The sequence below is a fragment of the Symphalangus syndactylus genome, chromosome 1, assembly GCF_028878055.3.
Source record: "Symphalangus syndactylus isolate Jambi chromosome 1, NHGRI_mSymSyn1-v2.1_pri, whole genome shotgun sequence".
Lineage (NCBI taxonomy): Eukaryota > Metazoa > Chordata > Mammalia > Primates > Hylobatidae > Symphalangus > Symphalangus syndactylus.
Window position 1 is genome coordinate 110,984,588 of NC_072423.2, and position 63,055 is coordinate 111,047,642.

At 52.7% G+C, this 63,055-nt stretch overlaps 2 protein-coding genes across 16 annotated transcripts; both read left to right on the forward strand.

The window, feature by feature from the left end:
• Positions 1-8,878: 8,878 nt before the first annotated feature.
• Positions 8,879-31,739, forward strand: MON1A (MON1 homolog A, secretory trafficking associated). Of its 2 annotated transcripts, XM_055276313.2 has the most exons (6): positions 8,879-9,242; positions 27,289-27,428; positions 28,640-29,125; positions 29,726-30,491; positions 31,208-31,355; positions 31,454-31,739. In XM_055276313.2, the coding sequence occupies exons 1-6, from the start codon at positions 8,965-8,967 to the stop codon at positions 31,592-31,594; spliced, it is 1,959 nt and encodes a 652-aa protein (XP_055132288.2). In that variant the 5' UTR covers positions 8,879-8,964; the 3' UTR covers positions 31,595-31,739. The 2 variants fall into 2 exon arrangements, with proteins under 2 accessions (XP_055132288.2, XP_055132294.1); XM_055276319.2 differs by lacking the exon at positions 28,640-29,125 and having other exon boundaries at positions 8,976-9,242.
• Positions 31,740-31,838: 99 nt separating this feature from the next.
• On the forward strand, positions 31,839-54,342 carry MST1R (macrophage stimulating 1 receptor). Of its 14 annotated transcripts, none has more exons than XM_055275735.2 (20): positions 31,839-38,272; positions 41,390-41,578; positions 41,658-41,786; positions 41,965-42,135; positions 42,450-42,610; positions 42,975-43,140; positions 43,244-43,380; positions 43,770-43,931; positions 44,027-44,120; positions 44,253-44,465; positions 44,553-44,699; positions 44,780-44,945; positions 45,112-45,213; positions 45,287-45,493; positions 49,217-49,297; positions 49,462-49,643; positions 49,736-49,845; positions 50,414-50,579; positions 51,003-51,139; positions 53,532-54,342. In XM_055275735.2, the coding sequence occupies exons 1-20, from the start codon at positions 37,043-37,045 to the stop codon at positions 53,785-53,787; spliced, it is 4,206 nt and encodes a 1,401-aa protein (XP_055131710.2). In that variant the 5' UTR covers positions 31,839-37,042; the 3' UTR covers positions 53,788-54,342. The 14 variants fall into 14 exon arrangements, with proteins under 14 accessions (XP_055131710.2, XP_055131751.2, XP_055131778.2 ...); XM_055275744.2 differs by having other exon boundaries at positions 36,240-38,272; positions 44,256-44,465; XM_055275776.2 differs by lacking the exon at positions 51,003-51,139 and having other exon boundaries at positions 36,235-38,272; positions 53,532-53,792.
• Positions 54,343-63,055: the final 8,713 nt, after the last annotated feature.

Here is a 63,055-nt window from a genome sequence, read left to right on the forward strand (position 1 = left end):
AGACTTGCTAGTCTTGGCCATCTGGTGTTCCTGTCAGTGGGCCCTTAGGGAAGGTAACCTGATTTTATAGCCTAAATTCAACATTATGGGATCAAAAAAGTCTGCTGCAAGAAAAGCCCATTAAACATTCAAAAATAAAGCACACTTAGGCCGGGAACGGAGGCTCATGCCTGTAATCCCAGCACTTTGGGAGGCTAAAGTGGGTGGATCATGAAGTAACAAGTACAAGACCAGCCTGGCCAACATGGTGAAACCCCATCTCTACTAAAAATACAAAAATTAGCTAGGCATGGTGGCGCACACCTGTAATCCCAGCTACTCGAGAGGCTGAGGCAGGAGAATCACTTGAACCCGGGAGGCAGAGGTTGCAGTGAGCCAAGATCGCGCCATTGCACTCCAGCTCTGGGCAATTGAGTGAGACTCTGTCTCAAAGGCTGGGTGTGGTGGCTCACGCCTGTAATCCCAGACTTTGGGAGGCCGAGGCAGGCAGATCACGAGGTCGAGATCGAGACCATTCTGGCCAACATGGTGAAACCCCGTCTCTACTAAAAATACAAAAATTAGCTGGGCTTGGTGGCATGCATCTGTGGTCCCGGCTACTTGGGAGGCTGAGGCAGGAGAATTGCTTGAATCCTGGAGGCAAAGGTTGTAGTGAGCTGAGATTGTGCCACTGCACTCGTGCCTGGTGACAGAGACTCCATCTGAAAAAAAAAAAAAAAAGATACACAATCTCTCTGATGGTGGTAATGCTATGGAGAAAAATAAGGGAGGGAAGGAGAGTGACGAATTCTGGGGGGAAGTTGTAACTTTAGAGCAGTGAGGGAAGGCCTTACTGAGCTCTTGGAATAAAGACCCAAAGAAGATGAGAACCAAGCTATTGGGATACCTGGGGAAAGAATGTTCTGGACAGAAAGAACAGCAAGGCCAAAGGCCCTGAGGTGTGAGCATGACTAGAATTTTTAAGGATCATTAAGGAGTCTGGAACAGAATTGTTTTTGGAGAAGTGTGATGAGGTCAGAAAGGTGTGGAGGTTGCAGTACAGTGGCACGATCATAGCTCATTACAGCCTCAAACTCCTGGGTTCAAACAATGTGGTTGGATTATTGCAGCAGCCTCCCAACTAGCTGTTCTGCTTCTTCCCTTTCCCACCTTCAGTCTGTTTTCCACACAGCAATCAGAGGAATCCTGTTAACATGGAAGTCAGGTTATGATATCTCTCTGTTCAGAGCCCTCTATCAACTTTCCATCTCCCTCCTTACAGAAACCAAATTCAGCAGCCTACAAGACTTGGGAGGAGCCACAATCATGCCACTGTATTTCAGCCTGAGCAACAGAGCAAGACCCCATCTCAAGGGAAAAAAAAAATCCAACCACAGAAGGATGGTGCTTGCAGCAGTGTGGCCACAGTAGAAACAGGAGACAGACCTGTTGGACTGTAATGAAGGAAGACAGGGAAGAATTTAGGAGGAACAGTTTTGGTAGGAAGAGCAGGGGCTCAGTTTTGGGTAGGTAGAGTTTTCTGATAACCAGTAGACAAGTGAGATGTGGAGCTGGAAGTCAGTTCCATCAGTCTGGAGTTCAGGATAAAGATCAGGACTAGAAATGCAAATCTGGGAGGTATCAGCATGTTGCTAACATCTAAAGCCACAGGCCTGGATGAGATAACCAAGGGAGTAAAGGAGTAAGCAGAGATGGGAAAGCAAAGTTTAAGCCTTGAACACCTAGGCACACCAGTGCTAACAGGTTTCAGGGAAGAGGAGGAACAGAACTATGGGTATTTTGGCCAGGTGCGGTGGCTCATGCCTGTAATCCCAGCAATTTGGGAGGCCAAGGTGGGTGGATCACCTGAATTCAGGAGTTTGAGACCAGTCTAGTCAACATGGAGAAACCTCACCTCTAATAATAATGCAAAAATTAGCTGGGCATGGTGGCAGGCACCTGTAATCCCAGCTACTCAGGAGGCTGAGGCAGGAAAATCGCTTGAACCTGGGAGGTGGTGGATGCAGTAAGCTGAGATCATGCCACTGCACTCTAGCCTGCGCAACAGAGTGAGACTATCTCAAAAAAAAAAAAAAAAAAGAATTATGGGTATTTTGACTTTCCTTCTCAAACTAGGCCTTTATTGATGGATCTTTCACTTATCAGATAATACTTTATCCTCTTAAGAGGTATACCATATTAAGGAACTAATTATTATTGGTTTAGGCCCAATCTCCTTGGGTAATAATAATTGCTACACTTCATCAAATCACGTGCCTGGCATGGTGCTGGCACTTCATCTATGATTTCATTTAATCCTCGTAATAACTATATGACATTATCCCCCTTTTTTTGAGATGGAGTCTCGCTCTGTCGCCAGGCTGGAGTGCAGTGGCACAATCTCGGCTCACTGTGAACTCCGCCTCCCCGGCTCAAGGGATTCTTCCACCTCAGCCTCCCGAGTAGCTGGGACAATAGGCGTGTGCCACCACACCCAGTTAATTTTTGTATTTTTAGTAGAGACATGGTTTCACCATGTTGGCCAGGATGGTCTCAATCTCTTGACCTCATGACCACCCGCCACAGCCTCCCAAAGTGCTGGATTACAGGCATGAGCCACTAGCCTGGCTGATATTATCCTCTTTTATAGTTTTGTTTTGTTTTGTTTTGTTTTGTTTTGAGATGGAGTCTTGCTCTTTCACCCAGGCTGAAGTGCAGTGGCACGATCTCGGCTCACTGCAACCTCCACCTCCGCCTCCACCTCCAGGGTTCAAGCGATTCTCCTGCCTCAGCCTCCTGAGTAGCTGAGATTACAGGCTCATACCACCCTCAGCTAATTTTTTGGTAGTTTTAGTAGAGACGGGGTTTCAGCATCTTGGCCAGGCTGGTCCCGAACTCCTGACCTCAGGTGATCCACTCACCTCAGCTTCCTAAAGTGCTGGGATTACAGGCATGAGCCACCGCTCCCAGCCTCCCCTTTTATAGTTAAGGAAACCAGAGCCCAGAAAGGCTAAGTAACTTGCCACAGCTGAAAAGTAAAGGCTGAAGAAATGTAACAATTAGACGTCTTGTTCTTCACCATATTTCTTCTCTTTTCTAGCTTTAGTGAAGATGTCAGAACCTGAGGTGCTGCAAGGTTATAGCTCAAGTGTATCCTTGCTGGGTGTGTAGTCTTAATTACTCAGGAGACTGATGTGGGAGGATGGCTTGGGCCCAGTAGTTCCTGGCCAGTCTGGGCAACATATTGAGACTCTGCCTCAATATAAAAACAAAAACAGTCCAGGCACAGTGGCTCACACCTGTAATCCCAACACTTTGGGAGGCCAAGGTAGGAGGATTGCTTGAGCCCAGGAGTTCCAGACCAGCCTGGGCAACATAAGGAGACGCCATTTCTACAAAAAAATTAAAACTTGCCCAATGTAGTGGCACACACTTGTGGTCCCAGCCACTTGGGAGGCTGAAGTGGGAGGATCACTTAGGCCCAGGAGGTCAAGGCTGCAGTGAGCCACCGCACTACAGCCTGGGTGACAGATTAAGACCCTGACTCAAAAAACAAACAAACAAGGCCAGGCATGGTGGCTCATGTCTGTAATCCCAGCACTTTGGGAGGCCGAGGTGCGTGGATTGCCTGAGGTCGGGAGTTCCAGACCAGCCTAACCAACATGGAGAAACCCCATCTCTACTAAAAATACAAAATTAGCTGGGCGTGGTGGCACATGCCTGTAATCCCAGCTACTTGGGATGCTAAGGCAGGAAAAATCGCTTGAACCCGGGAGGAGGAGGTTGTGGTGAGCCAAGATCGCACCATTGCACTTCAGCCTGGGCAACAAGAGCGAAACACCATCTCAAAAAAAAAAAAAAAGTGGATTAAAACAAAGTTTTATGTAATAACCTAAGATGTTTTAGTAAGTACCCACCATGATTTGCTCTGCGAGAATGTCTTAGGCACAAGTCTTAGCGAGAAATATATGAGATATATGGCCACTTGCTTAGCTAAGTAGATGTAATACTTGCAGATGATAGTAGTACTATCTGGTGGAGCTGATGTGCTTAACAGGAATAGTAAGACTCTGGAAGAAATCCTGAGGTAAACATGGAGACTGTCAAGAACTAGTTAGGTAGAAAACTTTAAATTTGGTTGGGCGCAGTGGCTCACACCTGTAATCCCAGCACTTTGGGAGGCTGAGGTGGGCAGATGCAGATCATGAGGTCAGGAGATTGAGACCATCCTGGCCAACATGGTGAAACCCCATCTCTACTAAAAATACAAAAATTGGCCGGGCGCGGTGGCTCATGCCTATAGTCCCAGCACTTTGGGAGGCCGAGGCAGGTGGATCACGAGGTCAGGAGATCGAGACCATTCTGGCTAACACGGTGAAACCCCGTCTCTACTAAAAACACAAAAAAATATCTGGGCATGGTGGCGGGCACCTGTAATCCCAGCTATTTGGGAGGCTTAGGCAGGCGAATCGCTTAAACCCGGGAGGCGGAGGTTGCAGTGAGCCAAGATCGCGCCATTGCACTCTAGCCTGGGCAACAAGAGTGAAACTCCATCTCCAAAACTAAGTAACTAACTAACTAACTAACTAACCAACTAAATAAATAAATAAACAAAAATTAGGCTGGGTGCAGTGGCTCACACCTATAATCCCAGCACTTTGGGAGGCTGAGGCGGGTGGATCACTTGAGGTCAGGAGTTTGAGATCAGCCTGGCCAACATGGTGAAACCCCATCTCTACTAAAAATACAAAAATTGGCTGGGCACAGTGGCTCACGCCTGTAATCCCAGCACTTTGGGAGGCCGAGGCAGGCGGATCACAAGGTCAAGAGATTGAGACCATCCTGGCCAACATGGTGAAACCCCATCTCTACTAAAAATAAAAAAATTAGCTGGGTGTGGTGGTGCATGCCTGTAGTCCCAGCTACTTGGGAGGCTGAGGCAGAAGAATCGCTTGAACCTGGGAGGTGGAGGTTGCAGTGAGCCGAGATAGTGCCACTGCACTCCAGACTGGGTGACAGAGCAAGACTTCATCTCAAAAAAAAAACAAAACAAAAAACTGGCCAGGCACAGTGGCTCATACCTGTAATCCCAGCACTTTGGGAGGCCGAGATGGGTGAATCACGAGGTCAGGAGTTCGAGACCAGTCTGACCAACATGGTGAAACATGTCTCTACTAAAAATACAAAAATCACAAAAATTTGCTGGGCATGGTGGCGTGCACCTGTAATCCCAGCTACTCTGGAGGCTGAGGCAGGAAAATCGCTTGAACCCGGGAGGCGGAGGTTGCAGTGAGCTGAGATCGTGTCACTGCACTCCAGCCTGGGCAACAGAGCAAGACTCCGTCTCAAAAAAAAAAAAAAAAAGAAAACTTTAAATTTGTCTTCTGGGCGGGGCGTGGTGGCTCATGCCTGTAATGCCAGCACTTTGGGAGGCTGAGTCGGGTGGATCACGAGGTCAGGAGTTCAAGACCAGCCTGGCCAAGATGGTGAAACCCTGTCTCTACCAAAAATACAAAAATTAGCTGGGTGTGATGGTAGGTACCTGTAATCCCAGCCACTCGGAAGGCTGAGTCAGAGAACTACTTGAACCTGGGAGGCAGAGGTTGCAGTGAGCTGAGATGGCACCACTGCACTCTAGCCTGGGTGATAGAGAGAGACTTCATTTGAAAAAAATAAGTAAATTGGCCGGGCGCGGTGGCTCACGCTTGTAATCCCAGCACTTTGGGAGGCTGAGGCGGGCAGATCACGGGGTCAGGAGATCGAGACCACAGTGAAACCCCGTCTCTACTAAAAATACAAAAAAAAAAAAAATTAGCCGGGCGTGGTGGCAGGCGCCTGTAGTCCCAGCTACTCGGAGAGGCTGAGGCAGGAGAATGGCGTGAGCCCGGGAGGCGGAGCTTGCATTGAGCTGAGATAGCGCCACTGCACTCCAGCCTGGGCGACAGAGCAAGACTCCGTCTCAAAAAAAAAAAAGAAAAAAAGAAGTAAATTAATTAAATTAATTTGTCTTCTATGGAGATGAATTTTATAGGGTGTAACTTCAAGTTAATGAAATATAGGCAGGATATTAGCCAGGCATGGTGGCTTATGCCTGTAATCCCAGTACTTTGGGAGGCCAAGATGGGAAAATTGCTTGAGGCCAAGAGTTAGATACCAGTCTTGTTGACATAGCAGAGTGAAACCACCATCTCTAAAAAAAAATAGAAAAAGAAAAAGAAAAAGGAAAGGAACATAGCCAGGACATTTCTGTACCAAGCAGAGAATGTTATATCTTGACTTAAACTCTCCTTCCTTCCGTCCTTCCTCCCTCCCTCCCTCCCTTCCTTCTTCTTTCTTGACTTTCTCCTTCTTCTTGTCCATGATCATGGCTCACTTCAGACTTGATCTTCTGGGCTCAAGTAATTCTTCCTGCTTCAGCCTCTGGAGTAATTGGGATTACAAGGCTGTGCCACCAAGCCCAGCTCACGGCTCAAACTCTTATAGTGTAATAATTAGAGAAAACAACTGTATAAATGATTCTTGCCCTAAGGGAGGGAACTTGGACTTCTGAGCTAATGAGGAGATAAAATACTGAGTGACCTGTGGAGACCTGGAGAGACTCTGTTAAGGAATAGGGTATTTTCTTTTTTTTTTTTTTTTTTTTTTTTTGAGACGGAGTCTTGCTCTGTCACCCAGGCTGGAGTGCAGTGGCGCAATCTCGGCTCACTGCAAGCTCCGCCTCCCGGGTTCACGCCATTCTCCTGCCTCAGCCTCTCCGAGTAGCTGGGACTACAGGCGCCCGCCACCACGCCCGGCTAATTTTTTTGTGTGTTTTTTAGTAGAGACGGGGTTTCACCGTGGTCTCGATCTCCTGACCTCGTGATCCGCCCGCCTCGGCCTCCCAAAGTGCTGGGATTACAAGCGTGAGACACCGCGCCCGGCCGGAATAGGGTATTTTCTTATGTCCTTACCTAAAAGTGGGGGACATGGGGGTGAAAAAGTTTCCCTTAGACTATGTGCAAGAACTTGATAGCCTTATGCAAACCCATCTTCAGTGAAAGGCCACAGCTTTGTCACCATGTCAGTCACAGGCCAGTGTTGTGGAAGCAGGCTACAGGTGGCAGCCATCTGAGACTGGAATAAAAGCCCAGGGGCGGAACTCTACCCTAACTCCAGTGTAGGGCTTAGAGAGGAACAGGACACTGCCCCCAGGTGCTTGTGGAGCAGCAGGGAAAGTCAGAGGAGTGATTTGACTTTTTCTTTCATCCTATTAACTGTTGGGAGAATTAGCCATAAGGCTGTAAAGTGAATTAATTGCTTCAGAAAAAAAAAAAAAAACATGAGCAGTGGTGCCAATCCCTAATTTTACTTTTTAAAACCATCTCTAGGCCGGGCGCGGTGGCTCAAGCTTGTAATCCCAGCACTTTGGGAGGCCAAGGTGGGCAGATCACGAGGTCAGGAGATCGAGACCATCCTGGCTAACACGGTGAAACTCCGTCTCTACTAAAAATACAAAAAATTGGCCGGGTGTGTTGGCGGGCGCCTGTAGTCCCAGCTACTCGGGAGGCTGAGGCAGGAGAATGGTGTGAACCCGGGAGGCGGAGCCTGCAGTGAGCCGAGATCGCGCCGCTGCACTCCAGCCTGGGGGACAGAGCAAGACTCTGTTTAAAAAAAAAAAACCATCTCTAAAAATAAGGGTCTTTTGGGAAAGCCTGTTGTTGACTGTTTTCCTGTTGTTTTTATTGCTTTGCATCTAGGAAATTACAAACAATGATTCTTTGCAATGGCAAATCACCTGGGGAGCTTTTAAAACAATAGTGATGCCTGGCTCCCCAACACTCCACACTACTCTAAATTCAATTAAATCAAAATCTCTAGGGCTGGTGTCCAGGCATTAGTTTTTTTGTTATTGTTTTTGTTTTTTTGTTTGTTTGTTTGTTTGTTTTTTTTATGAGACGGAGTCTTGCTCTGTCACCCAGGCTGGAGTGCAGTGGCGCGATCTCCGCTCACTGCAAGCTCCGCCTCCCGGGTTCACGCCATTCTCCTGCCTCAGCCTCGCCGAGTAGCTGGGACTACAGGCGCCCGCCACCACGCCAGGCTAATTTTTTGTATTTTTTTTAGTAGAGACGGGGTTTCACCGTGGTCTCGATCTCCTGACCTCGTGATCCGCCCGCCTCGGCCTCCCAAAGTGCTGGGATTACAAGCGTGAGCCACCGCGCCCGGTTTGTTATTGTTTTTGAGACAGGGTCTCGCTCTGGTGCTCAGGCTGGAGTGCCGGGCATGATCATGGCTCACCGCAGCCTCGACCTCCTGGGATCCCACTTCAGCCTCCCGAGTAGCTGGGACTACAGGCACGCGCCATCAAGCCTGGCTAGTTTTTGTATTTTTAGTAGAGATGGGGTTTCACTATGTTGGCCAGGCTGGTCTGGAACTGCTGACCTCAAGTGATCCGCCCACCTCGGTCCCCCAAGTGTTGGGATTACAGGCGTGAGCCACCTCGCCCGTCCTAGTTTTTTTTTTTTTTTTTTTAAAGCTTCCCGGCTTATTCTGTGTGCCGTCAGAGTTGAGAACTACCGTTGTAGAGCATTATACTGACACATTGAAACGTGGCTACAAATATGTTTTTAGAAACAATTAGTGCGACTTTTGCGCATGCCCACATCCTTTACAGCCTGTGTGGCTGGGCCCCCTAATGACATTTATCCACTCCCCCAAACTTGCACTGTCCTTCCACAATCAGTGGGAGAAACAATCCTAACGTCCTTTTCTCTCCCTAAAAATGAACTGCTAGCTGGCTCGAACGGAGAGGCCCAGAGTCCAGGTCTGCGGTCTGTGTGGGACTCTAGACTCGGAGGAGGCGCCCAGGCCCCTAGAAGGCGGCGCCGGATGAGGCAATCCCGGACCTGGGTCAGGACATGCCCACGGCTCTGCTGGGTGGGACGAGGAACCCAGAACCAGTCCCGCGGCGCCGCAGGCGGCCGAACGCTAAGGACTACATTTCCCACAATGCACCCCGGGGGCGGGCCGAGTCGGGCTGAGCGGCTGGAGCTGGGCCTTGGCCGCGAGAGGCCGGCGAAAGCTCTCTTCCTGCACCGGCGGCCGGGTGAGGGCGGTGGGAGGGCGAGGTGCCTGCGCTGTGGCCATGTCTGTGTACGCAGGGGGCCGGGGCCCCGCGAAGCTGTGCCCTCAGGCCGGCCCCGGCCGGACACCCTTACCCCTCCAGGGGTCCGGCAGAGGGCAGTGACCGGCACCTTCTGTGCGTCCTGGGCCCCTCTGAGAAACAGGTGAGTTGACTGCCAGCCCACGTGGCCTGGAGGCACCTAGAGACTGGAGAGCTGTCATCTTTGGAGGGAGGGGCTTGAAGACGGGGGCCTCCAGCCATCAACGCTATCGTTTGCAATGGGAAGACTATGTCTCCCTGGGGTCCCTCAGCCGGCTAGCCCCCAGCTGGAGAATACAAAAGGCGAGATCTGCAACCCATCCTTTGATTGGGAGGGCGAGGTCCGGTAGGGGGCAGTGGCCAGATAGGACTCTCCCCAGCCCCCCACCCCCGCCCGCCAACAAACGTACACATATTCGGCCGGTAGAGTCTTCTCAAAAAGCAACAGAGGTGACTGGGCTGAGCGGGGCAGCACCTGGAAGGGGCTTGGGGCTTGGGGCTTGGGGCTTGGGGCTTGGGGCTTGGGGCTTTGCTTTGTTGTTTTTAGACGGAGTTTCACTCTTGTTGCGCAGGCTGGAGTGCAGTGGTATGATCTCAGCTCTCTACAACCTCCGCCTCCCAGGTTCAAGCTATTCTCCTGCCTCAGCCTCCCGAGTAGCTGGGATTACAGGCATGTGCCAACACGCCCAGCTAATTTTTTGTATTTTTGTATTTTTTTAGTAGAGACGGGGTTTCACCATGTTGGTCTCGAACTCCTGACCTCAGGTGATCTGCCTGCCTCAGCTTCCCAAAGTGCTGGGATTACAGGCATGAGCCACTGCGCCTGGCCGGACTTTGCACCAGTTTGCCTGGTGCAACTGGGTTGTCCCTTGTACTGGGTGAGCCACCCTTTTTGGGCGCAAGTTTGCAGAGGGAGAGTGAGCACCCTTTGTCAGGGAGAGAAGTAACCGCCAGAAGTTTCAAGGACTAGACTATGATCTTAGCATGGAGTAGGCATCCTGCTGAAGCAGCCATAGCACAGCCTCACCTGGGCCTTGTCTGCCACACATCCTGTATCCTGGCACCTCCTTCCCAGACAGACCGCTCCAAAGGGTTAAGGTGAAATGAAGTGCTATCCAAGCAAGAAGAGGGAGCAGGAGTGGTAGGGAGTCAGTAGGGAGGGGCTCCTGAAGGCTTTCTCTGCTCCAAGGCTGCCTGAGTGAGAGAGGCACCCTAGAAGCGCTGATTGAGCCAACTTGTTTGGTGACATTGCTCACAGGCATAGCAGGGCAATTCTAGGAAAAGCAAGGCCTGGGGCTTCTAGAGGGGTTGTCTGAGAAGGGTTCCCTGAGAAGAGGTATCTGGGGCTGGTTCTAAGAGACCTCCTTTGCCTAACTTCTTCAATTCTAGCCTCCCAGGAGCTTCAGTTGCACAGTTGTGGCTCCAATGGGGGTTGGGGTGGATTTTGCTGTGATTCACTCAGCCTCCCTGAGTTTCCAGAGTAAGTATTCAGAGAGCTGTTTGCTTCATCAGGCCTCTGGCGGGACCCCAGACTGACCTAGGAGATGCTGAGATACTGTATGATCTCAGGTGGCAGGAGAACTATTGTGAAGGAAGCATCCACTAGCTCTGGCCAGCTGATCCGGCCCCCGCCAACCCTTCCCCATGCAGGTACCATGCTGGGTACCACTCAGCCACACGGCTTAGTCAGCTAAAGCCCACAAGGGATCAATGGAGAGTGGGCCCTGAGGACAGAATAAGTAAGCTATTGTAGACCTTGTTGGGGTCTTTGAACCAAAAGTACAAGGTCACAGAGCAGTGGCATGTGGCAGACCAAGGAGTTTTTTGTGGTTTTTTTTTTTTTTTTTGAGATGGAGTTTCGATCTTTTGCCCAGGCTGGAGTGCAATGGCGCCATATCAGCTCACTGCAACCTCTGCCCCCTGGGTTCAAGTGATTCTTCTGCCTCAGCCTCCTGAGTAGCTGGGATTATAGGCGCCTGCCGCCACACCTGGCTAATTAAGGAGTTTAGTTTAGGAGAGACTTCCAAGAGCAGCAGAGAGCCAGTTGTCTATTCCTGCAACTTCAGAGCCAGTGAACAACCGGTTAGCCTGGAGGAACTCCCAGCTGTCTATAGGACAGCTCTTTGACCTGACTCCCAACTGTCTATACGACAGCCCTAGCCTGAAGGTGAGTCGCTTCAGGCTAGGGCCCAACTGGCTTTGCAAGGTCAGAAGCATATTTGCCCATATGCCACTGTAGGCTGAGCAAAATCTCAGAGGCCTGATTTACATGGCACAGACCACTGGATTCATGTGGTATTATAAGTGCAGTCACACATGGACTGAATGCTAAGTAAGAATAATCAGGACCTGCTAATGGGAGCAACTGAGTATGTAATCAAATTACATGTATTATTTCATTTAATCTTCCCACAACCCAAGGAATCAATACTACCATCCCATTTTATAAATGAGAAAATTGAGACCAGGCCAGGTTAATCCAGGTCCCTCTAACTTCAGAGCCATTGTTCCTGAACACCTGACTACTACCAGTGATAAGTCTTCCCCACAGGCAGGGGTTTCCAGAAGCCACATCATAGGTGTGACAGCTGGGCATTCTTCAGAGATCTTTCAGTTTTCCCTTCCATTTTTCTTTTTTAATTGCCTGAGGGATAAAAACACAAGTTCGGCTGGGCGCGGTGGCTCATGCCTGTAATTCCAGCACTTTGGGAGGCCGAGGCCAGTGGATCACCTGAGGTCAGGAGTTTGAGACCAGCATGGCCAACATGGTGAAACCCCATCTCTACTAAAAATACAAAAATTAGATGGGCATGGTGGTACACACCTGTAATCCCAGCTACTCGGGAGGCTGAGGTACAAGAATTGCTTGAACCCGGGCCGGGCGCGGTGGCTCACGCTTGTAATCCCAGCACTTTGGGAGGCCGAGGCGGGCGGATCACGAGGTCAGGAGATCGAGACCACGGTGAAACCCCGTCTCTACTAAAAATACAAAAAATTAGCCAGGCGTGGTGGCGGGCGCCTGTAGTCCCAGCTACTCGGAGAGGCTGAGGCAGGAGAATGGCGTGAACCCGGGAGGCGGAGCTTGCAGTGAGCCGAGATTGCGCCACTGCACTCCAGCCTGGGTGACAGAGCAAGACTCCGTCTCAAAAAAAAAAAAAAAAAAAAAAAAAAAGAAAAAGAAAAAAAAGAGACCACGGTGAAACCCCGTCTCTACTAAAAAATACAAAAAATTAGCCAGGCGCGGTGGCGGGCGCCTGTAGTCCCAGCTACTCGGAGGCTGAGGCAGGAGAATGGCGTGAACCCGGGAGGCGGAGCTTGCAGTGAGCCGAGATTGCGCCACTGCACTCCAGCCTGGGTGACAGAGCAAGACTCTGTCTCAAAAAAAAAAAAAAAAAAAAAAAAAAAGAATTGCTTGAACCCAGGAGGCAGAGGTTGCAGTGAGCCAAGATCACGCCACTGCACTCCAGCCTGGGCGACAGTATGAGACTCCATCTCAAAAAAAAAAAAAATCTCCATCCCAAATATGTTTGTTGGCTGGATGTGGTGGCTCACACCTGTAATCCCAGCACTTTGGGAGCCCTAGGAGGGAGGATCTTCAGCTCAGGAGTTTGAGAACAGCCTGGACAACATACTGAGACCCCGTCTCTACAAAAATAAAAATTAAAAAATTATCCAGGCGTGGTGGCACGTGCCTGTAGTCTCAGGTACTCAGGAGGCTGAGGAGGAAGGATCACTTGAGCCTGAGAGGCCAGGGCTACAGTTAGCTGTGATCGCATCACTGCACTCCAGCCTGGGCGACAGAGTGAGATTCTGTCTCAAAAAAAAAAAAAAAAAAAAAAAAATAGAACTCCTCCCGCATGTGGCTTAAAGCCATACTGAAATTTGTGGCGGGTCACAGGGTAACCTTCAATTCAGAGAAATAAAGCAGGACAAGAGGGGTAAGGAGCAGGGATATTGATAAGGTAATGCTTGAGCAGCAACCTGAAGGAAGTGAGGGACTGAGTCACATAGATAACTAGCCCAGGCAATGGAGTAGGTGAAGTGGGGTGCAGGGGGAAAGTTCAACAAGGGCAAAGTTCTTTTTTTTTTTTTTTTTTGAGACGGAGTCTCGCTCTGTCGCCCAGGCTGGAGTGCAGTGGCACAATCTCGGCTCACTGCAAGCTCCGCCTTCCGGGTTCACGCCATTCTCCTGCCTCGGCCTCTCCAGTAGCTGGGACTACAGGCGCCCGCCACCACGCCCGGCTAATTTTTTGTGTTTTTAGTAGAGACGGGGTTTCACCGTGGTCTCGATCTCCTGACCTCGTGATCCGCCCGCCTTGGCCTCCCAAAGTGCTGGGATTACAAGCGTGAGCCACCGCGCCCGGCCAGCAAGGGCAAAGTTCTAAAGTGAAAGAGTGCCCAGGAGGCTTAAGGAAAGCCAGGAGGCCACTGTGGCTGGGCTGAATCACAGTTAGTGGGGAAAAAGGATAAGAGATGAGGTCAAAGAAGTAATGGGGAAGGAGTTATGTTGAGTGGGGCCTTGTGCACCACTGTGAGGAAATTGGCTTTCTCACTAAGTAAGGTGGGACCATTACAGAGTTGTGAGCAGAGGAACTGCATGACCTGAGTTCTGTATCAAGAGAATCACTTTGCTGTAAGAAGCACAGATTATGCAGGGACAAGGGCAGAAGAGGGGAGACTGGGCAGAAAAGGGGAGACTGGATAGGAGACTGCTGCAACAATCTCCTAGAGAGACACTGGTGGCTTTGACCACAGTGGTAGTTGTGGAGGTGACAAGTGGTCAGATTCTGGATATAGGCGTTTCCCACTTAACATCAGTAATCTGTTTCATGAAAATTAGACATTCTGTGTGAAATCATTAACTTAATATATTTTCCATTGATTGATTGATTGAGACAGGGTCTTGCTCTGTTGCCCAGGCTGGAACACAGTGACACAATCACAGCTCACTGCAGCCTTGACCTCCTGTACTCAAGTGATCCTCCCACCTCAGCCTCTTAAGTAGGTGGGACTACAGGCATGAGCTGCCCCGCCCAGCTAATTTTTTATTTTGTAGAGACAGGGTCTCACTATGTCAGCCAGGCTGGCACTCAGTAATTTCCTGTCAGTTCTATTTGGAATGTAATTTGAAGCTTAAATGCACATTACTTTGTTAAAAATATAGATAAGATTTTAATGATGTAAGTATACATATTTTCTGTATAAACATACACTGGGCCAGGTGTGGTGGCTCACACCTGTAATCCCAGTACTTTGGGAGGCTGAGGTAGGCAGATCACTTGAGTCAAGGAGTTTGAGACCAGCTTGGGCAACATAAGGAGACCCTGTCTCTACAAAAAAATTAAAAAATTAGCCAGGCATGGTGGCACATGCCTGTGGTCCCAGCTACTTGGGAGGCTGAGGTGGGAGGATCACTTGGGCCTGGGAGGTTGAGGCTACAGTGAACCGTGATCACACTATTGCACTTTGGCCTGGGTGGCAGAGTGAGACCCTGTCTCAATAGATAAATAAATAAAAATAAGCTGAATCAATATAAGTTTGGTATATTAGTTAACTATTGCTGTGTAACAAATTATCCAAAAACTTAGCAGCTTAAAATGACAGTATTTATTATCGCATACAGTTCTTGTGGGTCAAGAATTTGGGAGTGGCTTAGCTGGATGGTTCAAGCTCAGGGTGTCTTATTAAGTTGAAGTCATCTGAAGGTTTGACTGGGCCTAGATGATCTGCTTCTGAGATGACTCATTCATGACTAGCAAGTTGGTACTGGCTGTTCACAGGAGGTCTCAGTTCCTTGCCATGAAGTTCTCTCCATAGAGCTGCTTACATGTCCTTACAACATGGCTGATGGCTTTCCCTAGAGGGAGTGATCCAAGAGAAAAAGGCAGAAGCCACAATGTCTTTTATGACCTAGCATCAGAAGTCACACATTGTTTTTTCATTTTTTTTGAGACAGGGTCGGCTCTGGCACCCAAGCAGGAGTGCAGCAGTGCAATCTCAGCTCACTGCAACCTCTGCCTCCCCACCGGGTTCAAGTGATTCTCATAACTCAGCATCCCGAGCAGTTGGGATTACAGGCACCTGTCATGACACCTAGGTAAATTTTGTATTTTTAGTAGAGATGGGGTTTCACCATGTTGTCCAGGCTGGTCTCAAACTCCTGACCTCAAGTGATCTGCCCATCTTGGCCTCCCAAAGTGCTGGGATTACAGGCATAAGCCACTGTCTCCAGCCACACATTGTTATTTACACAGTGTTCTATTGGTTGCATAGGTCAGCCCTGCTCAGTGTGGAAAGGAAGTATGCAAAGTTATGCAGAGCAGGAGTTGAGGATCACTAGAGACCATCTTGAAGGCTGACAACCACAGCTGGATATTAAAAACAAAAAGGCGGCTGGGCACGGTGGCTCACGCTTGTAATCCCAGCACTCTGGGAGGCCGAGGAGGGCGGATCACGAGGTCAGGAGATCGAGACCACGGTGAAACCCCGTCTCTACTGAAAATACAAAAAAAATTAGCCGGGCGTGGTGGCGGGCGCCTTTAGTCCCAGCTGCTCGGAGAGGCTGAGGCGGGAGAATGGCGTGAACCCGGGAGGCGGAGCTTGCAGTGAGCCAAGATTGTGCCACTGCACTCCAGCCTGGGTGACAGAGCGAGACTCCGTCTCAAAAAAAAAAAAAAAAAAAGGCATTCTATGGTGAAAATGTTAGCTAGAGACATTTTGCTAGATGTGCCTATATTCTGAAATAGAACTGACAGGATTTGCTGATGGTTTGGTATACGAGGTGTGGGAAAAAAAAGAGATGCCTAAGGGATGACTCCAAGTTTTTTTTTTTTTTTTCCCTATGTGACAGAGTCTCTCTCTGTCACCCAGCCTGGAGTACAACGGTATGATTTCAGCTCACTTCAACCTCCGCCTCTCCAGTTCAAGTGATTCTCCTGCCTCAGCCTCCTGAGTAGCTGGGACTACAGGCACGTGCCACCATGCCTGGCTAATTTTTTGTATTTTTAGTAGAGACAGGGTTTCACCGTGTTAGCCAGCAAGGTCTCGATCTCCTGACCTCATGATCTGCCTGCGTCAGCCTCCCAAAGTGCTGGGATTACAGGTGTTGAGTGCCCGGCCGACTCCAAGGTTTTTCACCAAACAACTGAAAGGATGAGATTGTCTTTCTTGGCCAGGTGAGGTGGCTCACACCTGTAATCCCAGCACTTTGGGAGGCCAAGATGGGCGGATCACAAGATCAGGGGTTTGAGACTAGCCTGGCCAACATGGTGAAACCCTGTCTTTACTAAAAATACAAAAATTAGCCGGTGTGGTGGCACACGCCTGTAGTCCCAGCTACTCGGGAGGCTGAAGCATGAGAATCGCTTGAACCCGGGAGGTGGAGCTGAGATTGCGCTGTTGCACTCCAGCCAGGGCAACAGAGAAAGACTGTCTCAAAAAAAAAAGAGATTGTCTTTCTTTCGTTCTTTCCTTTCTTTCTTTCCTTGCTTTCTTCCTTTCCTTCCTTTCCTTCCTTTCCCTCCTTTCCCTCCTTCCCTCCCTCCCCTCCCCTTCCCTCCCCTCCCTCCCTCCCTCCCTCCCTCCCTTCCTTTCTTCCTTCCTTCCTTCCCAGAGTCTCACTCTGTCACCCAGGGTGGAGTGCAGTGGCACGATCTCAACCTCCGCCTCCCAGGTTCAAGCTGGAGTGCAGTGGCACAATCTTAACCTCCACCTCCCGGGTTGAAGCGATTTTCCTGCCTCAGCCTCCCAGGGTAGCTGGGATTACAGGCGTGCACCACCACACCCAGCTAATTTTTTGTATTTTTAATAGAGACGGGGTTTTACCGTGTTAGCCAGCATGGTCTCAATCTCCTGACCTCATGATCTGCCTGCCTTGGCCTCCCAAAGTGCTGGGATTACAGGTGTGAGAAACCGTGCCGGGCTGACTCAAAGGTTTTTCACCAAACAACTGAAAGGATGAGATTGTCTTTCTTGGCCAGGTGTGGTGGCTCACACCTGTAATCCCAGCACTTTGGGAGGCCAAGGCAGGCAGATCACTAGGTCAGGGATTTGAGACCAGCCTGGCTAACATGGTGAAACCCTGTCTCTACTAAAAATACAAAAAATTAGCCTGTGTGGTGGCACGCGCCTGTAGTCCCAGCTACTTGGGAGGCTGAGGCACGAGAATTGCTTGAACCCAGGAGGTGGAGCTGAGATCGAACTGTTATGGTAAGCTGAGATCGCGCCACTGCACCCCAGCCTGGGCAACAGAGCAAGACTGTCTCAAAAAAAAAAAAGATAAATTGTCTTTCTTTCTTTCCTTTCTTTCCTTCCTTCCTTGCTTCTTTTCCTTTCCTTCCTTTCCCTCCTTCCCCTTCCTTCCTTCCTTCTTTCCTTCCCTCCTTCCTTCCTTCCTTTCCTCCTTCTTTCCCTCCCTCCCTCCTTCCCTCCTTCCTTCCTTCCTTGACAGAGTCTCGCTCTGTCACCCAGGGTGGAGTGTGGTGGCACAATCTCAACCTCCGCCTTCCGGGTTCAAGCTGGAGTGCAGTGGCGCGATCTCAACCTCTGCCTCCCAGGTTCAAGTGATTCTCCTGCCTTAGCTTCCCGGGGTAGCTGGGATTACAGGCACGTGCCACCACACCCGGCTAATTTTATTTTTAATAGAGACGGGGTTTCACCGTGTTAGCCAGGATGGTCTCGATCTCCTGACCTTGTGATCTGCCCACCTCGGCCTCCCAAAGTGCTGGGATTATAGGCGTGAGCCACTGTACCTGGCCGTCTTTCTTTCTTTTTTTTTTTTTGAGAAGGAGTCTCGCTCTTTCACCCGGGCTGGAGTGCAGTGGCGCGATCTCGGCTCACTGCAGGCTCCGCCCCCCGGGGTTCACGCCATTCTCCTGCCTCAGCCTCCGTGTAGCTGGGACTACAGGCACCCACCACCTCGCCCAGCTAATGTTTTGTATTTTTAGTAGAGACGGGGTTTCACCGTGTTAGCCAGGATGGTCTCAATCTCCTGACCTCGTGATCCGCCCGCCTCGGCCTCCCAAAGTGCTGGGATTACAGGCGTGAGCCACCGCGCCCAGCCTCTTTTTTTTTTTTTTTGAGACAGAGCTTTGCTCTTATTGCCCAGGCTGGAGTGCAATGGCATGATCTCGGCTCACTGCAACCTCTGCTTCATGGGTTCAAGTGATTCTTCTGCCTCAGCCTCCCAAGTAGCTGGGATTCCAGGCATGCACCACCACACACCTGGCTAATTTTGTATTTTTAGTAGAGATGGGGTTTCATCATGTTGGCCAGGCTGGTCTTGAACTCCTGACCTCAGGTGATCCACCCACCTCGGCCTCCCAAAGTGCTGGGATTACAGGCATGAGCCACTATGCCCAGCCATGAAATTATCTTTTACTGAGATGGCGAAAACTCTGGGAGAAGTGGTAAGTGCCTGTAGTCCCTGCTACTCGGAAGGCTGAGGCAGGAAGTTCACTTGAGCCCAGGAATTTGAGGCTTTAGTGCATGGTGGGGTGATGATTACACCTGTGAATAGCCACTGCACTCCAAACTTGGTGACAGAGCAAGACCCCATCTCTTACAAAAAAAAAAAATTGCTACCGCACGTGGCTAATTTTTTGTATTTTTAGTAGAGATGGGTTTCCCATGTTAGCCAGAGTGGTCTCAATATCCTGACCTGGTGATCCACCCACCTCAGCCTCCCAAAGTGCTGGGATTACAGGCGTAAGCCACTGCACCTGGCTTTTTTTTCTTTTTCTTTTCTTTTATTTTATTTTTTTGAGACAGAGTCTCGCTCTTTCACCCAGGCTGGAGTGCAGTGGCGCGATCTCAGCTCACTGCAGGCTCCGCCCCCCGGGGTTCACGCCATTCTCCTGCCTCATCCTCCCGCGTAGCTGGGACTACAGGCGCCTGCCACCTCGCCCGGCTAATTTTTTTTGTATTTTTAGTAGAGATGGGGTTTCACCGTGTTAGCCAGGATGGTCTCGATCTCCTGACCTCGTGATCCGCCCGCCTCGGCCTCCCAAAGTGCTGGGATTACAGGCGTGAGCCACCGCTCCCGGCCTTTTTTTCTTTTTAAAGACAGGGTCTCTACCGGCCAGTCATGGTGGCTCAGGCCTGTAATCCCAGCACTTTGGGAGGCTGAGGCGGGCGGATCACGAGGTCAGGAGGTCGAGACCATCTTGGCTAACACGGTGAAACCTCGTCTCTACTAAAAAATACAAAAAATTAGCCGGGCGTGGTGGTGGGCGTCTGTAGTTCCAGCTACTCGTGAGTCTGAGGCAAGAGAATGGCGTGAACCCAGGAGGCGGAGCTTGCAGTGAGCTGAGATCGCGCCACTGCACTCCAGTCCAGGCGACAGAGCCAGACTCTGTCTCAAAAAAAAAAAAAAAAAAGACAGGGTCTCACTCTTATCGCCGAGGCTGAAGTGCAGTGGCACGATCTTGGCTCATTGCAAGCTCTACCTCCCGGGTTCCAGTGATCCTCCCACCTTAGCCTCCTGAGTAACTGGGACCACAGACACGTGCCACCATGCCTGACTAATTTTTGTATTTTTGTAGAGGCAGGGTTTGCCATATTGCCCAGGCTGGTCTTGAACTCTTGGGCTCAAGTAATCTGCTTGCTTTGGCCTCCCAAAGTGCTAGGATTACAGGTGTGAGCCACCACACCCAGCCTGGAGCAACTTTTTAAGGAGATGACCTTTTTTTTTTTTTTTTTTTTTGAGACAGAGTCTGGCTCTGCCACCCAGGCTAGAGTACAGTGGTGCAATCTCGGCTCACTGCAACCTCCACCTCCCAGATTCAAGCAATTCTCCTGCCTCAGCCTCCTGAGTAGCTGGGATTACAGGCGTGCGCCACCACACCCGGCTAATTTTCATATTTTTAGTAAAGACGGGGTTTCACCAAGTTGGCCAGGCTGGTCTCAAATGTCTGACCTCGTGATCCACCCTCCTTGGCCTCCCAAAGTGCTGGGATTACAGGCGAGAGCCACCGTGCCTGGCCAGGAGATGGCCTTTTTAAGGAGTTCAGTTTGAGGCATATAACCTTGGGATAACATGAAGTAGACAGTTAAATGTGTGTGCCTCTTTAAGTCAGAAGAGAGACTGCGGCTGGAGATTAAAAAAATAAATAAATAAATTACTAATATGTAGAGGGAATTTAAAACTATGAGACCAAATGAGATCACCAAGGGATTGAGTGAAGACAGAGAAGAGGTCCAAAGACTGAATTCTGTGCCCCTTTACAGTAAGAACTGCAAAAAGGACTCAAAAGGAGTAGTCCATGAGGTCAGAAGAGAGCCAAGAAAGGAGTGGTGTGCCATAAAAGAGGAGAAAATGTTTCAAGAGAGAGGAAATAACCAGATTATCTATTGTTTATGGGTGAAGTAAGATGATCCTGGAGGTCGTTAGTGACCTTGATGGGAGCAGTGTTGGTGGAGTAATGGAGGTGGGATTCTGTTCAGAACTGGTTTAGAGAGAATGGGAGAAATGGAGAGGCTATGGCAGAGACAATTCCTGCTTTCCAGATATCCATGAGCTCCATATATTTCCCGGTCCCTCTGGCCACATCACTGGTTCTGGCCAATGTGAGCTACGAAGTATTTAAGAGCTGGTATGTGATCCTCCATCTCTGTCTTCTCCTGCCAGGTGATGTGGAAGGCATGTGTTCCAAATGGCTTCTATAGAGTGCTAGTGACTTGGATTCCTGAATCACTGCTTGGAAGGGAGCTACTCTGAATTGCTACCAGTCCCACAGTAGATTTTGTGTGAGCAAAAAATAGGTCTTTGGGTCTGGGTGTGGTGGCTCATGCCTGTAATCCCAGCACTTTGGATCCGCCAAGGTGGGCGGATCACCTGAGGTCAGGATCACCTGAGACCAGCCTGGCCAACATAGTGAAACCCCATCTCTACTAAAAATACAAAAATTAGCCAGGCGTGATTGTGGGCGCCTGTAATCCCAGCTGCTCAGGAGGCTGAGGGAGGAGCATCGCTTGAACCCAGGAGTCGGAGGTTGCAGTGAGCCGAGATGGCGCTGCTGCACTCCAGCCTGGATGACAGAGTGAGACTGTCTCAAAAAATAAAAAAAGATCTTTGGGTATAAAACCTCTAGCATTTGGCATCCATTTTTTACACAGAATAGTCTAGCCTACCTGAGTAATGCAAACTCCAAACATTATTTGCCATTTTGAGGGGGTTTGTTTGTTTTTTTATAAAGGGCAACAGAAAAATGGGTTGATAGCTAGTGGGGAATGTAGAGTTAAGGGGAAGTTTGTTTTGTTTTAACTTTGAAGTAAAACAAACATATAGAAAAGTTCACAAATCACAAGTATAGCCCAATGAATTATTACAAAGTGAACACCCCCAAAGGAGGGTGTATTTTGTTTGGTTTTTGTTTTTGAGACAGGATCTCACTCCCTTTACCCAGGCTGGAGTGCAGTGGTGTGATCACTGCTCACTGCAGCCTGGACCTCCTGGGATCAGGTGATTCTCCCACCTCAGCCTCCCAAGTAGCTGGGACTGTAGGTGCATGCCACCACACCTGGTTAATCTTTTGTACTTTTTGTAGAGATAGGGTTTTACCATGTTGCCTAAGCTGGTCTCAAACTCCTAGGCTCAAGTGGTTTGCCCACCTAGGCCTCCCAAAGTGCTAGGATGACAGGCATGAGCCACCAAGCCCTGCTAGGAGGGGGTTTTGAAGACAAGAAATATCACCATATTGGTAATGGATAAGGGGGAAGGGGAAACTGATAAGGAGGGACAGCTGCTGAAGCCATGTACCTGAGTAGGTGAGGGGCTGGGATCTGGTGTACACATGGAGGAGTTAGCCTCTATGGAGCATGAACAGCTCATCTTTAGTAAGAAGAGGGGGCCAGGCACAGTGGCTCATGCCTGTAATCCCAGCACTTTGGGGGGCTGAGGTGGGTGGATCACTTGAGGTCAGGAGTTTGAGACCAGCCTGGCCAACATGGTGAAACCCCGTCTCTACTAAAAATACAAACATTATCTGGGCGAAGTGGTGGGTGCTTGTAATCCCAGCTACCTGGGAGGCTGAGGCAGGAGAATCACTGAATCTGGGAGGTGGAGGTTTTGGTGAGCCAAGATCATGCTCCTGCACTCCAGTCTCGGCCACAGAGTGAGACTCTGTCTCAAAAAAAAAAAAAAAAAAAAAGAGGGAAGGCCTATTCTGGCAGATGAGGCAAGCTGGTGGTGGTAATCTCCAGAAGTTCTCTTTTTTTTTTTTTTTTTTTTTTTAGTTTCGCTCTTGTTGCCCAGGCTGGAGTGCAGTGGCGTGATCTCGGCTCACTGCAACCTCTGCCTCCCAGGTACAAGCAATTCTCCTGTCTCAGCCTCCCAAGTAGCTTGGATTACAAGCATGTGCCACCACACCTGGCTAATTTTTTTTTTTATTTAGTAGAGATGGGGTTTCACCATGTTAGGCTGGTCGCAAACTCCTGACCTCAGGTGATCACCCACTTTGGCTTCCCAAAGTGCTGGGATTACAGGTGTGTGCCACCGTGCCTGGCCTTCTTGTTTTTTTTGAGACACAATTTTGCTTTTGTTGCCCGGGCTGGAGTGTCATCTCGGCTTACCACAACTTCCGCCTCCCGGGTTCAAGTGATTCACCTGCCTCAGCCTCCGGAGTAGCTGGGATTATAAGCATGCTCTACCACGCCCAGCTAATTTTTTGTATTTTTAGTAGAGGTGGGGTTTCTCCATGTTGGTCAGGCTGTTCTCAAACTCCCGACCTCAGCTGATCTGCCCACCTTGGCCTCCCAAAGTGCTGGGATTACAGGCGCGAGCCACCACACTCACCCTGGAAGTTCTCTTCTAATGACTTCTGTCTTCTCGGTGAAATGGAAGGCAAGGTCATTTGCTGATAGTGCTGAGTATGACCATCAGGGAAGGAGATGATGGACGTTTGAAGCGAGAAAAGATGTGAAGTTGACTAGAGGAGTAGGAAAGTGAGGAGACATAGAAATGTAGGGCATTCCGGCCAGGCACGGTGGCTCACGCCTGTAATCCCAGCACTTTGGGAGGCTGAGGTGGGCGGATCACCAGGTCAGGAGATCGAGACCATCCTGGCTAACACAGTGAAACCCTGTCTCTACTAAAAATACAAGAAGAAATTAGCCAGGCGTGGTGGCGGGCGCCTTTAGTCCCAGCTACTCGGGAGGCTGAGGCAGGAGAATGGCATGAACTGGGGAGGCAGAGCTTGCAGTTAGCCAAGATAGCGCCACTGCACTCCAGCCTGGGCGACAGAGCCAGACTCCATCTCAAAAAAGAAAGGAAAAGAAATGTAGGGCATTCCAGGCCGGGTGCTGGCTCACACCTGTAATCCCCAGGACTGTGGGAGGCCAAGGCAGGCAGATTGCTTGAGCCCAGGTGTTCGAGACCAGCCTAAGCAACATGGCAAAACCCTATTTCTACCAAAAAATACAAAAATTATCCACACATGGTGGCTCACGCCTGTGTTCCCAGCTACTCAGGAGGCTGAGGTAGGAGGATCGCTTGAGCCCAGATAGGCCTGGAAGCCCTGGCCACAACCCTGCTACTGTCAGGAGCAGCTTGCTCTTGGCCTGCACATGGGCAGACTCATCTCTCAGAGCCCACTCTGGCTTTTAGGATGGCTTTGGAATTACTGATCTATGAGATTTACACGTGGCCTGTGTGTTCTTGCGCAAGACTTAGACATGCCCTAGTTTCCTTGGCATTCAGCATCCTGGGCCTTGTGGTATTGCAGTGGTTGTTTTGGATTGCTTCTCTTAGTCTCAGTCTCAGAGGGGACCTCTGTGGATGCTACCGCAGGTTCCTGTTGAGGGCATGCAGCCTCTATATAGTTCCTCTGGCCCACTGTCTGACAAGGCAGCCTGTGCCTTTTCCTTCTGGGCTCTGACCCTTGCTGGGAACCATTACTCTTGATTGTCCTAGATGGGATTGGGGGCCTAGAAAATCCCTAAATTATCTCCCCAACCTTCTTTCTTTGGTTTTATTCTGTGTGCGGTGATGCTGTTGGCAGTGGTGCCCAACCCCCCATGTGCTCTGTGGTCCTTCAGGCTCAGTGCAGGAGTGGCCACCAGGCCAGCTATCAGGATACAGGCTCTGCTTCCCTGTCTGTTCGCAAGTGGAGCTTCTGCAAAAGATTCCATTAAAGAAAGAATTACATAACTTAAAGGTGACAAAAAGAAGAGGTTGAAAATTAGTTCTTTAGGCACACACATAAGAGCTGCCTGACTGGAGCTATGCCAAGTCCAGAGAGAATGTTCTTGGACATAGACTGGCTGGCGCCACACAAATGCTACTGATGGTGATGCTATCTGTTTGGGACCACCCTTTTCATGAACTTTTTTGAACACCTACTTTATGCCATGCTTCCAGGGAAGAGTCATTTGCCCAAGGTTACACAGCTAGGAGGGGACAAGAGCTCAGTTATTCCCACCAGACTCTGTGGTCTGGGAGGCAGGCTCAGGTCTACTTTGCTCACACTAACACCAGCGCCTCCTGGGCCCCTGGCCTGCCTGCAGTGTTTGCCCCATGAGTCTCTGCCCTTCTAGTGCATCCAGCTAGATCCCTCTTTCTTAAAGGATTGGTACCTGGAATGGATCCCCTCTTGGGTGAACTGTATGTTGCCTGACAAGTGAGGATCCTTCAGCCTGCCACTGAAGGACCCTAGAGGCCAAATAAGCCTTGCTACCAGCCTCGGTGAGCCACCCAGCTAGCTCTGTTACCACTGACATTCACCTGTGGCCACCTCCACCTAGGCCTGGGGCTGTGGAAGGACAAGGAGATCCGGCTGAATCTATCCTGGCCATTACATGGGCACTGAGAGTTGTCATGTCTATAGTTGTTTTTAATTGTTAAGACAACCCCTTGTGCCAAATTCAAAAGGTACAAAAGGATATTTAGAGAAAAGCAGGGCTGCAGCCTGAAGACAAGCCTGTTGCCTGTGTCTCACTTCTTTCTCTGCAAACACCTAGGTATTCAAAAAGAACTATTGGTCAACTCAGTTAATTTTTATTTTTATTTATTTTTAGTTTTAGTTTTTTGAGACAGGGTCTCACCCTGTTGCCTAAACTGGAGTGCAGTGTTGTAGTCACGGCTTACTGCAGCCTTGACTTGCTGGGTTTATGTGATCCTCTCACGTCAGTCTCTCCAGTAGCTGGGATTACAGGTGCATGCCACCATGCCTGGCTAGTTTTTAAAATTTTTTGTAGAGACAGGGTCTCACTTTGTTGCCCCAGCTAGTGAACTACTGAGGTCAAGTGATCCTCCCTCTTTGGCCTCCAATCTTTGCTAAGATTACAGGAGTGAGCCACTGGATACAGGATGCAGAGTTGTTTCAACTCCCAGATCCAAATCCAGCACTTCTTTCCTGTAGTAACATTGGGCAAGCTCCTTAAGCTCTCTCAGTGTCAGTTCTTTCATCTATAAAGCTAGCCTGACAGGAACACCTGCCTCATAGAGGCGTGATCAAGATTAGGTAACTTAATCCACAGAAACTTCTTATCATGATATGCTGACACTGAATAACTGTTAGCTGCTGTTATCAGTTTGTTTAATTATTTACATTTTATGTACATTTTCTAAAAGACCAGGCTGGACCTGGTGGCTCATGCCTGTAATTCCAACATTTTGGGAGGCTGAAGTGGGAGGATTGCTTGAGCCTAGTAGTTTGAGACCAGCCAAGGCAACATGAAAAGACCTTGTCTCTATAAAAAATACAAAAATTAGGCTGGGCACGGTGGCTCACACCAGTAATCCCAGCACTTTGGGAGGCTGAGGCAGGCGGATCACAAGGTCAGGAGTTCAAGAACAACCTGGCCAAGATGGTGAAACCTTGTCTCTACTAAAAACACAAAAAGTAGCTGGATGTGCTGGCAGGTGCCTGTAATCCCAGCTACTTGCGAGGCTGAGGCAGGAGAATTGCTTGAACCCAGGAGGCAGAGGTTGCGGTGAGCTGAGATCGCACCACTGCACTCTAGCCTGGGTGAGGAGCAAGACTCCATCTCAAAAAAAAAAAAAAATAGGCAGGTGCAGTGGCATGTGATTGTAGTCCCAGCTATTCAGGAGGCTGAGGTGGGAGGATGGCTTAAGCCCAGGAGGCAGAGGTTGCAGTGAGCCAAGATCATGCCACTGCTCTCCAGCCTGGGCAAGAGAGCCAGACCTGTTTCAGAAAAGAAAGGCCGGGCACGGTGGCTCACACCTGTAATCCCAGCACTTTGGGAGGCCGAGGCAGGCGGATCACTTGAGGTCGGGAGTTCGAGACCAGCCTGACCTAAACAGAGAAACCCCATCTCTACTAAAAATACAAAATTAGCCAGGTGCATGCCTGTAGTCCCAGATACCACGGGAGGCTGAGGCAGGAGAATCTCTTGAACCTGGGAGGCGGAGGTTGCGGTGAGCCGAGATCACACCATTGCACTCCAGCCAGGGCAACAACAGCGAAACTCCGTCTCAAAAAAAAAAAGAAGAAGAAAAGAAAATTAGCTGGCTGTGGTATGTGCTACTGGGAAGGCTGAGATGGGAGGATTGCTTGAGCCCAAGTCAAGGCTGCAGTGAGCTGTGTTGGTGCCATTGTACTCCAGCCTTGGCAACAGAGTGAGACCCCGTCTCAACAACAACAATCTGCCAAGAGGGGCAGATCACTTGAGGTCAGGAGTTCGAGACCAGCCTGGCCAACATGGTGAAACCCCGACTATACCAAAAAATACAAAAATTAGCCACTCATGATGGTGCACGCCTGTAGTCCCAGCTACTTGGGAGGCTAAGGCACGAGTATTACTTGAACCCCGGAGGTGGAGGCTGCAGTGAGCCAAAATTATGCCACTGCACTCCAGCCTGGGCAGCAGAGTGAGACCCTGTCTCAAAAAAAAAAAAAAAAAAAAAAGACTAGAAGGAAATACACTAACGTATGAACAGTGAAAGATCCTGAATGGTAGGAAAATCTTGATATTTCTTTCTACTTTTCTGTGCTTTCGAAGTTTTTTTTTTTTTTACAATGAATATGTCTTCCTTTTATAATCAGAAAAGGAACAGTATATATATTTTTGAAAGGAATTCTCAGAATCCATTTTCTAGAGATTTGAGTTAGTGGAGTCCTGATAAAGGACACTTTCCTGTACTTACTACCACTGTTGATTATGCCTGTGACCCTGCCAAAAAGCCATCGATGTTGCATTTGTTTGCCCCATAGGAGAGCCCAAAGGATGGCTACTGACATGCAGAGGAAGAGAAGCAGCGAATACCCTGATGGCACATTGACTCCTTCTGATGGACAGAGTGTGGAGAGAGCTGAGAGCCCCACACCAGGAATGGCCCAGGGAATGGAGCCAGGTATGGGCAAGTGTACAGCCTCAGCCAGCTGCCAACCAGAGCAGTCTCCAGGGGGAATTAGGATTCCCAACCACTTTTTCCTTTCCACTCATTCATGCATTTGTCAGTCACTCATTGGATATTTGTCAGGTTCTGGGGATAAGGCAGGAGGCCAGGCTCATTCTGCATCTGGCTTTCCTCTCCACTTCATGTTATGCTGCTCACCCTGAGCTTTCTGGCTGCCACTGTGGGCTCTTCTTCTGTTCCCTGTGTCTACAGCGCACATCCCCGGCTCCTTCTCCCCTCCTCATGATTTAGGCCTGCTCTGACCATGCTCTGTATAGCACACTAATTATTTCATAATTTTATCTCTTTATGCATATATTGCTCATCTCTCTCTTTCACAAGATTGTGAACACTTTGAGCGCAGGGCAGTTATATCCCCAGTGCCTGGTACAGGGCTGAATTCGTAAGAGAGACTCAAAGTGTATCTGTTAAACTATTTTGTCAAAAAATCAATAAAGGAAGACTGACCTGGTCCCTGCCCTGAGGCAGTCACAGGCTGTGGCACCATTATAGTGGGGTCAGTCAGAAACTATGGCCTGAGTAGGGTAGGGGAGCTTTCTCCCAGAGAGAGAGATTCATTGAGTATGGGCGGTGCTCCAGACACAGGGTGAGGTGCTGCGTTCCTGCACCTTACTGGGTACCATTGTAGTTGGGGAGAAGGACAATAACTGGCAAGTGCCACAAGAGAAATCAAAGAGGGATATATAGAGTGCCTGGGGTTGGAGATCAGTAACTAACATCTTCCCTGAGAGCTTAAGTGTGACAATTAGCCAGCCACTTGGGGAGGTAGGAGACAGCCGACAGCAGGTGTGGAGCTCCTGAGGCAGGTGGGAGTGTGTTGAAAGTGTCTGAGAGCAGATGGATGTAGGCCAGTGTGACCAAGATGGGCAAGGGAGTGGGGTGGGAGATGGGAATGAGAGGTAGGCAGATACCAGCCACCACTGCTGCCATGAGTGGTTTGTGTCTTCTTTCCATTACGATGGGAGGAGACTGGTGGGCTGTAAGTTGCAGAGAAGCGTCATCCATGGCAGACAGTGGCAGAAGGGAACAGTGGCTTGACCCTAACAAGACAGGCAATCATGCTGGAGTGACCACGTTAGGCACCTTGCTGGTAGGAGTGTCTGCCACTAGCTACCCCTCTAAGCACCAGTGCTTTTGGCCTGCAGGTGCGGGGCAGGAGGGTGCCATGTTCGTCCATGCCCGTTCCTACGAGGACCTGACTGAGTCAGAGGATGGGGCAGCTTCTGGGGACAGCCACAAGGAGGGTGCCAGGGGTCCCCCGCCGCTGCCTACAGACATGCGCCAGATCAGCCAGGACTTTAGCGAGCTAAGCACCCAGCTGACGGGTGTGGCCCGGGACCTGCAGGAGGAGATGCTGCCAGGAAGCTCTGAGGATTGGCTGGAACCCCCAGGGGCAGTTGGGCGACCAGCCACAGAGCCCCCCAGGGAGGGCACAGCCGAGGGGGATGAGGAGGATGCCACGGAGGCATGGCGCCTGCACCAGAAGCATGTCTTTGTGCTGAGTGAGGCAGGGAAGCCTGTGTACTCCCGCTATGGGTCTGAGGAGGCACTTTCCAGCACTATGGGTGTTATGGTAGCCCTGGTGTCCTTCCTGGAGGCAGACAAGAACGCCATCCGCTCCATCCATGCAGGTGAGCCACCTGGAGAGGGAATGGGGCGGGCTCCCCTGGCCAAGATTCATTCATAGCAGGTTTTGGACCCCTGCAGACCAGAGGGCTGGGATGTGCTGTGTGACTGAGGGTAAGTCCCTCTACCTCTCTGAGCTTCAAGGTCCTCACCTGAACAGAGGATAACAACACTGCTGGCCTCATGGGGCTGCGGTGAGGACCAAAGGTGCCTCTGACATGGGCTTTGCCTTTGGAGAGAGTGAGAATCTCCCTGGGGAGGCAACAACAACAACAATAACAACAACAAAATAAATATGTATATATATATATGTATCTCCCAGGTCCTGAGCTCCACCCAGCCAGCCCTTGCCAGTTGACTTAGCACTTAGCATAAGAATGTGTGTTTCAGAGGGAGCTAGTCTTTGAAGCAAGTGGCAGGGGTAGGCCCTGAACCCTCAGGGAGAAGGAGCAATGAGTTTTTATCCTGAACATCCTTAAACCCCTACTGTGCGCAGAGCTCTGAGCGAGGAAAGGATGGGGAAAGCGAAAGAGCTGCCCTGGAAGGCGGTGTTCGGAGGGAGCTGCGGCTGAGGCTGACATCCCTCTTTCCTGTCCCGCCCTCAGATGGCTACAAGGTAGTATTCGTGCGCCGGAGCCCGCTGGTGCTAGTGGCGGTGGCTCGCACGCGGCAGTCGGCACAAGAGCTGGCGCAGGAGCTGCTCTACATCTACTACCAGATCCTAAGCCTTCTTACCGGTGCGCAGCTGAGCCACATCTTCCAGCAGAAGCAGAACTATGACCTGCGGCGCCTACTCTCGGGCTCAGAGCGCATCACCGACAACCTGCTGCAGCTCATGGCACGAGACCCCAGCTTCCTGATGGGGGCGGCACGGTGCCTGCCCCTGGCGGCGGCCGTGCGCGACACTGTGAGCGCCAGCCTGCAGCAGGCGCGTGCGCGCAGCCTGGTCTTCTCCATCCTGCTGGCCCACAACCAGCTTGTGGCACTCGTGCGCCGAAAGGACCAATTTCTGCACCCCATCGACCTGCACCTGCTCTTCAACCTCATTAGTTCCTCCTCGTCCTTCCGCGAGGGCGAGGCCTGGACGCCCGTGTGCCTGCCCAAATTCAACGCAGCCGGCTTCTTCCACGCACACATCTCTTACCTAGAGCCTGACACCGACCTCTGCCTGCTGCTTGTCTCCACTGACCGTGAGGACTTCTTTGCAGTCTCTGACTGCCGCCGCCGCTTCCAGGAGCGCCTTCGCAAGCGCGGAGCCCACCTGGCCCTGCGAGAGGCACTGCGCACACCCTACTACAGCGTTGCCCAAGTGGGCATCCCTGACCTGCGCCACTTCCTCTATAAGTCAAAGAGCTCGGGACTCTTCACCAGGTGAGGGAGGGCCTTGAGGGCACTGCTGTAGCGGGACAGGGACATGTGGAGTCGGGAGGCTGTTTGGTCCTGAGCTCTGAGATGTAGCCCTGAAGCTGCCCCCACCTTTGGAAGCAGACCAGTGTGCTAGGTCTGTTTTACTCTGGCACCAGAGACCCAGACTCTCCATCACCCCATGAGCATACCCCTCTCTACTTTATTAACCAGAAGGCCTGGAAATGCCCAATATACCCAGAGAAGGAAACTGGAACAGAGGTCTCTGGGGTCCCTTGCCCTGGAGCAACTCTACTTTAGGGGTCATTTTGGTCCAGCTCAGGAAGCACAGCCCTCTACTCCCTCCCCCAGCAGAGGGGCTGGGAAGATATGGCCTCCCTTTGTCCCTTTTGGCCCACAGGATTCCTAGCTCACCTTTCCTTTACTCCAGATCTGTCTCTCTGTTTTGGACATCTAAACTCAACCTGGCCTCTCCAAAGAGGGGTCACCAAAGACACTGTGAGCTTAGGGGGTGAGAGGGGACACAGCTCTAGTCTCAGTGGGCCCAGCCCTGTCCTGGGGTGCCTGCTGTAGTGGGGAGACAATGCCCTGTCCTAAGGGAGCATCTGGAGGGTAGGACATATGATAGAGTCTTCCTGGATAGGAATAGGTGTTTCTAAATCTCTAGAGAAGACAGTGGAAGTCATTCCTTTGCAAACCCACTCCCTCCACCCCGTCTGCAGCCCTGAGATTGAGGCCCCGTACACCAGTGAAGAGGAGCAGGAGCGGCTGCTGGGCCTCTACCAGTACCTGCACAGCCGTGCCCACAATGCCTCTCGCCCACTCAAGACCATTTACTACACGGGCCCCAACGAGAACCTCCTGGCCTGGGTAAGGCAGCCCTGGGATGGTCTGGGCTTCATGGAGGTCCTAGGTATGGGCCATGAGGGGCATCTAACCTAGATGACGACCCTTTGCCCCTTCTCCAGGTGACAGGCGCCTTTGAGCTCTACATGTGTTACAGCCCCCTGGGGACCAAGGCATCAGCCGTCAGTGCCATCCATAAGCTGATGCGCTGGATCCGCAAAGAGGAAGACCGCCTCTTCATTCTCACGCCCCTCACCTATTGATGGGAATGTGTGCGGGCTCAGCCTTCCTGGGCACACTGGGTGTGGGAAGCCATAGAAGCCTCCAGATGGGGGCTGGCCTCTCTTGCCCAGCCAGCGGGCAGGGACTGTGGGTTGGTGAGTGCATTAAAGTGCTTTGGGGAAGACACTTGTCAAGCCCTGTCACTTGTCCCTTCACCCATCCACCCTTACTCACATACAGACACTGGATCCTCCTCCCTAGCTCCTGCACAGGGGCACAGGCACATTTGAGCCCCTCTCCTCCCTCCCTTGCACCAGCATGAGGCCACACACATTCTCAGTTGGATCTTGGGCTGGGGCCGTTTTGGTTCAGTTGAAGTCCTACCATATGTAAAAGGTTTTCAGGCACCCTACTGCCCTACCCTACCCCCACCCCCATATTCAGTCTGAGCTTCTGCTGTCTGCCTCTCTTATCACTCCTGGGAGGGGCCCCCGGCTGCATGCCACAAAAGACTACCCAACCACCTTCAGAGCCCTCGCTGTGGCTCTGTTTAATGGGTTGCTGTAGTTCAGCAGGAGCTGAGCTGAGTACGATACAGATGGTCACAATGGGAGGAGTCTGAGCCCTGGTACTGGATGGAGCCCCTGGTGAGGCAACCCAGTCTTCAGCTGAAATTCAGAATCCAGTCTCCCTTTGGCTGCAGGCCTCTGAGGAAACTGTCCCTGCTCAGGCCTTCCCATGAAGGGCTGTATGCCTCAGTTCTCCTACCTCAGCCAGTGCATTCCTCCAAATGGTCCTCAAGAGTGAGCTGAGGGTCTGAGAGAAGGCCCAGTTGACCCTCTAAGGCAGAAGTGGGCCTGCCATAATAAGAGCTAATACTACTACGTGCGCTGGGCCCTCCTTAGTCACCCTAGTCCCTGGCATGGCATAGGCAGACCTGCATGGGGCACCATGGATATCCAGGAGGCTTGGCAGTGAAAGCCCAGCCCCATTTACTCTACCACAGGACCCAGGGCACAGTGCAGAGAGCTTCCACTTTGCTGCCGGGGGATCTTCTAGTTCTGGCCCCAGGGAGCACAAGGCCTAGGAAGTACTTATTGGAAAAAACTGTCCTCTGAATGTGGTCTTCAGACTGTCAGAATCACCCTCATGCAGTTTCTGAGAGTTGGGCCAGTATTTTCTGCTACTAAAATCAAGCCATGTTGAAGAATGAGCCTATGTGGGTGGCAGGGACCCAGGGTACACTGGAACATTGTATTTATTGTCCCAGAAAATGGCAGCACAGCCCCTGCCCTTGGCCCCACCGTGGCTCACATTGGAATGGGCATGGCAGCAGGCTACCAGCCCAGATTCCAAAGCCTCTGGGGAGCAGCCATAGGCTTGGTGGGTGCTGTTCACCCTGCACACATGCCCTGGGTCTCTTTTATGCCTGTTTTCTGCTTTTGTTCCTACCCTGCTCCTAGTAAGAACACCAAACCACTGCCTCTGGGGCCTGGGTGATGCCAGGCCAGCTGTCCCTGATTGTTACTGGCATTCTGGTCAACAGTGAGCCCCTAAGTGCCTCTTTTGGTTGCCCTGACTCTTACAGGTTTCTTAGCTTCTCTGTAGTTCAGCATATATTCTGGGGAGATCATAGTTAGATAAATGTGTGTACCTAGGACTATAGGCACCTAGGAGTGTGGGGTGTACCTGCTTGGAGATCAGGGGTGGGAAGACAGGCAAATAGGGAAGGTGTTCCTAGTGGAGGAGCCAGCATGTGCAAAGGGAAGGACCTGGTAAGAACCTAGTACAGGCCGGGCTTGGTGGCTCACGCCTGTAATCCCAACACTTTGGGAGGCCAAGGATTGTGTATCACTGGAAGTCAGGAGTTCGAGACCAGCCTGGCCAACATGATGAAACCCTGTCTCTACTAAAAATACGAAAATTAGCTGAGTATGGTGGCATGCGCCTGTAGTCCCAGCTACTCAGGAGGCTGAGGCAGGAGAATGGCGTGAACCCAGGAGGCGGAGCTTGCATGAGCCAAGATCGTGCCACTGCACTCCAGCCTGGGCAACAGAGCGAGACTCCATCTCAAAAAAAAAAAAAAAAAAAAGAACCTAATATAACTTGTTTGCAGTGAAGCTGGAGTGGTCCACACAAGGGCTGGGGTTCTCAAACTCCAGGTAACCTGCAGTGTGATGTGGTCAAATTGCAGTTAGAGAGACTCTCTTGCTACTGCTAAGGTGATCTTGGGATTAGAGAAAGAGGCTAGACCTAGTTCTCTAGAACAGTGTTCAGAGGGGACTGAGAGCTCAAGGAGGGAAAAGTGGCTAGCATTCCTTCAAGGTGTCAGGTGCTAGGGCAGTCGAGCAGGTTCTTAGCCAGCTATGGGCCAGGCCTCATGAGTTTAGCTTGGGGGTGCCCTTGTACTTGGCACTTAAGAGTCCCATTAGCTGACCTCCCCCACAAACCTTGACTGCTCCCTCCTACAGAGGCGGCAGATGGCAAGAGGGGGAAGGGGTGCTCCTGTGTACCCCCGCTGTTGAGAACCAAGGCTGCCTTACAGGGGACCTCAGCCTGGGGACAGCCATTAGCGTGGCCACACGGTGGCAGCAGAGAACTAACAGATGGTTGCTGCAACCCCACCCCCAAAAAAGGGTGGGTGGGGTGATCTAAGAGGGCTTGTGAAGTCTTCTCCCAACCCCCAGAGATCCCTCTGAAAGTCTGGAGGTGGGATTTGGGTCACCAGAACCCCTGTCTGTGCGCCAGGCTGAGAATGTTTCATTTTAGTTTTGCCTTGCCTATCTTTAGATGTGTTGACTGTGGAATGCAGGAACCACGCCACGGTTTTCTCTGGGTGTTTATTCATTTCCTGGCCAATTCTGCTTTGGAAAAGGAGTGTCTTTTATGTCACCTCAGGGCACAGTATCAACCCTGCACTGGGTGTGGCCACCCCCAGTTCCATTTCCTCTTTCAGTCTTCAGGTGCTCATGGGGCTCCAGGCTGGAAGGAGGGGGAGTCCTGCACTAGGGATGGAGGAAGTGAAGTATCCAGAGTAAACTGTGCTGGGGTGGGTGTAGCACTGGGTCTGTGGGACCCAGGAGAGGGGCCTGGCAAAGTCTGGATCAAAAAGGCTTCCTGGAGGAGGTGCCATTTAGGTGGCAAAAGGAGGAAAAGGAAAGAGTGCTCCTGGAAGGAGGAACAGCACTTACAAAGGTCAGGTTAGGAAGGGGAGGCAGGCACAGAAGTATGGACTGAAAGGGGAGTGGGGAGATATAGCTCCCCAAGCCAGGCTAAATCCTGTTGGGCTGAGGGCTCCTCTCTCCCCCAGTCTCCTTATCTACAGCCTTGGGGCCCATAGTTCACAGCCCAGACCCACCCTGTGGACCTTCCCTTTCTTCTAGGGTCCAGGCCCATCTAGCTGAGGGGGCTGTCAGGCTAAGGTTGTCCCCCAGGGGCCTCAGTCTAGTGTTGAGGGACCAGTTACCAAGGGGCAGCTGCTGAGATCCAGGTGTGGGACTAGGCTCCCCCACCCCCACTCCTCATAAACAGAAGAGAGAACTCTGGGAAATCACCTAGTCGGAACTACATTTTCTTTCTTTTTTTTTTTGGAGATGGAGTCTTACTCTGTCACTCAGGCTGGAGTGCAGTGGCACAATCTCAGCTCACTGCAACCTCCACCCCCTAAATTCAAGCTATTCTCCTGCCTCAGCCTCCCTAGTAGCTGGGATTACAGGCACCCACCACCACGCCCGGCTAATTTTTGTTTTTAGTGGAGATGGTTTCACCATGTTGGCCAGATCTGTCTGTTCACCATGTTGCTCTTGAACTCCTGACCTCAAGTGATCCACCTGCCTCAGCCTCCCAAAGTGCTGGGATTACAGGCGTGAGCCACCACGCCCGGTCACACATTTTATTTTAAAAACATTTTTAGCAGTTTTTTTGTTTTGTTGAGTTTTGTTATGTTGCCCAGGCTGGTCTTGAACTCCTAGCCTCAAGCGATCCTCCTGCCTTGGCCTCTCAAAGGAGTGCTAGGATTACAGGCATGAGCCACGGTGCCCAGCCCAGAACTACATTCTCATTGAAGAGAATAAGATCCAGCAAGGCCTACAGAGCATGTTGGAAGTGTCCTGAGAGCCAAAGCCCATGATTCCTCCATATCGGGTGGCACTGGGCAGAGCCAGGAAGGAAGGGGGAGTCCCTAAGGCCCATATTGTGGATTGTAACTCTATTATACAGCTTCCATATACTGAGGCTGCAGAGGAGGTACCAGAATTAGGGTTGGGCCTCCACTTATGTGCCTCTCTGACTCTGAGGTCCAGTCAGCAAGGCCAGATCCCATCCTAAGACCCTTATGGCCCTGGGAGAGCAGGGCATAACACACCTTCCTCTGACACCATCTTGTCGCTGATAGCTCAGGAGAAGCACATGGAAGAATGGTCCCGGCCGGGCGTGGTGGCTCACACCTGTAATCCCAACAGTTTGGGAGGCTGAGGCGGGCGGATCACCTGAGGTCAGGAGTTTGAGACCAGCCTGGCCAACATGGTGAAACCCGTCTCTACTAAAAATACAAAATTAGCCGGGTGTGGTGGTGGGCACCTGTAATCCCAGCTATTCAGGAGGTTGAGACAGGAGGAGGTTGAGGCTGGAGAATCGCTTGAACCTGGGAGGCGGAGTTTGCAGTGAGCTGAGATCGCGCCACTGCAATCCAGCCTGGGCCACAGAGCAAGGCTCCTTCTCAAAAAAAAAAAAAAAAAAAAAAAAAAAAGAACAGTCCTTTCCCACAAAGGGTGGCGCCCCCCATAACCCCCATAACATCTCTTGTTAAGTGCCCCACATCTCCCCTCTGCCCCTCTGGTCTTCCACACAATCCTGGTCTCTGTTCTCCACATGGTGGGCCCCCAGGCCACCTCTGGGCACCAGCCACTGAGGGTGTTGCTACTAAGTGCAAACTAGTTCCACTGCAAGCAAAGAGCCCAGGGTCCTGTCCCCTTCTCGCTTCGAACCAGTCGGTAGTGGAGGGATGGGATGGGACGGCTCAGACCGGCTCAACTCTCACCAGGCCACACCATGCTGAGAAAAAGGCGCCAAGACGCCAGGAGAAGGTACACGAGCCAGGCTTCCAAGGGCCGGAAGAGTCGGATGGGCGGAGGGCCCGGGCTAGGCCACGCCTCCCTCGCGGCCCCGCCCTCACGGCCCGACTCCGCCCGCCCAGCCCGGCGCCCTCGGGTCGGCTGAGCGCTAAGCGCCAGTGTGCAGCGGCGGCTGGGGCGGCAGGTGAGGCGGCTGGGGCATTGCTGTCCGTGCGTCCGCAGGCGTCAGGTGCTCAGACCCGAGGGCCGGGAAGGGATTTGGGTGACACAGGAACCTGGGGCGGGGGTCTGCTATCTTGGGGCTGTCGGGACCGCTGCTTAAAGTTGGCCCAGTCCAGACCTCGAGTCGGGCCCCCAGCCAGGCCCACGTCCAGGCCCAGGCCCCGTAGGGATCCACCAGGGTCCCAGCTCGCCTCGATGGAGCTCCTCCCGCCGCTGCCTCAGTCCTTCCTGTTGCTGCTGCTGTTGCCTGCCAAGCCCGCGGCGGGCGAGGACTGGCAGTGCCCGCACACCCCCTACGCGGCCTCTCGCGACTTTGACGTGAAGTACGTGGTGCCCAGCTTCTCCGCCGGAGGCCTGGTACAGGCCATGGTGACCTACGAGGGCGACAGAAATGAGAGTGCTGTGTTTGTAGCCATACGCAATCGCCTGCACGTGCTTGGGCCTGACCTGAAGTCTGTCCAGAGCCTGGCCACGGGCCCTGCTGGGGACCCTGGCTGCCAGACGTGTGCAGCCTGTGGCCCAGGCCCCCACGGCCCTCCCGGTGACACAGACACAAAGGTGCTGGTGCTGGAGCCCGCGCTGCCTGCGCTGATCAGTTGTGGCTCCAGCCTGCAGGGCCGCTGCTTCCTGCATGACCTAGAGCCCCAAGGGACAGCCGTGCATCTGGCGGGGCCAGCCTGCCTCTTCTCAGCCCACCATAACCGGCCCGATGACTGCCCCGACTGTGTGGCCAGCCCACTGGGCACCCGTGTGACTGTGGTTGAGCAAGGCCAGGCCTCCTATTTCTACGTGGCATCCTCACTGGACGCAGCCGTGGCTGCCCGCTTCAGCCCACGCTCAGTGTCTATCAGGCGTCTCAAGGCCGATGCCTCGGGATTCGCACCGGGTTTTGTGGCATTGTCAGTGCTGCCCAAGCATCTTGTCTCCTACAGTATTGAATACGTGCACAGCTTCCACACGGGAGCCTTTGTCTATTTCCTGACTGTACAGCCGGCCAGCGTGACAGATGCTCCTAGTGCCCTGCACACACGCCTGGCACGGCTTAGCGCCACTGAGCCAGAGTTGGGTGACTATCGGGAGCTGGTCCTCGACTGCAGATTTGCTCCAAAACGCAGGCGCCGGGGGGCCCCAGAGGGCGGACAGCCCTACCCTGTGCTGCGGGTGGCCCACTCCGCTCCAGTGGGTGCCCAACTTGCCACTGAGCTGAGCATCGCTGAGGGCCAGGAAGTGCTATTTGGGGTCTTTGTGGCTGGCAAGGATGGTGGTCCTGGCATGGGCCCCAACTCTGTCGTCTGTGCCTTCCCCATTGACCTGCTGGACACACTAATTGATGAGGGTGTGGAGCGCTGTTGTGAATCCCCAGTCCATCCAGGCCTCCGGCGAGGCCTGGACTTCTTCCAGTCGCCCAGTTTTTGCCCCAACCCGGTAAGCTGAAAGAAGGGGCCCTTACTTGTGAGCTGCATGCACATGGCTGAACACAGGCTGCTTCTCTTCCGTCGCTGAGGGGATCTGGGAGGGGGAGGGCAGGCAGAAAGAAGCATTCTCTCTCACCCAGTTCCTAAGTGCTGGAGTGGTGTGAGAAAGCAGCCAGACAAAGGCTACACTGGAGGCTCAGCTCCCAGGCTGGCCCTTGTGGCTGCCTCATTTTGCTCTTTCCCTTACCTGCCCATCATGGCCTCTGGTTTTTTAGGTAGTTTCCCTGGCTATGTGAGGATAGGGTTACATAACTGTGTTTCTGTTAGCATAGCTCCTGAATGCTGGGTAGAATGATGGGCATTCCCTCCTACTTGTCCACCACCCATATCCTCAGGGACACACGCAGAAAAATAGCACTCCCCCCTCTCCTCCCCCCTCCCCCCCGCCACCACCACCACCACCATGCACAAATACACAGGGAGATGCTTACAGATTCACAGACTCACAGCTGCTTGCCAACAGTTTCACTTTCCCTTGTTTTCCTCTGCTTTCCCAAGGGGGTGGGACAGGAGTTGTCAGAGAATCTCCCCTTCCTCCACACCCCCTCCCCCCACCCACCCCCATCCTTCTGCCAGCCACCACGTTCCAGGGAGCCTCCTGGGCCTTGGAAGTTGGGAGCTTGTTAGGGAGCCTGCATGTCCTGGGCTTCACTAACCTGTTTGCCATGATTGGGGGTGATTGGGGGAGTACCTGGCACTCACGGAATGGCAGCTTGGTTCTAGAAGGTTCTGGGAGCCTCACTCTAGTCTTGTGCAAGCAACTATAAACATCTGGGGATAAGTAAAGGCCTAGGAAGGGCTGGTTGGAATTGGTCCATCCCAGACTTTTTTTTTTTTTTTTCAACTGTATTTGGAGCCCTGCCCCAGGCAGGAAGTCTCAAAGCCCGTGCTGAACTGGGGGCTCCTTCCAACAGACTCTATCTAGGTTCTCTCCAGCCATCATGTAGGCAACAGCGGTAAGATTGGACCAAGTAATGGGACCCACAGCTACTGTTCTCAGATTCTCTAGCCATCATCCTGTGGCCCTGGGCCTGCTGTGACATTCTCGACAGACTCCTTTCTGCTCCTGTTAATGCCTCGGAGATGGAAGGAGAACTTACACCCAATGTGAGGTTGGGGGTCTTTAGCCTCCCTCCCTCTGCTGAGTACATCTGGGTTGAGAGGCCCTAGGGTTGGGGACTCCTTGTCTGGGCCTGGGCAGGCCTGCCTGGCCCCTTCTCCCTCCCAATGGGGAGTCAGAACCTCTCCCCAGCTTGGCTAGTGGTCAGTGGGTCAGAAGACACCCAGCACGGCTGGGCAGTGCCAGGCTCCAGGAGGACTAATCTTGGTCCCTGCCCACAGGCTGGCCAGGCCCCCAGGAGGTGTGTGAATCACCCCGTACAGTGTTTGCCCAGCAACTCTGGGCATGCAGCCACTGGGGCAGCACCCACATAGTGGTTGGCCTCAGGAGGCCTGAGGGACTCAGAGCTGGTGCCTGTCCTCCATGGGACATTGGACACTTACGTGTTTTCAGGAGCCTGGGGCCCCTACCTAAGCCTGGGAACCTAGAGCTAAGGTCCTGGGGCCTAGGGACAAGCAGGCTAGGGTGTGGGCCTGACTAAGGTAGAGCTCTATTCCCCTTCAGAGCCCCACCTGTCCCTGAGTCATGCTAGAAACACCTGGCAGGCTTCCGGCTCGGGCCAAGCCAAACTGATTTCCTGCCTCAAGTGAGGACAAAATCCCAGTCCCCACCCACCACAAGCTGTAGGCACAAGGTGTATGGGGTTTCCAGGCTCAGCTCCACATCTACTTTTGCCTCCAGGGCTACTAATCAGTGCTGAGGTCTCAGGACTGGGTTAAGCCTCTGTGGTCTGATGGAGCCTTCAGAGGATCCTGCTTGGAGGAGTGCCCTCTGGGCTGGTGAGGGAGAGTCCTGAGCACCTAGGGCTGGCTACTGAGCCCCGTCTGCACCTTGCACTCAGCTCCAACACCGCAAGTTCATACCCTGGTGTACTGGTTTCCCAGAGCTTCCACAGTCCTGCCCTGGAGCGTGATTGCAGCCCCCAAAACACCCCCCCTTGCTAAAAGCAGGGGAGAGGTTAGTACTCCCTAGCTTCCAGAACTTAGTTCTGGCACCCAGGCTGTAGGGGTTTGGTTTATCCCTTTTGTACCCTGAAGGGGGGTATAGGAAGCAGCCAGGAGTACAGGAAGACCTTTGGAGCCTAGGGAGAAGGACCATGTCCCCAGCCTTTTGCTGGCCAATTAACTCCAGCATGCAGCCCCTTATGCAAGTGGGGAAACCCAAGCCCAGAGGAGACAGGGTTTGCTGAAGTGCACACAGAGAGGCAGAGAAGAGCCAGCAGGGGGCAGGAGAAGACTCTTGCGGAGCTGAGACTTCCAACTTGGCTCTCCTCTTGAGGGTCTATGATGCCTTGGACAAGAGACCAAACCTCTTGGGCCTGTTTCCTCATGTGTGAGATGTATGGAGTGGGCCAGGCACGGTGGCTCATGCCTGTAATCCCAGCACTCTGGGAGACCAAGGCAGGCAGATCACAAGGTCAGGAGTTCGAGACCAGCCTGGCCAACATCGTGAAACCCCATCTGTACTAAAAATACAAAAAATTAGCCGGGGATGGTGGCGAGCACCTGTAATTCCAGCTACTTGGGAGGCAGAGGCAGGAGAATCGCTTGAACCCGGGAGGTGGAGGTTGCAATGGAGATCACACCATTGCCCTCCAGCCCCAGCAACAGTGTGAGACTCCATCTCAAAAAAAAAAAAAAAAAAAAAAAAGATGTACAGGGTGGTTGTGAGGATGGAATGGGGGTAACTCACCATCAAGATGGACATGGCAGGGTGGGGCAGGAAGGATGGGGAGTGGGCCTTCCAGCCTGGGCCTTCTCCCTGCCCTTGCTACACTGAAAGCCCTGTGGGGGCAATGTGGGATGGTAACTGGCAGGCCCAGGGCCTTCTCCAGTCAGGCCAGGTGAGGGGTGAGAGTGTTGGGCTGCTGTGGCCACTGACAAAGGCCCCAGAGGGTCGGGGCACAGGGCTGAACCCTGACTCCTTCCCTTCCCTGACCTTTCCCAGCCTGGCCTGGAGGCCCTCAGCCCCAACACCAGCTGCCGCCACTTCCCTCTGCTGGTCAGTAGCAGCTTCTCACGTGTGGACCTATTCAATGGGCTGTTGGGACCAGTACAGGTCACTGCACTGTATGTGACACGCCTTGACAACGTCACAGTGGCGCACATGGGCACTATGGATGGGCGTATCCTGCAGGTGGGTCCTCATCCCCACAGCCCCCTGTTCCTGGATCCTTGTCTCCATCCCCATTTTGCTCACATCTGACCTGTCCTAGGTGGAGCTGGCCAGGTCACTCAACTACTTGCTGTATGTGTCCAACTTCTCACTGGGTGACAGCGGGCAGCCCGTGCAGCGGGATGTCAGTCGTCTTGGGGACCACCTACTCTTCGCCTCTGGGGACCAGGTAAGGTGGGCAGGGGCAGGGCCTGGGGCCAGGGTTGTGGGATCACAGACTCTCCATCCAATCCAGAGAGGCATTGACGTACAGGCCCTACCACCCTAGCCTACGGTGTACCGGGAGGGTCTATAGGGCCCAATCTTCCCCTCCAGGCATCCCTGAGTCACCTGTCTTCTACCCCCAGGTTTTCCAGGTACCTATCCGAGGCCCTGGCTGCCACCACTTCCTCACCTGTGGGCGTTGCCTAAGGGCACAGCGTTTCATGGGCTGTGGCTGGTGTGGGAACATGTGTGGACAGCAGAAGGAGTGTCCTGGCTCCTGGCAACAGGACCACTGCCCACCTAGGCTTACTGAGGTATGGCTTCCCTGGCAGGGCACAGGTAAGAGTGGGACAGGCTGGGCCTGGGGTGGTGGTCAGCAAGTCTTGATCACCATCTTTCTCAGGTCTGGGGGGTGTCCTTCATATCTACAAGGAGGGCATTCTTGTCAGAGGGGATGCCGCATGCAAAGACTTAGAGGCAGGAAAGTGCTTGAATGAGGACTAGCAAGTGACTCCAAATGGCTGGAGCATGAGGCAGGCAAGGGGTATGGCAGGAGACTTTGGGGAAGCAGGTGGGGCTGAGAGAGCCCAACCCCACATGAGGACTCAGGCTGTTTCCCCCATTTCAGTTCCACCCCCACAGTGGACCTCTAAGGGGCAGTACAAGGCTGACCCTGTGTGGCTCCAACTTCTACCTGCACCCTTCTGGTCTGGTGCCTGAGGGAACCCATCAGGTCACTGTGGGCCAAAGTCCCTGCCGGCCACTGCCCAAGGACAGCTCAAAACTCAGGTACAATCTGGTCCCTCCCCTCCCTTTCCCTGAAGGGGACAACCAAGCAGCCCTTTCCCCATGAGACCCTGTTCTCTGCTTATCAGAGGCAATGGGGGATGGGGGAAGCTGCAGTGGTTCTGACTGCTTTGTGTCTGGGGAGATGTCTCTGTCCCTTTTTGAGCTTTCATGTGCCCTTCCTGTCTGTTCACTCATGGACCAGCCAAGGTTAATCTCTGCCCCACCAGAACCTTCCTTCCCTGGAGGGAGGCATGGGTGGAGAAATGCCATTCTCTGGCTCGGAGGAGCCCTGTGGCTTGTGGCAGGCATGCAGCTAGGCCTGTGTAATTCCTGGCTGACCTCAGGGGTTCCCCTGGTGCCCCAGATCAGTGCCCCGAAAAGACTTTGTAGAGGAGTTTGAGTGTGAACTGGAGCCCTTGGGCACCCAGGCAGTGGGGCCTACCAACGTCAGCCTCACCGTGACTAACATGCCACCGGGCAAGCACTTCCGGGTAGACGGCACCTCCGTGCTGAGAGGCTTCTCTTTCATGGTGAGGCTACCTTGCCCTGTCTGTGCCCTTGGCCAGTTCATGGTATGGGAAGGGAGGGGCTTGGAGTAGAGGACCTGCCTAAGCCACCTCTATGTCCTCTTAGGAGCCAGTGCTGATAGCAGTGCAACCCCTCTTTGGCCCACGGGCAGGAGGCACCTGTCTCACTCTTGAAGGCCAGAGTCTGTCTGTAGGCACCAGCCGGGCTGTGCTGGTCAATGGGACTGAGTGTCTGCTAGCACGGTAAGTACCACCAGGCAGGCACGGGAGGCCACAGGGTTCTATCCAGGTGGGGACCCAGATTCTGTTAGGATGGAGGGAAGAGTGCTCATTACATGGTCAGTGTGGTGTGGAGAGCAGGACCGGGAAGAAAAGACTACTGCCTTCTTCAGCCCAGAGGCAAGAGAGCCCATCACAGGGTCCAATGGCTCCAGCCAAGGCTGTGGGGAACCTGTTCCCTCCTTACCCTCTTGGGATGTCTTCCTGAGACCACCTTATCTTCAGACAGACCATGGAGTGGGGCAGGTGGGAGAGATAACAGACGAACTGGGAGAGGTCAACGGGCCCCTGGAGGAAGTGGGCCTGGCTATCACAAAGGGGGTAACCTTGAGCCCAATCTCTTGTTCCTGTAGGGTCAGTGAGGGGCAGCTTTTATGTGCCACACCCCCTGGGGCCACGGTGGCCAGTGTCCCCCTTAGCCTGCAGGTGGGGGGTGCCCAGGTACCTGGTTCCTGGACCTTCCACTACAGAGAAGACCCTGTCGTGCTAAGCATCAGCCCCAAATGTGGCTACATGTAAGCGCCACCTCTTTGCCCACTCTGGCCTCTGGGGAATGAGAGAGCCAGCCTTGGAGAACACCCAAAGCCTACCACCCTACCCTCTTCCACAGCAACTCCCACATCACCATCTGTGGCCAGCATCTAACTTCAGCATGGCACTTAGTGCTGTCATTCCATGATGGGCTTAGGGCAGTGGAGAGCAGGGTGAGTGAGTGCTGGCCAGGAGGGAGGAAGGCTGGATGAGTTCCCTGAGCTGCAGCCCAACCTCGTGCTGGGCTGAGGAGAGGAGCAATCACAGGTGGGATTCCTGGCTAATCACTCTCATATTGGTCCCAGCAGTGTGAGAGGCAGCTTCCAGAGCAGCAGCTGTGCCGCCTTCCTGAATATGTGGTCCGAGACCCCCAGGGATGGGTGGCAGGGAATCTGAGTGCCCGGGGGGATGGAGCTGCTGGCTTTACACTGCCTGGCTTTCGCTTCCTACCCCCACCCCATCCACCCAGTGCCAACCTAGTTCCACTGAAGCCTGAGGAGCATGCCATTAAGTTTGAGGTAAGTGTAAGGGATAGGGGCAGGGACAGTTGGGGATCTGAAAGTAGGGGCCAGCCTACTGGCTGGTCCTCATGACCCTCTCTGCAGTATATTGGGCTGGGCGCTGTGGCTGACTGCGTGGGTGTCAACGTGACCGTGGGTGGTGAGAGCTGCCAGCACGAGTTCCGGGGGGACATGGTTGTCTGCCCCCTGCCCCCATCCCTGCAGCTTGGCCAAGATGGTGCCCCATTGCAGGTAGGCAGCCCAGCTGGACCTCCCTGGGAAACATGGGCAGAGGGCCTACAGGCTGGGCCTGAGTTGCCACCTGCCCCCAGGTCTGCGTGGATGGTGAATGTCATATCCTGGGTAGAGTAGTGCAGCCAGGGCCAGACGGGGTCCCACAGAGCATGCTCCTTGGTATCCTGCTGCCTTTGCTGCTACTAGTGGCCGCACTGGCCACTGCACTGGTCTTCAGCTACTGGTGGCAGAGGAAGCAGCTAGGTGAGTTCTCTGCTCCTACCTTTACTCAGCCCCTACCCCCAACCAATGGCATCTTCAAGTCCCTACATCCTCTCTCTGCCCAGGACTTAGGGATCTAAGTCCTCCCCAGAGGGGTTGGCCCCTAGGAGCTTGGAAAGCCAAGCCACCAAGGATTCTCTTTCCACAGTTCTTCCTCCCAACCTGAATGACCTGGCATCCCTGGACCAGACTGCTGGAGCCACACCCCTGCCTATTCTGTACTCAGGCTCTGACTACAGAAGTGGCCTTGGTGAGATAGTGGAGGCACGAGAAGCTAAAGCCACCCCCTCTCCCTACAAGCTCCTCACTCCCTCTCCCCACAGCACTCCCTGCCACTGATGGTCTGGATTCCACCACTTGTGTCCATGGAGCATCCTTCTCCGATAGTGAAGATGAATCCTGTGTCCCACTGCTGCGGAACGAGTCCATCCAGCTAAGGGACCTGGACTCTGCGCTCTTGGCTGAGGTCAAGGATGTGCTGATTCCCCATGAGTGGGTGGTCACCCACAGTGACCGAGTCATTGGCAAAGGTGTGGGGGCCAGGTGGGGCTGGGGCAGAGATGGAGTCTCAAGATGACATAGGCTAGGCCAGGCGCGGTGGCTCACGCCTGTAATCTCAGCACTTTGGGAGGCCGAGGCGGGCAGATCACGAGGTCAGGAGATCGAGACCGTCCTGGCTAACACAGTGAAAGCCCGTCTCTACTAAAAATACAAAAAAATTAGCCAGCCGTGGTGGCAGGCGCCTGTAGTCCCAGCTACTTGGGAGGCTGAGGCAGGAGAATGGCATGAACTCGGGAGGCGGAGCTTGCAGTGAGTCGAGATTGCACCACTGCACTCCAGCCTGGGTGACAGAGTGAGACTCCGTCTCAAAAAAAAAAAAAATGACATAGGCTAAAGGGACAGTTGGAACAAATTCTGCTCTAACCTTCTCACCAACCTGTGTGACCTTGGGTATACCACTTAACCTCTCTGAGCCTCCATTTGCTCATCTGTAAAATGGGGGTGAGAAAAGTTCTGTCTTCAGTGGGTTCTGGTGTGGATCAATCAGGCATAGGAGGATTGTAGCCTCTGCCATCATGTGGCTGCTGTTTGTTTTTGGTTTTATTTATGGTTTTGTTTTTGTTTTTGTGACAGGGTCTCACTCTGTTACCCAGGCTGGAGTGCAATGGCACAATCATGGCTCACTGCAGCCTCGACCTCCCCAGGCTCAGTTGATCCTCCTGCCTCAGCCTCCTGAGTAGCTGGGACTATAAGCATGTACTACCATGCCTGGCTAATTTTTTGCTTGTTTTTTGTAGAGATGGTCCTCGAATCATGTTGTCCAGGCTGGCCTCGAACTCCTGGACTCAAGCAATCTGCCTGCCTAACCTTCCCAAAGTGCTGGGATTACAGGGATGAGCCACTGAACTCAGCCTGTTTTATTATATTTATTTTATTTTGTTTTTCTATTCTATTTTATTATTATTATTATTTGAGACAGAATTTCACTCTTGTTGCCCAGGCTGGAGTGCAATGGCGCGATCTCGGCTCATTGCAACCTCCTCCTCCTGGGTTCAAGTGATTCTCCTGTCTCAGCTTCCTGAGTAGCTAGGATTACAGGCACCTGCCACAACACCCAGCTTATTTTTAGTATTTTTGGTAGAAACAGGATTTCACCGTGTTGGCCAGGCCGGTCTTGAGCTCCTGACCTCAGGTGATCCACCTACCTCAGCCTCCCAAAGTGCTAGGATTACAGGCATGAGCCACCGCTCCCAGCCTATTTTATTTTATTTTATTTATTTATTTATTTTTTTTGAGAGGTAGTCTCGCTCTTTCGCCCAGGCTGGAGTGCAGTGGCGCGATCTCGGCTCACTGCAAGCTCCGCCTCCCAGGTTCATGCCATTCTCCTGCCTCAGCCTCCCAAGTAGCTGGGACTATAGGCGCCCGCCACCGTGTCCAGCTAATTTTTGTATTTTTTTTTTTTTTTTTTTTTTTGAGACGGAGTCTCGCTCTGTCGCCCAGGCTGGAGTGCAGTGGCACGATCTCAGCTCACTGCAAGCTCCGCCTCCTGGGTTCACGCCATTCTCCTGCCTCAGCCTCTCTGAGTAGCTGGGACTACAGGCGCCCGCCACCATGCCCGGCTAATTTTTTGTATTTTTAGTAGAGACGGGGTTTCACCGTGGTCTCGATCTCCTGACCTCGTGATCCGCCCGCCTCGGCCTCCCAAAGTGCTGGGATTACAAGCGTGAGCCACCGCGCCCGGCCAATTTTTGTATTTTTAGTAGAGATGGGGTTTCATCGTGTTAGCCAGGATGATCTCGATCTCCTGACCTCATGATCCACCTGCCTCAGCCTCCCAAAGTGCTGGGATTACAGGCGTGAGCCACCGCACCCGGCCTATTTTATTTTTTCAAGATGGAGTCTTGCTCTGTCACCCAGGCTGGAGTGCAGTGGCACAATCTTGGCTCACTGCAATCTCCGCCTCCCGGGTTCAAGCAATTCTCCTGCCTCACCCTCCCTAGTAGCTGGGATTACAGGCGCCCGCCACCACATCTGGCTAATTTTTGTATTTTTAGTAGAGATGAGGTTTCACCATGTTGGCCAAACTGGTCTCAAACCCAAACCCCTGAACTCATGATCTTCCCGCCTTGGCCTCCCAAAGTGTGGGGATTATAGGTGTGAGCCACTGCACCCGGCCTATTTATTTTATTTTATTTTTTGATATATAGTCTCCCTCTGTTGCTCAGGCTGGAGTGCAGTGGCGTGATCTTGGTCACTGCAACCTCTGCCTCCTAGGTTCAAGCGATTCTCCTGCCTCAGCCTCCCTGAGTAGCTGGGACTACAGATGCATGCCACCATGCCCCGCTAATTTTTTTTTTTTTTTGTATTTTTAGTAGAGACGAGGTTTCACCATGTTGGCCAGGCTGGTCTCGCCTATTTATTTATTTATTTATTTTTGAGACAGAACCTTGCTCTGTCACCCAGGCTGGAGTGCAGTGGCGTGATCTCGGCTCACTGCAACCTCTGCCTCCCGGATTCAAGTGATTCTCCTGCCTCAGCCTCCTAAGTAGCTGGGATTACGGGCGTGAGCCATCACACCCGGCCCTGCTTTATTTTATTTATTTATTTATTTATTTATTTATTTATTTATTTATTTATTTATTTTGAGACAGAGTCTCACTCTATTGCCCAGGCTGGAGTGCAGTAGTGCAATCTTGGCTCACTGCAGCCTCTGCCTCCTGGATTCAAGCATTTCTCCTGCCTCAGCCTCCTGAGTAGCTGGGATTACAGGGGCCTGCCACTGCCACCACACCTAATTTTTGTAGTTTTAGTAGAGACGGGGTTTCACCATGTTGGCCAGACTGGTCTTGAACCCCTGACCTCAGCTGATCCTCCCGCCCCAGCCTCCCAAAGTGTTAGGATTGAAGGCATGAGCCTTTTTTTTTTAAAAAAAGACAGCATCTCACTATGTCACCCAGGCTGGCCTTGAACTCCTGGGCTTACGCGATTTTCTTTCCTCAGCCTCTTGAGTAACTGGGATTACAGGCGCACTGCACTTGGCTTCTGCTGCTTTTTTGGCGGGGGGGATGAGTCTCGCCCCGTCTCTCAGGCTGGAGTGCAGTGACACGATCTTGGCTCACTGCAACCTCTGCCTCCCAGGTTCAAGCTATTCTCCTGCCTCAGGCTCCCAAGCAGCTGGGACTAGAGATGGGGTTTCACCATATTGGCCAGGCTGGTCTCAAAACTCCTGACCTTGTGATCCACCTGCCTTGGCCTCTCAAAGTGCTGGGATTACAGGTGTTAGCCACTGCGCCCAGCCCTGCTGCTTTTTTAAAATGTCAGAGTGGGCCGAGTGTGGTGGCTCACACCTGTAATCCCAGCACTTTGGGAGGCCTAGGTGGGTGAATCACAAGGTCAGGAGTTTGAGACCAGCCTGGCCAACATAGTGAAACCCAGTCTCTACTAAAAATACAAAAAAATTAGCTGTGCGTAGTGGCGGGTACCTGTAATCCCAGCTACTCGGGAGGCTGAGGCAGGAGAATCACTTGAACCTGGGAGGCAGAGGTTGCAATGAGTTGAGATCGCGCCACTACACTCCAGCCTGGGCAACAGAGTGAGACTCGGTCTCCAAAAAAAAAAATTAAAATTAAAAATAAATAAAATGTCAGATTGGCCAGTTTAGTGCTCTGAGGTCTGGTTGCCAATGAGAATGTGTGGTGTGAGCCTTGGGCCCTGGAGCCCCTCTCATCGACTCATTATCCACCTCACACCAGGCCACTTTGGAGTTGTCTACCACGGAGAATACATAGACCAGGCCCAGAATCGAATCCAGTGTGCCATCAAGTCACTAAGTCGTAAGTGGGGCAGAAGATGGGAAGGCAAAGGGAGGGGCCTCAGGCTGGGAGGATTCTTTTTCTCTGTGTTCCCACCTTACTGAGTGACCCTGAGCAGGAGACCTTCATTTCCCATTTCCCCATCTGAGCCTTATAAAGGGACGCCCTGCCCCGCTGCTCTGCAGGCATCACAGAGATACAGCAGGTGGAGGCCTTCCTGCGAGAGGGGTTGCTCATGCGTGGCCTGAACCACCCGAATGTGCTGGCTCTCATTGGTATCATGTTGCCACCTGAGGGCCTGCCGCATGTGCTGCTGCCCTATATGTGCCATGGTGACCTGCTCCAGTTCATCCGCTCACCTCAGCGGGTCAGTGTTCAGCTGGCTCTGGGTTGGGGGCTGGGCAGCAGTTGGAGAAGGAGCTGCTGTGCCCTTGCCCACCAACCCACCTGTGCCCCCAGAACCCCACCGTGAAGGACCTCATCAGCTTTGGCCTGCAGGTAGCCCGCGGCATGGAGTACCTGGCAGAGCAGAAGTTTGTGCACAGGGACCTGGCTGCACGGAACTGCATGTGAGAGTCCAGAGTAGCTGGGGTGAAGCAAAGGGACAGGGCATGAGGGTATGCAGTGCTTAAGGCCGCCTCAGGGAAGGGCCCACTCCAGCCTTGTCCTCCCCTCTCTGCACCTTACTTTTTTTGTCTGCCCAGTACAGACTTGGACTGGACACCGTGGCTTTGAAATTTGGCCGGGCGCGGTGGCTCACGTCTGTAATCCCAGCACTTTGGGAGGCCGAGGCAGGCGAATCATGAGGTCAGGAGATCGAGACCATCCTGGCTAACACGGTGAAACCCCGTCTCTACTAAAAATACAAAAAAATTAGCCAGGCACGGTGGCGGGGGCCTGTAGTCCCAGCTACTCGGGAGGCTGAGGTGGGAGAATGGCGTGAACCCAGGAGGCGGAGCTTGCAGTGAGTGGAGATCGTGCCACTACACTCCAGCCTGGGTGACAGAGCGAGACTCTGTCTCAAAAAAAAAAAAAAAAAAAAAAAAAAAAAAAAAAAATTCTCTAAGGGCCTAAAACAGGTGGGTTCAGGGCCTGGTAAGGGCCAGTCCTAAGTGTGATCCTCTCCCTACCCCTAAGGCTGGATGAGTCATTCACAGTCAAGGTGGCTGACTTTGGTTTGGCCCGCGACATCCTGGACAAGGAGTACTATAGTGTTCGACAGCATCGCCACGCTCGCCTGCCTGTGAAGTGGATGGCGCTGGAGAGCCTGCAGACCTATAGATTTACCACCAAGTCTGATGTGGTGAGGCCCCACCTGCCCTACAGTCCACATGGTTTTGGCACCTGAGAACACTGGGCCTCACCCATTCAGCTCTGAATGATCTGAGCCCAGGGAGTCCCCAGGGTAGATGACCCCCACAGCCCATCTGCCCACCTCTTGGGCAGATGTAAGATGGAATCTGACACCTGCCAGGGCTCAGGAGGCTGGGAACTCACCGGTTCCTCACAGATAATCCAGGGCCTGCCCAGCCCCAAATCTGGGCAGGATGAAGCAGTGGGAGGAGACAGAGGAAAGACATGGGTGACGTATTGAAGAATGAGCTCTCAGTGGAGGGTAAGGTCTTCCATTTCCAGCTGAAGGACTCTGGGAGGTAGAAGCCCTGGGGGACCCACCTGCCCCCAAATTTGGAGTGAGTTGAGTCCCCTCACCTCCCCCTTTCCACAGTGGTCATTTGGTGTGCTGCTGTGGGAACTGCTGACACGGGGTGCCCCACCATACCCCCACATCGACCCTTTTGACCTCACCCACTTCCTGGCCCAGGGTCGGCGCCTGCCCCAGCCTGAGTATTGCCCTGATTCTCTGTGAGTATGTGGAGGTGGTAGTGGGGAGGGAACTGGGCCCCAGAGACATGGAAGAGGCAGGAGACAGAGCCCCTGCCTGGCTTCCTGACTGAACTTCTGGTTGACTAGGAAAGGGACTCTCGCTGGGCCTCGGTTTCCTCATCTGTGAACTGGTCCCACCCTCATGCAGAGTAGGACCCTGGGAAGACCTCACAGTTGCCATGGTAACAGCATTCAGAGTTGGGGTTGAGGCCAGTGGTTTGATTTTCCCAGCGCTCCTCCTACCCGACTCCTACTAACGGGGTCTGCTTTCCATCTTTTCCTCTTATTTAATCTCGAGGAAAGATTCCAAAACCCCCACAGCAACCCCCTCTGGATCTCCAGGTCAGGTTTTTTCACGGGATGTGGTTTCAGATTCCCCATTCCTGGAGGGATGGCGGCAGCTGCGTTGTCCTCAGTGCCTGTGGGGTGGGTTTGGTGCTGAGGTTCAGCTTCACATGCAGCAGGTGTGCCTGAGCTGTGGCTAGGTCTGCTGGGTTAGAACAGAGAGAACCAGGACATACGTAAAAGTAGTTGATGCCTCCTGTCTCAGGCTGTGCTCCAAGAAGGATGCGAGTAGCCCTTCCTCACAGTCCTACTTGCCTTGAGTTTGCTCTTACTATTCACGTCTTTAATTCACTGCCTACCTGTATCCAGATTGGGCTCCTGGAGACAGACTCAGCTGGAGATTTATGTATGGGGATTTACTGAGAGGTTTGGGGCAAAGGAAGAAGGACTGGGCAGGAGAAATATCACAGAAACTGCAGCCCATCCCATAGGGACTACTTGAACTGGAGTTTTCTGAAATTGAGACCAGAGTTTTCTGAAATTGAGACCAGAGTTTTCTGAAATTGAGCCCAGCAGGCCAGGTCTTTGTACCAGGCGTTAATCAGTTACTAGTCACAGGCTGTCCCTGGTGAGGGGATGTGAGCTTGGCAGAGGCAGTTCTCTTCTGCCTAGGGCAATTCCTACAGAGAGCCTCAGTCAAGAACCATCAGCAGGCAACACTCACAGCCACTGGGAAAGTAAAGGGGGATCTGGGTGGCACACCATAGGGTCCACTTCAGCAGTCCAGCCCTTCTCCTCTCTGGGCCTCAATTTCCTCATCTGTAAAGTGGAGACAACAGTACCACCCTCCGAGAGTCTGAGAATTATATGAGATATTGTGTGTAAGGTACTTAGAGTATTATTTCAGGCAGGAATGACATCCCCAAGATAATGGGGCAGGCACTAGGACCCAGCAGGTAAACCTGGGGAACCTCTGCTTTAGGACCAGGGTGCCACCGGTGCTGCCCCAAATGCTCTTGCTTCAGAACTTTTTTTTTTTTTTTTGAGATAGAGTCTCACTCTGTTGCCCAGGCTGGAGTGCAGTGGCACAATGTTGGCTCACTGCAACCTCTGCCTCCCAGGTTCAAGTGATTCTTCTGCCCCAGCCTCCCGAGTAACTGGGACTACAGGCGTGTGCCACCACGCCCAGCTATTTTTTTTTTTTTTTTTGAGATGGAGTCTCGCTCTGTTGCCCAGGCTGGAGTGCAGTGGCACGATCTCGGCTCATGCAAGCTCCGCCTCCTGGGTTCACGCCATTCTCCTGCCTCAGCCTCCCGAGTAGCTGGGACTACAGGCGCCTGCCACGACACCTGGCTAATTTTTTGTATTTTTAGTAGAGACGGGGTTTCACCGTGTTAGCCAGGATGGGATGGTCTTGATCTCTTGACCTCGTGATCCACCCACCTCAGCCTCCCAAAGTGCTGGGATTACAGGCGTGAGCCACCGCGCCCAGCTTCACCCAGTTAATTTTTGTATTTTTAGTAGAGATGGGGTTTCACTATGTTGGCCAGGCTGGTCTCGAACTCCTGACCTCGTGACCTGCCCACCTCAACCTCCCAAAGTGCTGGGATTACAGGCATGAGCCACTGCGCCCAGCCACTTCAGGATTTTTAATTCCTGCTTTGCTGGACCCAGGCTTCCTTCCTGGAAGAACTGTGATGATGACCATTGTACCTCGTGAGCTGGGCCTTGTGCTTAGCACTTCACAGGCATCAGCCTATGTGCCTACTTCTCTGTGATCAGAGGAGGACCCAGAGGCACAGAGAAGTTAAGGAACTTGCCCAAGATCACATAGCCCAGGCCACAGGGCACAGGAGCCCAAGGTCTTAACACCTGAGGTAGTTCGACCTCTGCCAGGGTGGGGAGGCAGGACTGGAACAGCAATCATAGGGATGAGAAGAGCTGCCCCTGATTGGGTAATGCTAGGTACTAGGTCCTGTCATCTATCCTCATCCCTGTGTGGCCTGCCAGAGGTTTAACAGCAAGTGGGTGGCCCAGAATCCTTGGGTGGGAATTGCCTTAACCTGACATCCCTTTCTCCCAACAGGTACCAAGTGATGCAGCAATGCTGGGAGGCGGACCCAGCAGTGAGACCCACCTTCGGAGTACTAGTGGGGGAAGTGGAGCAGATAGTGTCTGCACTGCTTGGGGACCATTATGTGCAGCTGCCAGCAACCTACATGAACTTGGGCCCCAGCACCTCGCATGAGATGAATGTGCGTCCAGAACAGCCTCAGTCCTCACCCATGCCTGGTAGTGCACGTCGGCCCCGGCCACTCTCAGAGCCTCCTCGGCCCACTTGACTTAGTCCTTGGGCTGGACCTGCTTAGCTGCCTTGAGCTAACCCCAAGCTGCCTCTGGGCCATGCCAGGCCAGAGGGCAGTGGCCCTCCACCTTGTTCCTGCCCTTTAACTTTCAGAGGCAGTAGGTAAATGGGGCCCATTAGGTCCCTCACTCCACAGAGTGAGCCAGTGAGGGCAGTCCTGCAACATGTATTTATGGAGTGCCTGCTGTGGACCCTGTCTTCTGGGCACAGTGAACTCAGCAGTGACCACACCAACACTGTCCCTTGAACCAATAAAGGAACAAATGACTATTAAAGCACAAATTGTGGCAAATAGTGTGAAAGAATGACAGGAGGCTGCTATAAATAGCTGAATAGAGAGGCAAGGGAAACCTCCGAGGAGGTGACATTTTGCTGAGGCCCTATCAACCGGGGAAAAACCACCAGAAGCAGTGTTGAGGAAAGAGGGTTTTTGGCAGAGAGTCACACGTGCAAAGGCCCTGAGGCTGGAAAGGAGTTGGATCAGCAAGAAGGCTCTTGAGAACAGGGAGGGTGAGCAAGGCCCAGATCCAGGTCATAGGGCCCTGGGGACTGTTAGATGGAACCATGGAAGTAGGCTGAGTACCCAAGCATGCAGTGACCAGGATGGTTTCTTCCATGGCTCAGGCTGCCTGCTCCCCCTTCCCCAGCCCTAGCACTTCTCCAGGGCTCCCTGCTCGATCTGCAGTGCCCACCGTCACACCATCCGGGATGGAATGGGGCCTGCCATCTGGGGCATAGAGGCTTGGGTCCCTGCAACACTGCCAGCATTGATTGCACTTGTAGCCTTAAGAGAGATAAGCCAGCAGCAAGGCCTCAGCTCCACACTTTCAAAGAGCCAACTTCTGGCCAGGTGTGGTGGCTCATGCCTGTAATCCCAGCACTTTGGGAGGCTGAGGCAGGCGGATCACTTGAGGTCAGCAGTTTGAGACCAGTCTGACCAAGATGGTGAAACCCTGTCTCTACTAAAATTCCAAAAATTAAGGTGTGTGTGGTGGTGCACGCCTGCAATCCCAGGTACTCAGGAGGCTGAGGTGGGAGACTCGCTTGAACCTGGGAGGCAGAGGTTGCAGTGAGCCGAGATCGGGTCACTGCACTCCAGCATGGTCGACAGAGTGAGACTCCATCTCAAAAAAAAAAAAAAAAAAAAAGGCCAGGCACGGTGGCTCACGCCTGTAATCCCAGCACTTTGGGAGGCCGAGGCGGGCGGATCACAAGGTCAGGAGATCGAGACCATCCTGGCTAACACAGTGAAACCCCGTCTCTACTAAAAAATACAAAAACTTAGCTGGGCTTGGTGGCGGGCGCCTGTAGTCCCAGCTACGCGGGAGGCTGAGGCAGGAGAATGGCGTGAACCCGGGAGGCGGAGCTTGCAGTGAGCCGAGATTGCGCCACTGCACTCCAGCCTGGGCGACAGAGCGAGACTCCGTCTCAAAAAAAAAAAAAAAAAGCCAACTTCAAAGTGCCAACTGCCCAAGTTATTTGTACTTGTAAAGGCCACTGCACAACAGCCCCTAGAGGGGCATGCTCCTCTGAGAGGGAGACTTTCCCCTCCTCCTCTTCCTCTCTACACTGACTGCTGAGGGGGTAGCTGGGGTGCCAGGGTGCCTGGCCCAGGACCTGGATCACAGTGTTTCTTCTCCCTTGCTCAGGATCCCCATAGCTTCTATCCCTTTGGTTAGGAGACCCCGGCTCACCCTAAGAGGGCAGGCTTCCTTCCCTCGGAGCCCGCAGCTCTGTGCCCTGTCACACATGGAACCCTGGGTTTGGAGCAAGAGCTCCCTGCTAAGCAGAGTGGGAGTCTCCTTGGGACCAGAGCTGCCCAGCTTTCTCCATCCAGCTGCTGCTCACTCTGCCACCTCAGGCCAGAGAGAAGTCCAGTCCTGGGGACTCTAAGGACTCTGAGGACAGGTGGGTAAGGTTTAAAAGGAGATTCTTGCTTGAGTGCAGGGATCCAAAGATCAGGAACCTGTGTGCTGAAGAGGGGCAGAGACAGACTATCCATCTGTTTACCGCCGTACCTTGGATGACTCTCAGTGCCTCAGCAGGCACTGAGGAGGTTGTAGCCTCGCATGCTTGGCCACTGACTCTTTGTCTCTCTGTGTGTGCAGGAGACAGTTGTGTTACCCTGGAGGCTGAGAGGGAGGTAAGTGGAGTATCCTGGGGCCCATCCCCACCCCAGTTGGAAAGGACTGCCTTCATCCCTCCAACTTGTATTTCTCCGCTTTAATCCCATCCTGGGGTTCTAAGGATCACCCAAATCTCTTCAGCCCAGGAGCCCCTTCCCCATTGAGCTTCTGCAGCTCATGGACCACTGGCTTATCTGTTCACATGAGGGGCTCAGAGAGAAAGGGAGTCTCTGGACAAGAAGGAGCTTAGCATGGGAAAGCCTCCCATAGAAGAGAGATAGGAGAGAAAGAGGGTGTCAGGTGCAGCCAGAATGTAGGGCTTTGGGCCTGCTTCTGGGCCAAGGGCCTCCAGGGCCAGAATTCTCCAGGGAGGGGCCCCAGTTAGGCACCTGGGGCCCTGGATTGTGGCACAGCTGCCCCCACTCTCAATTTCTGCAGCCCCTAAGCTCTGAGCTTCATTCTGAGAGCCACCTGATCATCCCAACCCCATCTGGGGTGTCAGGAGCTCAGACTATTTTAGGGCTTCAAATCAGTGACTGGGCTACCAGGGAGAACAGGGTAGGGAGGGTCAGTTCTAGGTCCCTGGATGGGCTGGGGGACCATGTGGCTTCCAGGGCTGATGAAGGCTGGGCTGTCTCTCCTCTAGGGGAGGCCTGGGCAGTAGCTCAGGTATGGTGGGTGGCCAGTGCAAGGGGAGGGTTGCTAGTGGCCATGGGAGGCCTGGGCCTGCCACCAGGGTGGAATGGTGTGGACAGAGGTTTCTCCTAGGGCTTTGGGAGACCAGCCTTCCCACCAAGAGCTGTGAAGAGTTGGTACCTCTCTGTCCCATCTCCCTCCATCTCAGCCCAGTAGGGCTAGGGGCAAGCAGATGCTAATAAAGGCTGAGGAAGGCCAGGGTGGGAGCTGGCACTGAGGAGGCAGCAGATGACTCACACCTTCCTGACTGCCCATTGGTGTCACTGTTCTCTGGAGCCTGGAGGGCATGCACGGGGCAGACTGACCTGCTTTGATGGGGTACCATGAATCTGGCCTAAGATTCCCCTTATGTGTCGACCTCAGCACCAGCCCCAGCCTTTCAGGGAATATTCTGAGGGGCCCAAAGGCTCTCTGGGGGTCTATATCAGGCTAGGTTGCTAGAAAGAAATACCTGAGACTAGGTAATTTATAAGAGGTTTACTTGGCTCACAGTTCTGCAGGCTGTACAGGAAGCATTGTGCCAGCATCTGCTTCTGGGGAGGCCTCAGGAAGCTTACAATCATGGTGGAAGGCAAAGTGGGAGCAGGCACTTCACGTGGTGGAAGGAGGAGGAAGAGAGAGAGAAAGAGAGAGACAGAGAGTAGCAGGGAGGTGCCACATACTTTTAAATGACCAGATCTCAAAATAACTCACTGTTATGAAGATAGCACCAAGCCATGAGGCATCCACCTCCATCACCCAAACACCTCCCATCAAGCCCCACCTCCAGCACCAGGGATTGCAATTCAGCATGAGATTGGGGTGGGGACAAATATCCAAACTACATTAGGGTCATACCTGTGGGCTCCAGATATAGCCCCATTCCAAACCCCGTCTCATTGTTGCTCTATGGGAGCTGAGGGGCCAGGCCTGTGATGGTTCCTATTTTCAGCTCAGGTGGTAGGAGCTGAGGGAAGTTGCTTATTCCTTGGTAAGGCTCAGCATGTGCCAAAGCAGAGGGACCAGTGAGTACCAGAGACTCCCAGTGCCAGGGGCATCTTCACCATCTCACCTCTCCACTCTCTTTCAGTTTGGTTTAACCACCTGCATACTCTTTTTTTTTTTTTTTTTTTAGACAGAGTCTCACTCTGTCACCCAGGCTGGAGTGCAGTGGCATGAACTTGGCTCACTGCAACCTCCGCCTCCTGGGTTCAAGCAATTCTCCTGCCTCAGCCTCCTGAGTAGCTGGGATTACAGGTGTGTACCACCATCCCTGGCTAATTTTTTAAATTTTTAGTAGAGATGGGGTTTCATCATGTTGGCCAGGCTGGTCTTGAACACCTGGCCTCAGGTGATCCGCCCACCTCGGCCTCCCAAAGTGCTGGGATTACAGGTGTGAGCCACCTCACCTGACCAACCACCTGTATGCTTTTGTAGCCAGTCTTGCACTGGGCATTTGGGATCTGGAGATGCATTAGGGAAGGCAGGAGGCTTGAAGCAGCAGGCAGTCAAGATCATGGGATTCAATCATCCTTGAAACTAATTGTCCCTCCCTCATGCCACAAGTCCCTCGTGGGACACTGCACCCTGGACCATGGAGAATCAGAGGCCCCAAAGGAGTCAGCTCCACCCCTGGGCTCCATGGCAGTGGCAGCTTTAGCCAAGCATTAATGCTGCTGACATGTCCCTCAAAGCCAGGGAGCCTTCTCTTCAAAGAGGGAAAGGAATCTTTTGGGTGGCTCCAGTCACCCTGTTCACATGAGCTCCTGCCCTGGTCTCTTCGACCCAGTAATCTGTTTAATTTAAAGTCACTCCCACTGTCCACTGGACCTGGGTTCCATAGGAACCCTGAAGGAGGGCAGCTCTGCTCACATTCCCTCTGCAGGTGTGACTGGAGGTCAGCTCTGCTCAGCAGTCATGAAGCCATGTGTGCTTTTGGCAGTACCACCTTTGCCTCCACTTTTGCTGGCTTCTGGATGTGGGTGCTGTTCCCAGGGAGGTGGAGGAGCTCTCCCAGCCCCTAAGCCAGCTGTGGGCAGCAGTCAGGGCGGCTGTGCTGTTGCCTTCCCTCTGGGCTGATGCGGCTGGCCATCTTTCACGCAGAGTTACGTAAGCTCGAGTCAATTGGGGCTCAGAGCAGTTCATTGTGGGCTATTTTTAAGCTGCAACACATCACAGCAGAGGGGTCACTGCACTGCCGGCTTGCAGGGAAGGTTGTTTAAACATCTGTTATTTAAATTTCCCTGTGCCTTAGAGCTCAGAAGCCATATCCTCCTGGTACTAGTGGGTTCTGCCTTCCACATTTCAGAATAGGAGTGGATTATCTCCCCTCACCTCACCTAAGGTTCCCCTAGGGCTGGCATTCTCTGGTACTTCCTGTCTTCCTCTGGGGTCAGACGGGAGGCCATGGAGCAGGAGGTGCCAGCTCCTTTAATCATGGTCCTGCCTCTGTGGAATGGGTGTATCCTGGCCAGGAGAAATGTCAGGGAAGCAGGAGGTCTAGGTCTAGGGTTCACAGGTCACTTGGATAGCTCCAGGGAGGAAGGTAAGGAGAGGAAGATAAGGAGTGTGGGGCATAGAGCTAGGAGACCAAGAGTGCATTCCTTCCTCCTTGGGGGCCTCAGCTTCCCATCAGCACCAAGAGAGGGTTGAATCACAAGATACTTTTGAGTCTGTTCAGAAGCCTGCCTTTGCTTGAGCTGTGCTCCCAGCTGGAATGCCCTCCCTCTGCAGATCTAAATGCTACCCATCTGTCGCCTCTGAGGTAGAAGGGCTGATGTATGAACCCCTGGACAGTGGCTAGTGTGCGAACCCGTGGGGAAACATGCCTCCCTTTTTGCTCCATTATCAAGTGAAGGGCTGAACTGGGAGTCCTTTAAGGCTCTTTCTGATCCTAGCTTTTTGGAGATGTCCAGACCCTTCCCAATGCAGTGGAAGGCAGGCAGACCGGATGGGTGCAAAGCCAGGGGCTTGACAAAGCTAGCTGCCTCCTGACACAAGAGAGCCGAAAATAGGTCTGTATTGAAGCAGGTGTGGGAGCCAGACGTAGAGCTCCTAATAGGGTGTGGCTCTGTGCCTCTCCCCTTGACGCCCTTCTTGCCACCTCTCTACCATCCTCAGGACCTCCTAAGTGGGAGGGTTCCAGCCTGATCCACAAGCGAGAAGGGTTTCTCACGGTGATTTGACCCTCGACCCTCTCTGCAGAGGTTGGGGCCTTCCCAGCAAGCCTGCCTAGAGGGGTGAGGTGAAGTGTGAGGAGAAGGTCATGCAGGACTTGCCCTCACAGGGACTCCATCTGGCCTCATCCACAGACTAAGCTCCTCCCAGCTCCTCCTTGCCACCTCCCTCCCATCCCACAGCCCTCAGCCTGGGGAATGGGCTCAGTCTGGGGGAGGGGCTCTCCAGGTTGCCATGGCAACACGTTGGCCCTCCTCACTTCCCAGATTCAGAAATAGAATTGGACGCCCTTCTTCCTGGTGAGACACTATTTAAAAACATGTTGGGGGAGGGGCCGAGGGGCGCTATCCCTAGGGGCTGGGAAGAAGGGACCCAGCCTGAAAGCCTCTTTATTTGCCCTGCTGCTCCTCTCCCCAGCTGGATGAGATGAGCGGGCTTTGGCCAGCTAAGAATTCTGAGTACGAAGGATTCAGTCTGGCCCATACTCAGCACCACCAGGTTCCTGGAAGGGCCTCCTCTCAGGCTTGAGCTACCTGATAAGCTATCAGGAGGAGGAGCAGGTCCATGCAGGACCCAGCTTGGGTGTAGGGCTTGCTGCTGCAGCACCCACAATGGAGTCGTTTTAGCTCCCCTCTAGCAGGGTCTGTGACTGCCTGGCCCTAAGCATGGCACCCAGTGGTGGCAACACAGGATCCTGAAGTATGAATCCAGAACCTGGTGGCCTGGCTTCAGATTCTGGCTCCACTACACACTAGCTGAGACAGACCTCTCTTTCTTTCCTTTCCTTGATTTCCTTATCTGTAAAATGAGGTATGACAGTGCCCAGCTCATTGAATTGTTGTGAGTCTGGGTTATGAGTGCTCCACATTGTGCTGGCACAGAGGAAGGACTCCATTAATATCAGTAATTGTTATTATTACTATAAGGGGTGTTTGCTATAAGGACCTTTGCAGCCAGACATGGTGGCCCATGCTTGTAATCCCAGCACTTTGGGAGGCCAAGGTGGGAGGAAGCCAGGAGTTTGAGACCAGCCTAGGCAACAAAGTGAGAACCCGTCTCTATCAAAAAAAAAAAAATTAGCCAAGTGTGGTGGCTCACACTATCCCAGCTACTCAGAAGGCTGAGTCGTGAGGATTGCTTGAGCCCAGGAGTTCAAGGCTGCAGTGAGCAATGATAATGCCACTGCACTCCAGCCTGGGACACAGAGTGAGACCTTCCTTCTAAAAATGAAAATAAAAATAAGGGCCTTCTCTATCCTGGCTGCTTCCTTTGGGCCTTCTTTCATGGACTAGATGCTTCAGCCAGTTCTGCTCCCTTCCCCCAGGAGACCTCAGGCCAGTTGTTTACAAAGAAGCATAGTTCTGGAAAGGAGGGTTATGCCCCACCTCTGCAGGAGGTGGAGGATGGCTCAGAGGTGAGACAGGCCAGGGGCTCTCAGGACCTCTCTCCATGCCTCTCCAACCCTCCCAGGCACAGTCCAGCTCAAATGCTGCACAGGCACTAGAGGCTGTTACTAGCATCTCTATTGTAGACAGAAAATTAGCTTGCTTAAGCCATTAATGACATTAATAGTGGCCAGCAAGGATGTGTGTACATGAATGTAGGCACATATATGCACAGGCAGACCCTTGGGCTGCATGAGAGGATGAGCAGCTCCCCCTTCATGTCCAGAGCTATCGGTTTCCACTCTTTTTTAACTTTTTTAAAAAAATCATTTTTAATCCTAGCACTTTGGGAGGCCGAGGCAGGTGGATCACCTGAGGTCAGGAGTTCAAGACCAGCCTGGCCAACATGGTGAAAACCATCTCTACTAAAAATACAAAAATTAGCCTGGCGTGGTGGCGGGTGCCTGTAATCCCAGCTACTTGGGAGGCTGGGACAGGAGAATCGCTTGAACATGAGAGGCAGAGGTTGCAGTGAGCTGAGATCGTGCCATTACACTCTAGCCTGGGCAACGGAGGGAGACTCCGTCTCAAAAAAAAAATTATTTTTATAGAGACGGGGTCTCACTTTGTTGCCCAGGCTGGTCTCAAACTCCTGGGCTCAAGCAATCCTCCTGTCTTGGCCTCCAAAAGTATTGGGATTGCAGACGTGAGCCACCACACTTGGCCCTGTCCCTATTCTTAACCAAAGGCAGCATCAAGGGAAGGGGGGTGGGAGCCCAGGGGGCCTGAGATGTGGCAGAGCCTGGCTGTGCCCAATGCCAAGTTAGCAAGCTGCAGATGCAGCACCTTCGTGTTAACTGTTGTCCCTGGTCACAGAGCCTCACACCCCACAGCCAACTGTAAACACTATTTTTAATCTCTGTGAAAACAGTTTCAGAGAACAAACCTACAGTTATATTGTCTACAAACCTGTTTCCTGGGTGGAAAGACTGAGGCCTGAAAGAACACAGCCCTGCCAGACAGAGGGAGGAGGCCCAGAGCTCAGATCTGGTGGGAAGGAGGAGGGCCTGACCCTACCACAGGTTAGAACCTCCAGACCTGGGCCCGTGGCAACATGCAGCTCTCCAAACTGTTGCCTAGGCCTGTCCTTGTGGCTATAGGGCAGCTCTGGTCCTAGGCTGCTGCTCCAGGCAGGTTCCACTCCTCCCTGCCCCCCTTTTTTTCTCTGTTTAAGAAATGGAGGATGGAATTGCCCACCTGGTCTGGTAGTTTATATTTCCTATGCATCCCCCCATCCAATTCGTTGTCTGACTTGCCCTTGCTGTATATGCAGCTCTGCGCCCGCTGTGTACTCAGTCCTCCACCCACTATGTCCCCACTGTGGGGCTAGCCCTGGGACCACTGTGGTCTTACCATCCTGTAATTGCCACTTGGCTAGCCCTGTGGCTGCTGTGGGCCAGCCCTGTGCCCAGAGCTCTGCCCCCATTATGGCTAAGATGAAGCTGACACAATGTGACAAGAGCTAGAACATTCTGACTTGAGGATTCTGAGCAGAGGCCCCACCCCCACCCCTGCCACCCCCATCCCTACCCCTGCAGGATACTGGTCTTGGGCTTCAGGGACATGTGGCTCTGGGGAGGGGGCTCCATGAGGCGCAGGCAGAGGAGAACCATCTGGAGCAGCAGAGACTGCCAAGGAGCTGCTGTCCCTGGAGCGGGAGCCGGGGAACATAGGGAGGGGAGCTTGGGACTGAGCGTGGGTCCCTCACCCACTTCTGCCTGCCAGGGCTGAGGGTGAAGGGACTTTGCCCCCCATCCAAAGGTCCTATGCCAGGGGCTTCCTCAGAGTCTCCCCTGCCTACCTTTTTCCTCTGGCCTTATCC

Bases quoted from the DNA above. Each gene is read 5' to 3' on its own strand.
- MST1R (XM_055275735.2), top strand. From the start codon at position 37,043: ATGGAGCTCCTCCCGCCGCTGCCTCAGTCCTTCCTGTTGCTGCTGCTG. The intron at 43,932-44,026 runs GTAAGCGCCACC...CCTCTTCCACAG, and splicing joins AGCCCCAAATGTGGCTACAT to CAACTCCCACATCACCATCT. The intron at 49,846-50,413 runs GTGAGAGTCCAG...CCTACCCCTAAG, and splicing joins CTGGCTGCACGGAACTGCAT to GCTGGATGAGTCATTCACAG.
- MON1A (XM_055276313.2), top strand. From the start codon at position 8,965: ATGCACCCCGGGGGCGGGCCGAGTCGGGCTGAGCGGCTGGAGCTGGGC. The intron at 29,126-29,725 runs GTGAGCCACCTG...TCCCGCCCTCAG, and splicing joins CATCCGCTCCATCCATGCAG to ATGGCTACAAGGTAGTATTC. The intron at 30,492-31,207 runs GTGAGGGAGGGC...CCCCGTCTGCAG, and splicing joins AGCTCGGGACTCTTCACCAG to CCCTGAGATTGAGGCCCCGT.